Raw genomic sequence first — 72,089 nt, 5'->3', positions numbered from 1 at the left:
GCCGGGTTATGCCGAGTGCCGCCTATAAAAATCATAACAACGCTACGTAAAAGAAAATAGCAAAGTGAATAAATGTAAAATGTAGAAAAAAAAAAGAAAAAAAGAAACGCCCAAACGTAATTTGGTTTTTTATTATTCATTTTTTTTTTTTCATAATAACTGTCAAGAAAAATTAATTATTGGGTATTTGAAGGAGATGTTTTTAAAAAAATCCAAAGATTTTTTTTGTTGTTTTATTATAAACTCGTTGAAATTCAGTAGACACCTCCAAAAGTCACTACATAATTACCCCCCTTCCGCTGTATGTAAAACGATGAAACTTTATTATAAACTAGCATGGCTTCCCGGCGTTGCCTGGGTGTTTAGAGGTGTATGTTGAGCAAAAAAACAAAAACAAAGTGGTAGTAGGAAGGCAGGCTCGAACCCTTACTGCAAAGGAGGAAAAGAACGGGAAAAAATCTGGTCTTTGCTGTTACGACCACCGCCAAACCGGAAGTGACGTAGGTTTAAATTAAGGCTAGACAATCGAAAGGAGAGGAAGACTTTCGAAAATATCGGCGAAAAAACGGCTCCTCCCTGTAGAAAAGTGCCAAGTTGAAGGTGAAGCTATTAATGTTTTTAGCCAATTTTTCGATATTTAACGACTGAAGGGTCCAGCTTCAAAACGTTACTGATCTTGTGAAAATCCGTCGCCTCTGTCGAAAGTTTTAGGCAACATACATACATACATACATACATGATGATTGCAACGTCTTGTCAGACGAGTGCCACTCCCTCAGTCACTGAAAGTCCATGAGCCCGAGAATAACTATTTTTTTTTAGTCTTGCCAGCGAATTCACACGCTCAAGCAGACATGACATTGAAGACGGTCCTTGGCATACATACATATATATACATATACACACATACATACACATACATACCCATAAACATACACACATGCACACATCCATACATCCATACTACATACACAATACATATAACACATACATACAAACATATACATACATATACATACACACATATACATATATATATGCATACACATATATACTATCATATACAAATACATACACGCATATACATACATATTCACATAGATATACGTACACATGTATGCACATCTACATACATACACATAAAGTTACCTACATATATCTACACATACATATATATGCACCTATACGCATACATATATATGCATATATACATATGCATATACATATACATACACACAAATATATATGCGTATATACATACAAACACACATAAACATGTATACACAATAAATAAATGAATAAAAATATATACACACATACATATATACATAATATACAAATAGGTATACATACACATACATACACTAATACATACATACATACATACATACATATATAGAATAATGGCAGATCAATTATTACATACTTCCAGCAATTCAGGGCTACACAAATGACACTTTTTCCATCGCCAAATGCCTGAGGAAGTATCTATACAAATATGATGTTACAGAGTATTAGCTTTGTACAACAGCTAAGTCTCTCTCTCGGTTCAAAATGTTGAGATCCAGCAACAAGCATGAGCAAGATAGCCAGCAACAAATCAAACTGCAGACCAGCTTAATGCGGGTACTGGTCTCCCGCTTTATGTTTTCTTTTTTAAATCAGAGATTTGCTTCACCCAGAGGGGTTGCCTTAACAGGGCTTTTGGAAGTCCTCTCCACTCCACACACATATATAAATAAAGATATACACGTACACATACAAGCATGCATACAAAAAGATGCACACAAACATACATACGCAAGAACAAACACACATGACAACATGCACACACACTCAAACATACATACACGCATGTACATACATATGCACACACACGTACACATACACGTACATGTAGAATATATATGTAGGAGCATTTATGATGACGATGATGATGATGGTTGTTACGAATAGGTGAATTCAACATAAATAAAAGAGTCAAACTATCCCAAATACACAGAAGATAGAATAGAGAGACGTTCGCTTCGCCGGTTGTACAGCTTTTAAAATGAAAACGCGTTCATAACGGCACAAATCCACAACGTTCATGACGACAACGATGATGGTTTTACAAATAGGTGAATTCAACATCAATAATACATACATACATACATACATACATACATAATAAATACATACATGATGATTGCAACGTCTTGTCAGACGAGTGCCACTCCCTCAGACATTTAAAATCCATGAGCTCAAATGCCTGAGGGAGTATCTATACAAATATGATGTTACAAAGTTTTAGCTTTGTACGACAGCTAAGTCTCTCTCTCGGTTCAAAATGTTGAGATCCAGCAACAAGCAAGAGCAAGATAGCCAGCAACAAATTAAACTGCAGACCAGCTTAATGCGGGTACTGGTCTTCCGCTTTATGGTTTTTTAAATCAGAGATTTGCTTCTCCTAGAAAGGTTGCCTTCACCACGGCTTACGGGAGCCCTCTCTACCCCAATACACATATACACACACACAAATATACACGGTGCTAGTTGGCCGTTGATCCAGAAAAAGAGTTCATTCGCCCTTTGGAAGGTCTTGTTTTTAATCCTTCAGGGAGACTAGCCGCCCTCCTCACCAAACAAGTCTTGTGGGGGAACCAGTTTAGTCGCCGGTGGCCCGACCATGAGGCAGGTAGTACTGGGTTACATGGTACCAGTAGCATATGACATGACCTGACATGACATAACATACATACATACATACATACATACATACATACATGTTTTAGGCAGGTATACATAAATACATACATACACACATAGGTAACTCAAATTTTCGACCAAAACCGATTAGAAAGCTTGCCCTATCTCTGATTACCCTTTATGTAATACCTTTTCAAATCAGAGTAGAAAGTCCGGGTTTATTTTACAATCCACAGAGGTACGAAAAAGTTGTCAAAAAATATCTATAACAAATAAATATTATTAAAGGCAAGACAAGTTACTTTTCTACCTAATTGGATAAGTTTTTAGTGTTTTTATTTAATGTAAAATATTTATTCGGTTCGAAAAACACATAATATTAAGGGCTATCGAAGAACAAGAAAAAAATGGTCACGATGTCTTTGGAGACTCGACAATAACCTAAAAATAAGAAATGAAATAAGATGGTGATAGAAACCCACCCAATGAATGTTATCGTGACCTTTATTGAGTTGGCTTCAACCGCAATTTTGTTTTAGTTCTTATTTTGAAGTGATTATCGAAACTTTAAATATGTAAAGAGACATTGCTGCCATTTTTTCCTTGTTCTCCGGTACCGCTCAATATTAGTTGGTTTTTTTTTTTCAGACCGAATAAAAATTTTATAAATTAAAAAACAAACAAACTAAAAACGTATCCAGTAAGGTAGAAAAATAACTTGTCTTGCCTTTGATAACATTTATTTGTTATATATTTGTTTGTTTTTTTTTGTTGTTTTTTTTTACAACTTTTTCGTAACTCTGTGAATTGAATGTTCTTTTGATTTTTAAGTTAAACATAGCGACTATCTCTGTGTTGTTTTGTCCAGATGGAGCAAATTAGCTTCTTTTTTTTTTTGTATACATCCAGATATTTCTTTAAAATATATATATACATCCAGATATATTTCTTTAAAATGTATATATATACATCCAGATATTTCTTTAAAATATATATATATACATCCAGATATATTTCTTTAAAATATATATATACATCCAGATATATTTCTTTAAAATATATATATATACATCCAGATATTTCTTTAAAATATATATATATATATATATATATATATATATATATATATATATATATATATATATATATATATATATATATATATATATACACACTGATTGATATTATTCTAGTTTTATTGAAGTGTGAATTTGAAAATATTATTAAAGTTTCGACTTACTTCTTGACAGATTTAAAAAAAAACGGTTGAAAAAGGGAATGGGTGAGAAATAGACGGGCGAGGCGGTTGATTATATAAATTTGATGGTGCTTCTGCATTTACCGACCTGCGATCCGTTAAAAATTTAGGAACGCTCGGTCAACCTTTTCCGCTTTTTTCCGTCAATTGCCGAGCGATCCCGAGCCAACTTCGTAGAAATCGCGGGTCGATAACTGCAGAAGATCATCATCATCATCATAATAATCACAATAATAATAATAATAATAATAATAATAATAATAATAATAATAATAATTCTGATTTCGTTTATCAACGTCTTTCTGGAAAGGGATGGGATTCATTTCCAGAGAATTTCCCTCAATCCCGGCATCAAACCAAGAGCTTAAAAGATCAAGGGTTTTCCTTAGGATGTTGGTGATACCAACAATAGCAGAGGCCTAAAGGCCACCTAAAACATCGGGGATTTGTAGGGTTTTCAATTGTCCTTCCAGACGATTTACTACTCCTAATGTACGCACTACGACCGGCTTCTGTTTTCTTGAGATGGTGAATTTGTTAGAAACTTATGTTCAATGCATGAATGAAAATCAAAACTCCGATACCTTTCTTTTCATATCAAAGTAGAAAATAATAATAATAATAATAATAATAATAATAATAAAAATATTATTAATATTATTATTAATAATAATAACAATATTATTAATATTGCTATTATTATTATTAATAATAATAACAATATTATTAATATTAATAATAATAATAACAATAATAATAATAATAATATTAATAACAAAAATAATAATAACAACCCTAACGCTTTCCCTCCTCTCATTTTCCGTAACTTGTCATTCCACTCTTGCACCAGCCTGTTTAAACTTTACAAAAAATAACAAAAAATGCAACTTTACAAAAAATGCAACCTTGCAACAAATGCAACTTTACAACAAATGCAACTTTACAACAAATGCAACTTTGCAACAAATGCAACTTTACAACGAATGCAACTTTGCAACAAATGCAACTTTACAACAAATGCAACTTTACAACAAATGCAACTTTGGAACAAATGAAACTTTACAACAAATGCAACTTTACAACAAATGCAACTTTACAACAAATGCAACTTTGCAGCAAATGCGACTTTACAACAAATGCAACTGTACAACAAATGCAACTTTACAGCAAATGCAACTTTAAAACAAATGCAACTTTACAACAAATGCAACTTTACAACGAATGCAACTTTGTAACAAATGCAACTTTGCAACAAATGCAACTTTAAAACAAATGTAACTTTACAACGATTGCAACTTTACAACAAATGTAACATTACAACAAATGCAACTTTACAACAAATGCAACTTTACAGCAAATGCAACTTTAAAACAAATGCAACTTTACAACGATTGCAACTTTACAACAAATGCAACTTTACAACAAATGCAACTTTCCAGCAAATGCAACTTTAAAACAAATGCAACTTTACAACAAATATAACTTTAAAACAAATGCAACTTTACAGCAAATGTAACTTTACAGCAAATGCAACTTTACAACAAATGCAACTTTACAGCAAATGCAACTTTATAGCAAATGCAACTTTACAACAAATGCAACTTTATAGCAACTGCAACTTTACAGCAAATGCAACTTTACAACAAATGCAACTTTACAGCAAATGCAACTTTACAGCAAATGCAACTTTAAAACAAATGCAACTTTACAACAAATGCAACTTTACAACAAATGAAACTTTACAGCAAATGCAACTTTACAGCAAATGCAACTTTACAACAAATGCAAATTTATAGCAAATGCAACTTTACAACAAATGCAACTTTACAACAAATGAAACTTTACAACAAATGTAACTTTACAACAAATGCAACTTTACAACAAATGCAACTTTACAACAAATGCAACTTTGCAGCAAATTCGACTTTACAACAAATGCAACTTTACAACAAATGCAACTTTACAGCAAATGCAACTTTTTTTTTTTTTTTTTTTTTTTTTTTAATTACATTTTCACCCCAAACAAGGCAAATTGCCACTTTGGTGTAGGGGGCTACTATCAGGGGCAACAACTACTGGGGTACTATGTAGGGATTTGGGCAGCAAGGTGTCGGTTCACGTTACACTTGAACTTCTGCACGTCAGTACTGTTGGGGAAGCAGGGACCTGGAATGGAATTCCAGAGTCTTGCGGTTCTGGGGAAGAAACTATTGGAGTAAAAAGATCTTTTACATCTAGGGACCTCTACAGTGTGGGGGTGGGATCTAGTAGCCTGTCGGGTTTGTCGAGGGTGCTCGCGTCGTGGGGGCACAAGTGATTGCAGTTCATCAGAGCATTCACCACTAAAATACTTGTAGAACAGGCAGAGGGATGCAACATTTCGTCGATGGGACAGAGGCTGAAGCTTAGATGCCAGTTCAGGGCCTATCAGATTTGCGACTCTCTTTTGAACCTTGTCAAGGAGCGAGAGACTAGTAGCAGATGCACCAGCCCAGATGTGGCAGCAATACTCCATACATGGGCGAATGGTGGCCTTATAGAGGTACAGGATACTTTCGGGTGTTAGTAGTTTTCTAGCACGGTAGAGAGAGCCTACCTTTCTTGCAGCGGCCCTGGCAATGCCTTCAATGTAATTGTTCCAACTCATGTTTCCTGTGAACGTTAGGCCAAGGAGTTTGAAAGATGGACTCTCAGATAAAGGGTCGTTGGCCATTGCTATTGGTGGTAGAGAGGGTTTCTTGTAATTATTGAATGAAACTAGTTTAGTCTTGGCAGCATTGAACGCGACCAACCACTTTTGTCCCCATTCCACTACAGATTGGAGGTCTTCCTCTAGTGTTTCTGCCATTTCTTTAGAAATGTGTTCATTCGTCTTCCTGTCGTGTCTGCCATAGAGTGTAGTGTCATCAGCATATATACCCATCTCAGAGGCAATGTTGTCGGGGAGGTCATTTATGAATATCAGGAACAATAGAGGTCCAAGGATAGAACCCTGGGGCACTCCCGCATTTATATCATATTGTTTAGATGTGCGACCGTCGAGGACTACCTGGATTTTTCTCTTATCTAAGAAGGATTTAATTATGTTAAGTATTCTACCAGTGATACCGTAAGATCTAATCTTCCTGAGGAGACCCTCATGCCATACCCTGTCAAAAGCCTTAGATATATCTAGAGCTACCGCTCTGCCTTCCCCCGCTTTGTCCAGTGATTGGTATATACGTTCAGAGATCACGGTGAGGATGTCTGCTGTGGAACGGGCTTGTCTAAATCCATATTGTTTGTCAGTCAGTAGTTTAGCATCTGTAAGATGATGGACTAGAGCATGGTTAATTATGGTCTCAAATATTTTGGCAAAAAGTGGGAGGAGGCTAATGGGGCGATAATTTGATGGGTCTGTCCTTTGGCCAGAATTCTTGAATACTGGTACAACAGAAGCAGTTTTCCAACAGCCCGGAAAGCAAGCTTCATTAAGACATTTGTTGTAGAGTTTGGAGAGAACTGGAGCTACTTCGGCTGAGCACTTTTTTAATAGCACAGCTGGGATAAGATCGGGTCCACATGCTTTTGAGGTGTCAAGGTTTTTTATGATAGCATGCACCTGAGCAGGGGTGGTTTTCAGATCGTCTAGTGTGGCGTCTGTCCGCATAGGAAAGTCAGGTAGGGGGTGGTTGGAAGGGTCCAGTGTGGAGTTTGAGGCAAACCGACTGGCAAGCATGTTAGCCTTGTCGGTTGCTGAGGAGACAACCTCGTGATTGTTGGTTAGTGGGGGAATTGTTGATTGCCCATTATTTACTACACTGTTGTAGATTTTCCAGAAGTCTCGAGTTCCTAGTTTTTGTGCTTCGATGCGCTTTTTAGTGGTATCCGTAAATTCTCTCTTAGCTGTCGCTATTTCTTTCTTAACGTTATTTCTAGCTTCTATATACTTCAGTCTGTTTGAACTGGACTTATGTCGGTTAAACCTACGGTATGCATGCTGCTTTTGAGTAATGGCAGTTGCACAAGTCGACGTAAACCATTGGGGAGAGTGGGGCTTACTATAAAATTTCCGCATGGGAACATGCGCTTCGATTGCAGTTTTGAACCAGTCAGTGGTCTCGTTTGCACACTGTTCAGCAGGGAGAGAGAAAATATTTTTCCATGGAGCATCTCTAATTAGTTCCCTGATGGCTTCCCAGTCAGCCTTATTATAATATCTCGTTGTTTTGAGCACTGGCTCTTCAGTTTTGGGACTAGAGTTTAGGGCGATTTCAACCATTATCACTGCATGATCAGCGTTCCCGAGTGGGCTGTGGGCCTTCGCTATGCAGTCATCGGGAACTGTGGTCAAAAACAGATCTAGAAGTGATGCGTGTTGTTCTTCCTGGTCAGGGAAACGGGTTGGAAACGTAACAATTTGTGATAGGGAGTGAGATATAGCGAAGCTATGGGTTGTGCTGCCCGCTGCATCTGTGTGAGTAGAGAATCCAAGCCAGTTTTTGTGGTGGACATTAAAGTCACCAAACACATGTATTTGTGCGCTAGTGTCGAGGGACAGTGCCGTGTCTATGCTGTCAGATACTTTGTTTATTATGGAGCAGTCCTGAGTCGAGGGAGAGCGGTAGAGAAAATAATAGTAGCTAATACTGTGTTGCACGTTTAGTCTAAAGCACATAAAGGCTTGATCATCTGTTTCTAGGTTTGTTTCTCTAGTCAAGGGAAGGGTATTACGAATGTAAACTCCAAGTCCGTGCATATGTCTGTCAGAGTCCTTACGGCAGAGTGGGAGATATCCAGGCATGTTAAAGTGGTTAGAGGGAATGGAGGAGTGTAGGTTAGTCTCACTTAGTGCTAAGATATCCGGGGTATTTGTTAAGAGAAATGCTTCAACATCAGCTAAGTTAGTTCTAAGCCCACGGATATTTGTGAATGAGAGCCTCAAGGGAGGAGGCAAGTTGAATTTGTTTGTCCCTAATCCTGGTTTAAGCTTATTTTTAGATTGTACTGTCGTCATATTTTTTTTTAAGAGTTTCGGTAAGGGGGAGCTAAACAAGAGGTTATGCGGAGCTTCAGACATGCATCACAAGTAGACCATCAGCTGACCTTTCTCCAATTAGGATTGTGGCCTCAGGAAAGCCCACCGGGGATGAGTGCAGGGTCCCTTTCCATGCGCGTCATGGCACTGCAAACAACCCGATATTATTCAACTGTTGATGGAGCAGCCGCTCTAAGCGCTACCAAAGAGTTAGGGTTCCTGTACTACCAGTCGGGAACAGCAGCCAGGAACTGTCAATCCGGTACCCTCAACCCTTTAGAAGAAGGTCAACCCAATCTAACCGCTCAGGCATATCTTATACTCAAGCACTCCCAAATGTTCAGTTATAGGGGTGGGGCATGCTGGGAATGGGGAAGAACGGCGTTCATTGCCCTAGCCAGGAAACAAGATCTACCGCTGGGTGTTTCTGTCGAATCACTGAGATAGTGTCTCTGCGCTTGACTAATAGGCAAAGAAGGAGTATGGAAGCCGGGCGATAGACAGAGCCTATCTACTCCTTAAGCAATTTAGGTTTGCAAACCGGTGAATTTGTTTGAGTCACCAGCTCTAGGAAGGTTGTCATCCAAGACTGAAGAGGCCTCTCTCCCCTTTGGTTTAGTTTCAGAGTTTTCCTTCTCCTAGACGGATGATCTGGGAAGACCTACTGGGTCCGTCAGCCCTGAGAGGGTTTTCTCCGTGCCTAGGTTCTAATCCAGGTATTTCTGCGACCCCGCGTTGTTAGTGTTACTGGGTTAGTTTGTTGGGGATTATATCTACTGATTAGTTACACTCCTCAAAGTGATTTAGGGACATGCTATTTACTTGTTAATGGATAAAGGGGGTGGGTGAAGTTCATGCAGTGTAATTTTAAACTTTAAAACAAATGCAACTTTACAACAAATGCAACTTTACAACGAATGCAACTTTGCAACAAATGCAACTTTGCAACAAATGCAACTGTAAAACAAATGCAACTTTACAACGATTGCAACTTTACAACAAATGTAACTTTACAACAAATGCAACTTTACAACAAATGCAACTTTACAGCAAATGCAACTTTAAAACAAATGCAACTTTACAACGATTACAACTTTACAACAAATGCAACTTTACAACAAATGCAACTTTCCAGCAAATTCAACTTTAAAACAAATGCAACTTTACAACAAATGTAACTTTACAACAAATGCAACTTTACAGCAAATGTAACTTTACAGCAAATGAAACTTTACAGCAAATGCAACTTTACAGCAAATGCAACTTTACAGCAAATGCAACTTTACAACAAATGCAACTTTATAGCAAATGCAACTTTACAACAAATGCAACTTTACAACAAATGAAACTTTACAACAAATGCAACTTTACAACAAATGTAACTTTACAGCAAATGAAACTTTACAGCAAATGCAACTTTACAGCAAATGCAACTTTACAACAAATGCAACTTTATAGCAAATGCAACTTTACAACAAATGCAACTTTACAACAAATGAAACTTTACAACAAATGCAACTTTACAACAAATGTAACTTTACAAAAAATGCAACTTTACAACAAATGCGACTTTACAACAAATGCAACTTTACAACAAATACAACTTTGCAACAAATGCAACTTTGCAACAAATGCAACTTTACAACAAATGTAACTTTACAAAAAATGCACCTTTCCAACAAATGCAACTTTACAGCAAATGCAATTTAAAAGATCTTACAAAATTAGGGGAAAATGCATAAGAGAGTGGAAAACTAACATTACAATATTTTTTTAAAACGCCAAAGTTTTTACAGTGGAAAACTGGATAGAGTTTATGGAATCTTAGAAACAAACGAACCTCAAACTCCAAGCTTGAATTACTTTCAGAACTGTTCTAGCACTGCGCATACATATCTTGGTACGTAGATATAATCCAACATCGAACAGGAAAATGGCGAACTGCAATACATATTTTCAATAATGTCCATGCAAAAGCCTAGGGTCACAGTAACTATTAGCGATGCCATAAATATTGTCACCCGTCTGGTTATATTGCTCTCTTGAAGTTGCATTTGCGGAATAAGAAAGACGGCTACTTGTATCAGTTGAATGAAGAAAACGGTCAATGATCCGGTCTTAGGAAATATTCTCTGAAAAGAGAACCTTAGTGTGTTTTCCCTCGTCAGTGCACAGAAAAACTTCTTGTCGTTCGAGTAATAATCGATGTTAAGGAAATTCATAATTGGGTTGAAATATGTTGTTTGGCAAGCCTTTTCTTTAATCAGATCCATTACGGAGCCAACGATCATAAGAACTGCAAGCGAGAAAAGCAGTCGTCTGCCCCGGCTGATTTTTGTATTCTTTAAGAGCTGCGGTCCTACAAGCACGAACCCTTGCGAAATGTAGGCAACGATAACAAGAAATTCACCCATCTTGGAAAAAACTTCCTGAGCGGATATTCTCTTATCAAGCAACATACAAACGGGATTCTTTTTATAAAAGTAACCCCATCTGTCGATGTAACTGATTATCCTTCCTAAAACTGTCGGCTCGCAGAACTTTTCTGTGACCAGATCAATCGTCCCACCGAGGACAAAAATAAATCCAAGACACACAAGTATGCTTCTAACTCGCCTCGTCCGAAAGTTGTTTGGGAGCTGGGGACAGATGATGATGGCCGCTTGTAACAGGTATACCAGGATTACAAAATAGCATTCCGTCCGGTTGAGGTTGGCGAGAGAAAACAGAAGAGAAGCAATGTCGACAGACATTACCGAAGAACTAATTTGTCTTTTTCTTTCTTTTTTTCCCCCGAATTTTCCACTTTAACAGGTTGGTGGCGTTTAAGTTTACTACTGCAATATTTTTTTTAAAAACAATCATTAAACAATGAATATAACAACAAATAATAATATTAAACCATGTAGAAGTTAGCAGAAATAAATACTTTCACCAAACGTCAGCGTCTGAATGTTCGCATTTTGTTCACGTAGGCGCAGATGTATCTTTTATTTTAGTGACGTCATGAAAGCAAAAAACTTTCCGCTAATGAAGGCTGGATGAATCGGTAAGAGCTGCTTTATGACGTCATAAGTGCGTGTCTAAAAATAGGACGATTTCTTCGTCTTGAGATCTTTTCCCTCAGCACCGAAATCAACGGAGCTGGTCTCTGTTGATTGCGTCACACGACGATTGTTCTGTGCAGTTCTAGGAGGTCCATCCTCCAACGTTTTGATTCCTCACACTTAGAGAAGGGGTTAGTTTATTGCTAATCGTCCAAGGCGCCTGTACCGGAGAATGCCGACGATGCTTTCCAGGCACTTTCTGCATGAATGCCCGTCCTCGGGGCCGCTGACTTTTCAATTCCACATTCCGACCCTGGTGTCTAAGTTTTTACAGTAGAAAAGAATTAAATACCTTCACTGTTGGTTGCGATATTTTGTTGTTCCTGTGCAGTTTTGTGATACCCGCCCTCCTAGACTTTGCCTTTTCACACTTTGAGAAGGGGTTAGTTTATTACTGATCTCCTAAGAATGGAAGAAAAGGATTGAGCCGCCAATTTTTGCAATCTCATCTCGGAGAGGCTTGCTTTTCAGTCCAGTTTTTCAACCCTAGTGTCACATCTTTGCGCCGTTGAAAAGAGATGAACCGATCAACTATTAAAACAAACAGTCGTCGTGTCATGAATCCTCCCTTTAGACAGTGACAGAATTAATTAAGGTTCATTTCTCTTAAGAACAAAATATATGTTGAAATATTCCTCGGTTTATGATTGAATTATATTAAGAAGAAGAAAAGAATTTTAATATAAAAGTAGTGGTGGATGGGCAAAAATCAGAAGCTCATCGTATTAATATATCTATCTTTCTCTCACTCACTCACTTACACTCTCTATCGGCGCGTGTTTTAGTCGTGAAATAAGCAGTTTCTACTAAAATCAAATCAACATGAACAAAGCTTTTTTATTAGAACTGCACGCCTGTGGAATTGTCTTCCGTTTTCCTGCTGGCCAGGAGCTGCTAGAAAGGACTTGTCCTACCTTGATAGAGTTCAAAATAGACTTCGTAGCCTCGTATGAGATGTCCTTTTCTCTTCCTTGCAACCTCTATCTCACAGAAGAGATGTTGCGAGTTTGTCTCTGATGTATCGTTATTTTCATGGAAAGTGTTCAACTGAGCTTCAATCTATGGTCCCCCCTCGCCAAACTTTCACAAGAAACACTCGTCTAGCTGTAAACACTATCAATAATTTCCCCCACTCTTTATCTGTGCCTAAACCTAAACGTAGATTCCATGAACAAAGCTTCTTTCTTAGAACTGCACGCCTGTGGAATTGTCTTCCGTTTTCCTGCTTTCCGGCTGACTACAATATGGTTGTGTTCAAGTCTAAAGTAAATAAGTTCTTGATGAGCCGTTCCATATAAGTTATTAAATTTACCAAATTTTCATTACTAATGATTACTATATTGACCAATTTCTACTGTACACTCTTTAACCCTTATCCTTGAGTGGCCTCTTGGCCTTGATAATGTGTTGATGCCTATGAAAAAAAAAGAAAAAAAAAAAGAAAAAGTCCAATGTGAACAAGTTCTAATTGAATCGTCCCCCTAAGTAATCCAAGTTACAGAATTCCCACTGTTTACTATGCTAAAATCACAATGACTAATGTATACCTATTAACCCTTATCCTCGAGTGGCCTCTGGGCCTTGATAAGTGGTGACACCCATGTAAAAAAAAATAAAAAATACAGCCCGCCGGTGGAACACTGTTGCACTGGCCTTCTTTCTAGCAGGGTTACAATATGGTAGCGTTCAACTCCAATGTAAACAAGTTCTTGACGTATCTGATTTTTTTAGATGAGGATTGGTTATTCGTATTATTTGGATTCTTCGGACTACTGTTCTCATCTTGAGTGTGATTTTCACAGCGTTTCGGTCGGTGTAACCTCCGACTTTCTTCAGGTTATCTTGTTGAACTCGGGAATGTTTCTGTCGAACTCGGGAATTTGGACAGGATTTCGAGCGGAACCATTTATTTATTTCACGGGGGTAGCGTGCTCTTATTCCGTCAGTCATAAATGGATAGAGGTCCTAAGTAATGCGCAATTGTATTTTTCGGTCGCCTACACTGAGGATTGAACCTTCAACTTTCAGGAGAATATCACTTTTTACAATTCATTTTTTTTTTCATTGTTTTTATTTTTAGATTACTTAGAAAAATCAATGATTTAAAGAGATATTATCACAAGAATCAATATTTTCGTGCATTGTCGAATGTACAATGTTGACAAATAAATCCAAATTAAAAATCTAAAACGTGTGTAATCAAAATCCGTAGAAAAAATCAACTTTGCTAGCAGTCGAGCAATAAATATTATTTTGAGGCGTTAAAGTGGTAATAACAATAATAATAATAATAATAATAATAATAATAATAATAATAATAATAATAATAATAAATAACGGGACTAGTGTACATATCACAAAGGGCTGATTCATATGTAATATATTGTTGTTGGCATTCTGTAGATATTCAACATAAGTGGAGGCGCACTGATACTATTGTAGTTATTTTGTTAAAGCTGCAAAAGTATTTATGCAAGCTAGGAGGGACGCCCGGCGTAGCCAGGTCGTCAAAAAATACGCTTAAATATGATATTTTAATTCTTGCAGATTTCGTATATATTATTACAAAGTTAATGTTCTATTGATTTTTATATATTATAAAGTTGCGATTTCAAAAATAATAAATATATCTATATGACTTGGATTCATCAGCTGGAATCGAACTCGAATCCAAAACTTATGAACACACACACACACACACGCACACACACACACACACACACACACACACACACACACATATATATATATATATATATATATATATATATATGACTTTAGTCCCTTCATTAAGGTGCTATCAGCTAAAATCGAAACCGAAACCAAAACCTATGAAGAATTCATGATAACATTATTTTAAAAAAATAGATTATTGGTGTACAATTAGCTATAATCGAAACCAAAACCAAACTTTCGAAGAATTCTAAGTAAAATTATTTATAAAACAAAATTAAATGACCTATGTGCCATCAGCTGTAGTTGAAACCGAAACCAAAACTCATGAAGAATTCTTGGTAAACTTATTTATTACAAGAAATGGAAGTACATAACAATTAAACGACCTGGATGTAAGCGTGACATAGAAAATAACACAGGCTATCGTATTAATATATAGATGATGATGATAATAATAATAATAATAATAATAATAATAATAATAATAATAATAATAATAATAATAATAATAATATCCTGTTCATATAATATTTTGATTGCAGAAATTCCACTCTGGACCAAAATACCGTAGGTTTGCAACAACAGATGCTACATACAAATTTATTATGTCTAGACTATTAGTCACTATCCTATGTAAGTTTAGAACAGCAATTTAGACACATTTAATCGTTATAATATAAATCCTACATTTCATCGTAGGAGCAACATCATCACAATCACAACCATTTTTAGAACAAGTAGTTCCCACTTTTCTCTCATAATATTAAGCCCTCTATCGCCCTCAGTTATCACCGGAAGGAATTCTGCACTTTTGACAGATATGGAGTTTCACATTTCGTAACTAGATCATAAACGCATAGACATAACATAATCTTTCCTTTTTTTCGATCCAAAAATAATAAAGACTCCCAAAAATAATTCCGCTCTTTCTGAGTGGTGAGCTCTTGCCATTCTTATATTTCGGATCAACGGCATTCTTATGCTAATTGAACGCTAATGTGCCATTCAAATATGGCGTCGTAATGATATTTACTTTTGCCCTCTAAGTAAATGGCTCCGTTCATTTTCTTACATTTTACTACATCTATTTCCTCTGTCTGTCTGTCTCTCTCGCTCTCTCTCTCTCTCTCTCTCTCGCTCTCTCTCTCGCTCTCTCGCTTGCTCGTTTGTACATTTGGTCCAGTAATTTATTATACTTTTTATTAAACATAGTTATGCTTTTTATGTACTTTATTTAAATATACGTTATTTAAACCTGCACCATCTATTACGCCGATTTTAAAATAAATGTTTCGGCAACATCATCTATTGGATTTGTACTTATGTTGTTTGAATTTAATGTTTTTTTTACATATGTGAAATGTTCACATTTTAAAACTGTTAAACTATTTTTATAGTTAACTATATTTTGTTTATTTTTTCATCTCATTATGATAAAAATATATAAAAATACGCAAACTTTATCAATTGATTTTTATTTTTTAATCGCATATCTTTTCAAAAACTATGTTTATTAAAGTTATTATGTTATATATTTTGTTATACTGTTTAGATATGTTAAAAATATATTTATTTACAAAAACATGAAAAGAAAACAACGAATTTGTCACATTTTTTACAGTTTTAGCAGCTTCAAAAAGGTGAATCTGCAAAAGAAATAGTTTAATAGGTTTAAAATGTGAATATTTCACATATGTAAAAAAGCATTACAGTTAAACAACATAATAAGCACGAATCCAGTAAATGATATCGCTGAAACATTTGTTTTTAAATCGGCGACGATCGATCGTAATAAATTCCGGACAGATTTTCGAAATTGCGCACATGTTAACATTGGGAGGGGGTAAATTTGTACATGGGGTCCACCGTAAGAATTTTCTTTAGAATGACGACCTAAATAGGTTTTCGATTGTGCTGATTAAGAAAATCCCGTTCAAATTTTGCAGAGATAAATACTTATAGAAATATAAAGACGTGTATAATGCACTGTAATTCACTGATAGTCAGGTTTGTACGCATAAATTTGGAAAATAAATTTTTAATCCTCCCCCCCCTCCAGAAAAGGGTTGTCTACTCCGAAAGCTGTTCTTTACATGTGGATGTTTGGGGTGTCTATTCCGGACGCCTTTCTTAAGATAAGGAGGTTGGTGGTGTCTATTTCGAAAGCCGTTCTTAACATGAGGAGTTTGGAATATCTATTCCAAATGTCGTTCATAACATGACAATACCTAAAAAATTGTTTCACGCGTTAAAAACGACATAAAACTGGAAGTTTATTTAATACTATTGATGAAAGAGTTGAAAAGAAGAGGAAGACTTGAACAATAAACGGAAACAGCTAGGACTGCTAACACTGATTTCGATCACTCAAAACAGTCCATACATAGTGAGGATTCTTAACCTCTAAAACTTCTGTTCTTACTTTCCATTATTATTCTAATGGACCAGTTTTCGTAATTTTAGTAATTCGTACTGATTTAAGCATTCCCTTAATTCTTTTTTTTTTAATTCAAACAGCACTTACATGTTATCGACCCAAACTAGCACTAATCGCTAGTGAAAGCCAGATTATTCCATTTCGGCCATTTGTTCAGAGACGGCAGTGGCTACAAACAACAACCATAGTTTACTTTTTTGCGAGGGAATAGAGCGGGATTCTATCGGGCAACACCGGTTAACGGGTCCTGCTTGTAGTAGTAGTAGTAGTAGTAATAATAATAATAATAATAATTTAAAAATAGTAGCTAAAAGTAAATATAATAAAATGAACGGATGGCTCTCAACTAGGGGAAGCTCCATGTTTTGATAAGCTTCTGGGATTGACCTTTACTCCTGACTTGAAATGGAACACGTACATCAAGTCTATTGTCAAGGTCGCTGGAAAAATGGTAGGACCCTTCCACCACTCCAGAAGATATCTCACTCCTGATTCAATTCTCTATCTATATAAAAGCCAAGTTAGTCCAAGGATGAAGTACTGTTGCCACATCTGGACAGGAGCTGTTAAAAATAGCCTATCCTGCCTTGACAGAGTACAAAATAGGCTTCATGGATGCCCTTTTCTCTTCTCTGCAACCTCTCTCCCACAGGAGATACGTTGCGAGCCTGTCTTTTTTTATCGTTACTTCCATGGCAAGAGCTCGTCTGAGCTCCAATCCCTGCCCCCCTCGCCAATCCTTCACGAAAAACGCCCGTTTAGCTGAAACAACTGTCAAAAGATTTTCCCACTCTTTATCTGTGCCAAAACCAAAACGTAGATTCCATGAGCAAAGCTGCTTTCTTAGAAGTGCACGCCTGTGGAACTCTGTCCCGTTTGCCTGTTTCCCACCTGACTACAAACTGGATGTCTTCAAGTCCAACATAAACAAATTCCTGATGAACCGCCCCCTTAAGTAAGACACTTTATCAAATCTCAACACTAACGTACTGTACACGCAATAACCCTTATCCCCGAGTGGCTTCCGGGCCTTGATAAGTGGTGACCACCTTGTAAAAAAAATGAACGGTAGTTATATGTAGAGAATTAAAAATAAAGCATAGGATTAGAAAAATTAGAATTTCGATATTGAATCTTACTTTTTGTAATGTTTGAGAAAGTCTGAAAAAGTATTTTAAAATTATAATTAAAGATACAAATATTAAAGGAGGCTAGATAATCTAAAGGAATTCTAGGGTGGCTGCCACCTTACGGATAAGCAAAGTGATTTGAAGCAATATTTCTATCGACCCGTTTAATGCTCTCCGAGAGCATAGTATTTCATACTTGTGTATCCTGTCGAACAATAAATTCTTGTCAGTATAATTTACAATCTTAAATTATGTTCTTTTACACTAACAGCCGGTCACTGAGGTGTATGACCGATAGACGTGTTATACTAAATGTCTTAAAGTGGTCTCGGGAAGACGTAAAGATGGTCAGTCTGTGTATCAAGAAAAGCATACCTGAGATGTGGGATGTGCTGAGTGGCTCCTTCTCCCAGGAAACGTCTTGACCTCTTCACTCTGGTGGCGTTCTGATTAGAATGTTCATTTCCTCGTCGTCAGGGCCGCTTTTCGACTTAAGACATTTATGGAGACATTTATGCCAGCACAAGAAAGACGACACGCGACACAATTGTAATATATATGAGAAATCTTAACTATTTATTTTACAAAATATATATTACAATACATATTACAATTACTTTTTACAAGTAAAACTGGACAATAGGCTTTTCAAAGCTAACTAACCTACCCTAACTAGTGTGGAGGGAGGAGGTGCCCCCCTCATTTACGGAGAGAAAGAATATGCGTCCTCACATCATGATGGTGAGTGCAGAAAGAGGGAATTATGGGAATGGATTTCTACGCCCATGACCAAATCACCACTCGGCCATGCTGTAGAGCGCGTTAAAAATAGTGACACTAAGAAATAATGCTACATCCCTCCCTATGTAATCCGAAATTTATGAGTATTCATAAATTTCAGAAGTCCCTAATTTTCCGTGGATGGTGCGTCAACCAGCCGTCAGCGATCAATGTCCCCATGCTCTTCGTTCCGTAAGGAACTCAGTGAAGCATTTTATTTTATTCCGCCAGGTCCATGGTATACTGGTATACTGCTTCAAATACCAGAGAGGGTAATCATCCTCGCCCTCCATCGAGGCAGTGACCTCATGATTTCAATTACTGGATTTACGCTCTCTTAATCAACAAGTATAGTATTTTTTTACAAAGCCGTAGTTTACGTGAGTTCATCACGCCGACCTATACGTTTTTCAATTTATTCTGCATCAACTTATAACATTATTTCAGTAACTGGATTTACGCTCTCTTCAGCAACCAGTATAATTTATTTTAATCTAGTCGGGGTTACGTGACCTCATCATCAGTTGTTTACCATGAAATACTGTTTTGGGGATTTAAAAACAAAACAGTATATTACATCATGGCTCCCCAGCAGTGTTGATCAAACACAACCTGCCATATCTTAGGAAAAAAAAACATGTTACAAATATTAGATCTAGTTTCCTATTCTTAATTACTTTATCTAACCTATTTATGTTATATATTTTGTATATTTACATTTTATTTATTGAAAATTAAATATAAATAAAGGTTAAAATACTTTTTTATTATTTTATTTGATATAAACACATTTTATACATTACTGATAAAGGTTTGGATGTCCTTTAATCATATATTCTGGTTAATTTTAAACGATTCAAAAGCATCAGGATAACGAACAAATGCTTTATTTAACTGTTTAAATTTTTAAGTTTTATCCCCATCTTGTTTTATCATCCTTATTACTAAGCTAGTATATATATATATATATATATATATATATATATATATATATATATATATATATATATATAACTGCTTCATTTACGCACAGAAAATTAATATACGAAAGTATAAATTTATGCGTAAACTTTAAGTATTTACTTCAAAAGTGCTCAATACGTAGGTAGAGCATGTTAGTAAGTTATAAAATATATATGGCGGTTAAGCTACACTGAATATTCCGCGTTTCATCCACTCTAGGACTCTTTTGAAGAGTCCTAGAGGGGTAGCTCAATCGCCATATATATTTTATAGCTTACTATATATATATATATATATATATATATATATATATATATATATATATTCGGATTTTAAAAGTCAAAAAGCACTTTATTTCCTTTTGACGGATTAATTGTTGCTATTTTTCTGATGAGTTCAGGCAAAATAGATTCACTAGTTCATATAATAATTAAGCCATTGATTTTGCGCTACGAAACAGAAATGTACGTTTACAAGAATTGCAAATGTAAACTGTATTAAAAGAATAAATTACAAGATGGTCAACATCATGAACTTTGGAATATAGACTTTTGTCATTCATTGACTATATATATATGTGTGTGTGTGTGTGTGTGTGTGTGTGTGTGTGTGTGTGTGTGTGTGTGTGTGTGTGTGTGTGAAAATCGAATTTTCAATCAGCTGGAACAGTTTGAAATACTTCAATTTGCATGAAAAATAACTAAATTATTAATCTTCTCTTGAACTTGGCGTCGTGTGGAATTTGAGTACCTATTATTGAAGAATACCTTAATTTTTTTTTTTTTTGTCAATATACAAACAAATAGAACATTTTAAAAGTAGCGGTCAAATGTTTATATTAAGACATCTGAAGATATGGTTTCCGAGCGCCGATCCCATAGATCAGATAGTAGAACTGCGGACTATCGCCTAAACGGTTGTGGATTCGGGTCTTGGCTCAGGATTGATTCTAGTTAAGCCGCACAGATGAGCTTTGATTGAGGAAAAGAGTCTGTACCTTGATAACTACATAAGCCTCCATTCTAGAACTTGAATGCCTACTAGACACTATCCTCGAGTGTCTAAGGCCTCTCTAGGGGTTTGTCAGGACAACCTGGCATGAGGATACTTTTCCCTGGAAGTAAACCCTGACAAATTTTCAAAAATTACATGAAGTATTCATATAAGATCTTTTCACTATTGCCAACTTACATAAGCTTTTATGAGGAATGGTGCACCTTCTCGAAGTGATATTACCTCAACTAACAGCACGAAGTTGGATACTCCACCAGATAAGATAAATTCTTGTCCTTGAATCCAGTAAGATGAAGTGACCAAAAACGAAAGATATACTACAGCATATGAAAATGGTTAACTGTGGATAGGAAAAATTATGTCCCCATTTTCTTTACTAACACAGTGTTTGAGAACTTTAATGGAATATTTGAATATCTATGTATCTCATATAGAATTCAAGTGTTAGCCCCAGATAGTGGGCCCCTTGATTTCTGAGAACTTCGACTGAATTAAAATAAAACAAAAAAAAAGGTGGAACATTTTTCTGTAGTTGATTTTGCTTACTGCTTACTTAGCGTAATGCCATGTCATATCCACCTGAGAATTCTACCTTAAAACTTATCAGCCTAACATTTGCAGACAATATAAACTGGAACAAATGCATAGAGGACATTGCAAAGGCTGCTGTAAAGAAGGTGGGTTCTCTCTATCGAGCTAAAAGACTACTCACGCCTGAGAGTATCCTGTACCTTTACAAAGCCAGCATTCGCTCATGCATGGAGTATTGTTGCCACATCTGGGCTGGTGCATCTACCACTAGTCTCTCCCTCTTAGATAAAAGTCCAAAAAAAGAGTTGTCAGTCTAATCGGTCCCACTTTATCAACTAAGCTCCAGCCCCTGCCTCATAGCCGCAATGTTGCATCACTGTGCCTGTTTTACAAATATTTTAATGGAATGTGTTCTGATGAACTCTTTTCACTTGTACCCCCTCGACGTACATATCCCCGACAAACCCGCTTGACAATAAGATCCCACCTCTTCACTGTTATTGTCCCTAAATAACAAAATGAAGCACTTTACAAGTAACGGTTATATAAAAACATTTTAAGATATTTATGAGCGCCGATCCCATATAATGGAATGTCTCTTCTCTCGCTGTGTCCCGTTTAAATTAAAAAAAAAAAAAAAAAAACATTTTCTTTGGTCTATAAGTTTAGATTTGGAATACTATTTGTGTTGGCATACTTAATGCTATCTGAAAGCTATAGGCCGGAGTTGCTGCTACGGTTCGAAACATGAGTATGTTATGGTCAAGATTTGTACCTATTTTCTCTTATTGATGTCGACATGAATATTAAAACACCACAATATTATTGTATTTCATTTATTTAAAATGAAACATATTTATCACCACCGTATGGGAGTTTCAGAACATACACGTTTAAGTCGGTTTCTTTTAAAACTTCAATAATATGTTTGCAACATATCGTTGTTTTATGCATTGCAACATCACGTTATTATTGTATCGTAATTATTTAAAACCAGCCTGGGTGCCCGGCATTGCCCGGGTGTTTAGAAGTGTGTGTTGAGCAAAAAGAAAAGGGGATAGTAGGCAGACAGGTTTGAACCCGTACCGGGAAGGGGGAAAAACGTAAAAAAAAAGGTGACGTTTTTGCTGTTGCGTCCATCGCCAAACCGAAAGTGACGTAGGTATAAATTAAGGCTAGACAATCGAAAAGGTGACGACTTTCGAAAATATTGGCGAAAAAAGCGCGCCCATCCTGGGCCCAACTCTCTTTCTTCCAACTTTCTTCATCAGTGATCTCCCAAATTACATTCTTAGATCATTCGTAAACACCACAATCTATAGCAACAATTCAAAGGCCGACAATGATCAAGATCTTTCTAATTCTCTTTCTGATCTGGAGCACTTGGTGCAATGGGGAAAGAGGTGGGTGGTCAATTTTAATGCATCTAAAACCAAGCTTCTCTCTTTTCGTCATAATCGCTTTGAACCACACTTGGCCCCAATTGAAATGAATGGCTCTCGTCTTGAGTAAGCACCATGTCTTGATAAGCTTCTGGAACTGACCTTCACTCCTAATTTGAAATGAAACGCACATGAGATGCTAATTTGAAATGAAACACATATGAGATAAGATTCCAGACTTTTGTGCAGGCATTTAAATTTGTCATAGACTCTTGAAAATTCAGCATGTTATTTCTATACATCTTATGAGATGACTGACCAATTTTTATGTTTTCAGGTTCAAATGAACAGCTACAACAGAAATTGGAATACACGCTATTAAAGCCTGATTGTCACAGCTAGTGAATTTCAAACGTCACGTGGGGACACGTTAGAAGAACGATATGGATTAAAATTCCGTTTTAGACATGGAAAAAATTATAGGGAAACAGATGGAACGCTTCAGACTGCTTTTGGGCCATATTGCATTAATCGAGCATCAGTCTTTGAGTGGCATAAGAGATTTAGGGAAGGTAAGGAGTCTGTGACGGATGATGAGAGATGTGAACGGAGTAAGGAAGTCAGAACATCAGAGTTGATTGGGCAAATAAAGAATTTCATGGATATGGATCGTTTTCTGTCAATAAGTGAGAACTGTACACACAATTATTCGTGAAGAACTGAAGATGCAGAAGATTTGCCCAAGGGTCCTCCATCATTGTCACAGACTATTTGACCAAAATAGGCATTAAGACAATAATTCACCTTCCCTATAGTCCAGACCTTGTTCCCTGTGACTATTGGTTATTTCCTAAGCTGAAGGAAACCCTTATAGGATGTCGTTATGAGACAATTGAAGAGATAAAAGTGGCTGTGACGCGGGTCAGTGACATGCTCACACGAGATAACTTCAATGGGGCTTTCCAGACGTTGTTGGAACGATACAACAAGTGCATTGCAGCCGGAGGAGATTACTTCGAACGGGACTAGAGTTACACATGTGTAGTATCCATAAAAGTGTCTATAGGAAAAAGTCTGAAAACTTATTGAAGGTACCTCGTACATCAAATCAGTTGCCAAGATCGCTGGAAAAATGGTGGGATGATTCTACCGCCCCTGTAGGAATCGAATTGCCGATGCAATTCTCTATCAAAGTAGATATGCGAACATTATAAAAAAATTTCCTAATAGATATGAAGCCGAAGTAAATAGGCGTCCGATTGAAATATTTTCCTAATACATATGAAGTAGATAGGCGTACGGTTTCAATATGTTTTCCTAATAGATATCAAGCCAAAGTAGATAGGTGTACGATGTAAATATTTTTTTCCGAATAAATATGAAGCCAAAGTAGATAAGCATACGGTGTAAATATTTTTCCTAATAGATATGAAGCCAAAGTAGATAGGCGTACCGTATAAATTTTTTTCCTAATAGATATAAGGCCAAAGTAGATGGGCGTACGGTGTAAATATTTTTTCTTAATCGATATGAAGCCAAAGTAGATAGGCGTACGGTGTAAATATTTTTTCCTAATAGATATCAAACTAAAGTATTACCAATAAATTGGAAGCTGATATGAACTAAGCAAATCGATTTAAAACAGAAAATACAGATAAAATAGGTAGACTAGTATATAAACTAAAAAATCAATACAAAGCGGACAAAACTGAACAAAATTTCAATTAATCATTATTAAATGTTCTATTTATTCATTATATAATAAAAATAAAAATTTACTATTCTAAGATCATGTGAATGGTATACTAATAAATCTTTAAGAAAGCACTCCAACCTTAACATAGTCGTTCATGTTGAAAAGGAGAATAATTTAAAACAAAGTAAATAAATAAATAAAATTAAAATAAACAAAAAAATAACCGTTGTATTTTTTTTTTTCGTGACGTTTATAATGGAACAACCTAGCACCCTCTAACACTATGAACTAGTTAGTTAGTCGAACATTGGCAAAACATTAAATTTTACAAAATGCAAGGAAATTAACAATAACATGAATGTTGGATGAATCTCAGGTAATGAAGCCGGTATCTTCAGACTGTCCGATCTGATAACACCGGAAAGCAATGTATTAAAAGAGAATAGTTTCCTAATAGATCGGGTGGAAGTATTGAACTTGTTATAAGCAGAACAGTTCGAGTATTCTGATGTCTCACGTATTCCACCCTCTTAGTTATCCAAAAAGAAACAAATAAAGAAATAAAAAGGCCACGTTCATTTTGTAAGCAAAAGGAGTTTCTTCTTGTAACTTTCCTCATACGGCCACGAACATTTCTTTACTTTTTTGTCTACATTAGTCACGAAAGCTTCTGATTGGAAAATGTACACTTAACCCGAATATAAGCTGTGTCTATATAAATAAGAACTATCATTCATTTTCCTGTCGGTTGTTCACTGCTCGTTTAAAAGTTGTTTTAGCATTAAGTGAAGTCAAATCCCTTATTTAATCTCGAATCAACAAAAAAAAAAAATAAATAAATAAATAAATAAAAAGAGAGAGAGAAAATGAGACACAAATTTATTCAAAAATTTCCCAATCGTCCGTTTGAATCAAGTTTAAACTCATCTTTTCTAATTGCCCTTTTCTGCTTGCGATTTTCTCATTGCATTGGCCGTTAGACAACTCCGCTGTTCGAAGAACCAGAACTTGCATCGGCGCTTCTTACTTCAAAGAGTACCTGCAGTCAAATGGTATCCGGTCTGCACCAATTTAGGTTGGGCGTGAATATCACAAAGCCCGACTTACTACCTTTGATAGCGGCAGCAGGCAATGGTTTCAAGTATCCAGTTATTGACTTCAGCTATGAGGAAGGAAAAACTTGGCTCTTTGATGGCGTGAGAACAACTTTAACTTTATTATTTATTAATTTAATCTATTATTTTTTAAATTTTGTCCATTGTTGATTTATCATCAGTGGTGTAAATCTATTTAGTACTACGCATGTAAACTTGAGAAAAAGTACACTTAAACTGTGATAACATTATCTGAATGAGCGAAATCATACGACATCAGGTGAAATGCCGTGGCTATCTTGTCTTGCCTTCGTTTATTCATGTAATTTTGACAGATTCCAAGTGTGTTTTCGCAAGTTTACGTGTGTAATACTAAAGAGATTTTAAATCGAATTGATTTATTTAATAATATTTAACAAAAGAACAATTTAAAATCAGTTTGCATGTTTATACAAATTTTTTCTCGCCTTCTGTTCTGGTTGCGACTATTAAAGTCTGCTGAAAATTAATAGATGTTCCACGTAAAAGATGAATTAGTTCGGTTGTCACTAGTTCTATTATTGAGCAGAGCACACAATTATATATATATATATATATATATATATATATATATATATATATATATATATATATATATATATATATTGAGAAAAATAGAAAAAACTGAATGAAATTATTAAAAAAAAATCAACGTTTCGTGCTTATTTCAGAGGACATCTTCAGGATAATTGAAATAAAAATGTAAGAAAAGAAAAAGTCATAGATCGTGCGAAAAAGACAGTTTTTGAACCCTACCCATGTCGGGAAGGACAAACATATGTGTGTGTGTATGGGAAGGTTGGGTTGTTCGATGTTCGATATATATTTATTTTAACGCATTTTTAAAAGTGTATATATAGACATCGAACAACCCAACCTTCCCATACGCACACATATGTTTGTCCTTCCCGACATGGGTAGGATTAAAAAACTGTCTTTTTCGCACGATCTATGACTTTTTCTTTTCTTACATTTTTATTTCAATTATCCTGAAGATGTCCTCTGAAATAAGGACGAAACGTTGATTTTTTTTTTTTAATAATTTCATTCGGTTTTTTCTATTTTTCTCAAAACATAACGTCAACCACCGCTGGTATTTTTCATTCCTTATACATATATATATATATATATATATATATATATATATACGAAACATCTACATGGTAAACAGCTGACGATCCTTGTTTTCTATTTACAAAATTTTAGTTAAGATTTTCTCTTTTCTTCCTTATGTAGTGAAATTCTGTTTTAAAATTGAAGACTTTTGCGAAATCGGCTTATGCAAGTGCTAAGTTTATTTCTATTTAACAATTTTAGTTAAGGCTTTTTTTTTTCATACTTATATAAATGAATTCTCTTTGGTCATTATAAACTTTTTAGAAATCGCATTATGTAGGTGCTAAGTCTGCGATAGGTTAAAGTTAATTTGTTTTCCTTTTCCGGGAATTTAAACTGCATTCTTTATTTTTATTTTTGCATTTTTTATTCAAAGCTTCTTTAGACTATATATATATATATATATATATATATATATATATATATATATATATATATATATATATATATATCAGTGTCGTTCCAGAAGTAATGCCTTCTATTTTTTATTCCGCCTTATTGAATACAAGTGGATTGTAAATTAATTACATTGCTATGATGACTGAACTTATGCATTCATAACCTGAAAATTTCAATCCCTCTGTTGCAGATATTGATTGGATGACACTCTAAGAAAACAACCCCTGTAATGGACGTGTGTTTAATGGCATGAGGGTAACTTTAACTTTATTCTTTATTCTTTGTATTTAAAAAAATTGTCCAATGTTCATTTATCATCAATGGTGCAAATCCATTTAGTATTACGCATGTAAAATTAAGAAACAATCATACTTGAACTGTGTTAACATTATCTGAATGACAAAAATCATACGACATCAGATCAAATTCGGTCGCCGTCTTGTTTTGATTTTGTTTATTCATATAATGTTAAAATATTCCAAGTGTGTTTTCGCAAGTTTACATGTGTAATGATAAAGGGATTTTTAAATAGAATTGATTTATTTAATAATATTTAACAAAACAACAGTTTAAAATCAGTTTACATGTTTAAACAGATGTTTTTCTCGTCTTCTTCTCTGGTTGCGACTATTAATATCCGCTGAAAATTAATATGTTCTGCGTAAAAGATGAATTAGTTTGGTTGTCACTAGTTCAATTATTGAACAGAGCACACAATTAGACACACACACACACACACACACACACACACACATATATTATTATTATTATTATTATTATTATTATTATCATTATTATTTATTCGAGGGTAAACAGTTACATTTGGTCGCTACAAACATCCATCTGTTTCAGTCAATGAGACTTCGTCAGGCGACCCTGAACCATTCGACGCCATAGAAAAAAAGAAAAGGCTGAGCTCTTCAAAAAAAAACTATAAAAGTTGCGAGCTCTCTAAAAAAGAAGACTAAAAAATAGAGAAATCGCATTTCAACCTTTTTGGAAAATGGTTAAAAAATTAATGCAGCTGGATTTACATTTTTTTTTTTTTTTTTTACATAGGCATCACCACATTATCAAGGCCAAGAGGCCACTCAAGGATAAGGGTTAAAGAGTGTACAGTAGAAATTGGACAATATAGTAATCATCAGTAATGAAAATTTGGTAAATTTATAACTTATATGGAACGGCTCATCAATAACTTATTTACGTTAGACTTGAAGACAACCATATTGTAGTCAGCCGGAAAGCAGGAAAACGGAAGACAATTCCACAGGCGTGCAGTTCTAAGAAAGAAGCTTTATTCATGGAATCTACGTTTAGGTTTAGGCACAGATAAAGAGTGGGGGGAATTATTGATAGTGTTTACAGCTAGACGAGTGTTTCTTGTGAAAGTTTGGCGAGGGGGGACCATAGATTGAAGCTCAGTTGAACACTTTCCATGAAAATAACGATACATCAGAGACAAACTCGCAACATCTCTTCTGTGAGATAGAGGTTGCAAGGAAGAGAAAAGGACATCTCATACGAGGCTACGAAGTCTATTTTGAACTCTATCAAGGTAGGACAAGTCCTTTCTAGCAGCTCCTGGCCAGATGTGGCAACAGTATTCCATCCTTGGACGTACCTGGCTCTTATATAGATAGAGAATAGCATCAGCAGTGAGATATCTACCGGAACGATAGAAAGATCCCACCATTTTTCCAGCGGCCTTGGCAACAGATTTGATGTACGAGTTCCATTTAAGATCAGGAGTAATGGTCAAGCCAAGAAGCTTGTCAAAACTTGAGGCCTCCTGAAGACGAGAGCCATTGATTTCAATTGATGCCAGATGTGGATCAGAATGTTGATGATGTAAAGAGAGAAGCTTGGTTTTAGATGCATTAAAAGTAACCAGCCACTCCTTACCCCATTGTACTACGTGCTCAAGATCAGAGGAGAGAGAATTGGAGAGAACTTGGTCGTTTACTGTCTTAGATGTGCTACCATACATGGTAGTGTCGTCAGCATACATAAATGTCTACAAATGATGTAAGGATGTGATTTGGAAGATCATTAATGTAGATCAGGAAAAGAGTTAGGCCCAGGATGGACCCCTGAGGGACACCGGCAATAATACCGTAAGCTTCTGATTTTTGCCCCTCAACTACTACTCTTATGAACCTATCAGAAAGAAATGATTTAATAATTGAGAAGACATTTCCAGCTATACCATAGCTATAGATCTTATGAAGTAAAGCTTTATGCCATACCCTATCAAAGGCCTTAGATATGTCAAGAGCAATTGCCCTAAAAAGGTTGCCTTCGTCGAGAGATTTGCTAATCCTATGAGATATAACTGTAAGCACATCTGCTGTAGATCTAGCAGAACGGAAACCATATTGAGTGTCATTAAGAAGGTTATTTTTGTTGAGATGGTTGATTACTTCTGTATTTAAAACAGATTCTAGCAACTTACTCATGACGCACAGGAGACTTATTGGCCTGTACTGAGAGGAGGATGAGCGATCACCTGAATTCTTAAATACAGGGCATACTGATTAGATTTTCCAGGGAGATGGGAAACTATTCTCCTTAAGACAACGTTTAAACAGTTTTGTAAGTATGGGCGCTAGTTCAGGTTGAAGTTTTTTGAGTACTATAATTGGAATACCGTCAGGGCCAGTTGCTTTACTGGAATCAAGGTTTTGGATTAGCTTGGCAACATCACGTACAGATATACGTATATCACATAGCGTGTTTTCTGATACAGGAGGAAATATTGGGAGTTGGCGGCCTTGATTGCAAAGGGTAGAATTAGCTGCAAAGTTCTTGGCAAAGAGTTTGGCTTTGTCTGATGCTGACGAGATTACCTCAGATCCATTGATAATAGTTGGGATGGAGCACACGCTTCTGTTCAGGATTCTGTTTGCTATTTGCCAAAACTGGTGGGAACCAAGCCGCTGCTCAGCTACTTTGGACTTAACAGATAGAGCATACAACTCTCTTGCATTCTTTATTACTTTCTTACAATGGTTGCTGGCAGTCCTGAAAGCGGCTTTATTTTCCATACATCTATTACGTTGGAAACAGTGGAAAAATACAATATACATTTGAAATGATTCAAGTTTGTCGTGTTTTACCAGAAAAGTGGATTATGTTAGTGGTGGGGGAGTTAAACTAGTCTGTTCACAAGCTATTTTTTTCGTGTCGAAAAAGTAAGGGGGTTGCAAATGTGTTCGTTGGCTCAACAAGTCACGTGACAGGAAAAGATAAAGGTTAGGGGAGGGGGAGTGACTCTAATAAAAAAGAAATAAAGAACTATCTCTATGGTGAAGAATAAAACGTTAAGCGTTTATAGACTCATATATACATATTCACAACGAGACATATATCTATATACATACACACACACACACACACACACACACACACACATATATATATATATATATATATATATATATATATATATATATGCATACATACATAAATACATAAACATACACGCACGGACATACACATAAACAAACATACGCATAGAAATACTAACATACACACATATGTATATACAGGGTATCCACAAAGTCTAGCTACTTAATGTAGCCAGACTTTGTGGGCACCATGTAGATTATGTAGCCAGACTTTGTGGACACCCTTTAGATTATGTAGCCAGACTTTGTGGACACCCTTTAGATTATGTAGCCAGAGTCTGTGGACACCATTTAGATTATGCAGCCAGACTTTGTGGGCACCCTGTAGATAATGCAGGCAGACTTTGTTGGCAACATGTAGATTATGCAGCCAGACTTTGTGGGCACAATGTAGATTATGTAGCCAGACTTTGTGGACACCCTGTATTTAAATAAATAATTTTAGAATATTAAATTTATAAAATTAAATTATTAGTGAATTATATTTAAATTTACGATCAAAGACCATTATGGAGTTATTATGAGAATTTAAAATTTAATCGGGATACATATAAATGTACACATATGCGGATATGCAAATGCGAATGTGTACGCATTTTATTATTATTTACAATTTTTTAAACAATTAACAATTTTTCACATTATTATGTTATATAAGGTGTTAATTTTATCTCATTATTATATGCGTTATATGAGGTGTTAATTTTATCTCATTATCATATGCGCTATATGAGGTGTTTATTAACCCCTTATTATATGCGTTATATAAGGTGTTAATTTTATTTGTTATTAATTGGGTTAATGCGAGACAGAATGAGCACATTATTGGACAAGAAACTATCATACATCAAATAAAACACATTCAAAGAAAAAATACATATTAAAAAGTGAAATAAATATAATTATTATAATCGTTTGAATCTAACAAAAAATAAACATCGCAATTTCACAACTTATCTTATAGAAGCTTCCATCTTCTCTGCATAACTATTAGGGATCGTTTTAGCTTGATTCAATACAGCGTTCAATAATGATCAGAAATAAACTGTCGTAATAAGCCAGTGTTCTGTCAGCTCTAGACTCTAGTGTGTCGTTTTTAGGGATATAGAGTGTGGGGAGGGGTACTGAGAATAAAATCGTCAAATCTTTTTTTATGCTAGCTGTACCCGGCCACGCGTTGCTGTGGCTCGGTTTGTTAAAATGGAACACATTCCTCAAGAAAAATACATTTTTTATTGTTTATTTACTTTTAATATTTTCTGCAATTTTTTTCCTCCAAAAAACATTCCCTTTTTACAATATGCCCTTTTTAAAAAAAAAAAAGAAAGTTAGCAGTAAACGTTTCTTTTTGCAAACAGAATGTTTATTATAAAACGAAAAGATGAATGTTTATATGAACACTATTAATAGTTAGGGGAAAGTAGAGGATTTTTTTTTAATTGTGCCCCTCAACGAATACAATGCAAAGAATAACGGTGCTTCTACACTTTATTTCCGAAATTGGGGACGCAATTTTATTTGACGCACCTTCTGTGCAAATCCTGGTTAAATTTAAACTGTATAACGATTGCCGTTAAAACAAAAAATAAATAAATAAAAAACAATCCACTTTCCCGTTAAAAACGAAAATTACAATCATTTAAATTAATTTGTTGTTGACCTTTCAGAGTTGCTTTAATTCAAATTAACGTTTCCAAATATTTATTTGTTCGAAGAAAAAAACACAAAAAAAAGAAAACTATTTTATAAAAATCCAATGTTGCTTTTATTCTTTTATTTGCTTGTCAAATGGCGCCCAGTTTAAACCATGATGAATGTGTCATGTAATTTTTTCAATGAAACGGGTTTCGGAATAGACACCACTAATCTCCCCATGTTAAGAACGGGTTTAGGAATAGACGCCCCTAATCTTGTCAGCGTACCCGAAAACCTAATGAAGTTGACATGTGTAATGTGAACGATGAGTTTGACGTAATGTAATAATGTACCGAATTGAAAAAGAAAGGAAAAGTCGATTTCAGTTGCATTTTTACCACAACTGTAAAGCATTTCATTCTATGCAAATGTTGCCTAACATAGTTTAATAATGTTCATAATATTTAATTATAAATAATAATTAGGTTTGGCAGTAAATTCCTAAACTCATTTCACACTAAGTAATTTAGGTGACTGAAATAGGAATTGAAAGATTAAGGACCAAATTTCCCGTAAGTGAAAGAAAGTGTGTGTACACGTGGGGCCAAGAAAAAAGTTATGGCCGAAGCATGAAATAACACATTTTTTTTTAAAGTATTAACTGGGGAAGGATTGTAGTTAAAACAAAGAATAAATAAATGAAAAAAGAACCGACTCAGTTAAATGTATTTGTTGTTGACCTTTCCAATTTGCTTTGATAAAAAAAGACGTATCCAAAATTTATTTGTAAGAAAAAGAAAGAAAAAAGTATTTTATAAAAATCCAATGTTGCTTGAATAACGAAATACTTGTTTTGAAATTATAATTTGTCTACGCAATTTACGGCGAGCTTATTAACGCAGTTTAATGTAGAAGTTCACTAAATCCAACGTAAAAATCCAGTTAGAAATAAATCTAAGTTTTCTTGATATAATTCAAAGATAATTAGTAGAGTAAAGTCCTAAGGTAATGTAGTAAATATTACCAAAAAGAAAAGACCTTGTTTGTGCAAAAAATAGCATCGGTAATGAAATTCATTTTGCTAAGACTTATAGCGTAACGATGTTAACAATCGCAATGAAATCGGAAAAATAAGAACATGGAAGAAACGGAACGAAAGCATACGAAACGCAGTAAAACGACACAAAGGTTTTTCGAGATGCATATAGAAATGCATTCTTTACATTTTTATATGTAGTATTTCTCGATCCGAGTTGGTAAATATTTTAAAGCACTAATAAATTGATTTGTTAGTAATCGAGATTGATATGGTCGTAATCGCTTTAGGTGAAAATTTGATATTTTACATTTTGTACTTCAATAACGGAAAAAATAATATTTAACTCTGTAATCGGAGAAATGGGAACAGAAAAAGAAAGCATTGAACGAAACGAAACGAAAGTAAATGTAAAGGAAACGATGTATTATATGTTAATGGAAAAAAGGAAAAGAAAAGGAATCACTCAGGAAACCTTTTTTTTCCTAGCGTAATAATGTTTCAAAATAAAGTGTAAATAAGCAATGTATAATTAGGCGTGGTGCATTTTCCGCAATAGGAATATTTCAGTTTTTGTATGCCAATGCAAAAACGATTATCAAGCAAGTGTAAAGATAATAGGCCTATAGCACACCTCAGATAATGTGCTGCAGTTTGTGCATATTACATTTGCATGTAATGCATTGAGTTTTTATCCTATTAAGGCCAAACTCAGAAGGTAAAAATGACTTCATTTTATTTATATAGATAGAAGATAGAAGATAGATAGAAGAAGATAGATAGATAGATAGATAGATAGAAATAGAAGAAGATATAGATAGAAGATAAATTGAAGAAGATAGAAGAATAGATAGAAGAGAAGAAGAGAAGATAAGTATGCGAGGCAAAGTGAGTGCATTTCTCGTCAAGAAACTGCTATACATTAAGTAAAACACAATCAAATAAAAAATATAAATTAAAAAGGGAAATGAATTAAGTATATGATAAAAGAGGCGCAATTTTCCCCTCTGGACGAAACTACTGTAGGTTGGCAACAACGGATGGCATATAAAAATTTATTGTGTTTACACCATTAGCCATTACATTGTTTAACTATAGAACGCAATTTCATACACATTATTTCGTAATATCAAAACATTATAGTTATTTCGATGAGCGCCACGTTCATCATCGTCGTAATCTACAGAGGAAGTAGCTAGATTTTCACCCTCACTTCGCCAACTCCTCTTATTTTTACCACCTACATTTTAGACAAATAATGATTTCTCACTCAGTAATCCGGTCAGGTGGTTGAGAATTTAAATTTCAAAATTCCGCTATTCAGTTCGATCCCTCAGTTCAGTCTCGAAAGACAAAGGATACCCCTGGAGGGGCAGTTGCGCGCGTAATTGTGAGGCAAGAGTCGCGCAATCCCTAGCTACACCTCTCCTTAATTGACACTGTTTGTGTCCAGTGGCAAGGAGAACACCAGGAAACAATGCCGAGATAAGCAGAGAGCACATATAGATCCTGGACGTCCTAAACGGTCACCCATTTAGTACTGACCAGGTTCAACGTTGCTTAACTTCGGTGATCCAGCGGGAACCGGTGTGTCAACGTTATTATGCTGTATTCGGTCATTTCACCATTAACGAACAAATCGCCATTGTAAAACATGCCGCTATTTCTGTGCATACACATTATGACATTATTTCTTCACATTTTGTCTAATTAATATTAGCATTTGCATCTAATAAAAAATAAAATGAATATCGCAATTTCACAACTTATCTTCTTGAATCTTCCAGCTTTAACACATAACTGTTAGAGATCGTCTTAGTGTGATTAAACTATGCGTTCAATAAGAATTTTAGAAACGTCGAAACGTAGTGTATCGTTTGTAGGGATATGGGGTTGTGTGTGGATGTGGAGGATAGAAATGTCTGACGTTTTATTTATGCTATATTTGAAATATTCTCAATGCATAACCATTTCCGTTTCTATGAATTCACTTGTTTTGTGTTTGTTTTTATTTTTAAATGTAGGTTACTTCTGAACTCATTCGAAAATGATCCCGTTCATAAAGTATTTTGGAAGACACTATTTTCCAAAACTCTATTTTGGCGGTACTTTGCAGTTTTATTTCGAAACCAAGAAGGATTATCAGCACTATTTGTCGGACAGTGCCTTAGAGACGGAAGTGCGTGCCACATTTTTAAACTTTCTGAAAGCGAGCGGAAGTTACGAAGGCCCGTTTAAAGGAGTGGACCCATATTTCACCAGGAGCACTAACAAGATTATCAGGTAAATGCTATAATTGTTTTTATGTTTCTTGTTATAAAAATCAGTAACTACTCTACATGCGATTCTAATTTTATGTCATGCATATGTTTATAGGTTACGAAAGTGACCCTAATAAATACTTTAGGTTCTTTGAAGATTTTTAAACACACTATTTCTTAAAATTTTATTTTGGCGGTACCTTACAGTATTATTTGAGAACTAACATCTCTTAATGCCGCGGGAAATCGAAGAGAGCCATAAAGGCGGAAGCCAGTGTTTTATTTTTTATCTTTCTGAAAGGAAGCGGAAGTTACTCGAAGTAAAAACACAGGACAAAAATTTCATAAATAGCACCAAGATTTTTATCAGGTAAATGGGCAGATATATTTTGATGTTTCTTGTTTAAAAAAATAATCATCGATAATTATTCTGTATACGATTCTAATTTTTTGTTATATAGATATGTGTTGTGTAGAAAAGTAATTTTTCTTGAAGAAATATCCTGTGAAAATAAACAAGTAGATTTGTTTGCTCTTGTTATTCAATAATATCGAGGTTCGTAAAATATGCTTATATATTTTTTATTCATGCAAATTTCGTATTTATGATTATAGAGCCAATTCTCTATTGAATATTATATTTTACCTAATATATCCTACTGATGTTTCTGGCCTCGGTCAGTGGAGGAGAAGTCCTTCTAGATTGAGGCAGTTTTTATTTTTGTTCCTTTCCAAAGTGCCCCTTTTGGAGGGAGCTCAATTTTCCCCACATTAAAAACCGACCCCAAGAAATACTTTAGGTTCATCGAGTATTTTGGAACACATTATTTCTCTAAGGTCTATTTTGGCTGTACCATACATTATTATCTGGAAACCAAAAACGATTATTATCGAGGAAAATCGGACAGAGCCGTAAAAGCAGAAGCCAGTACCTCATTTTTTTACTTTTTTAAAACGAGCGGAAGTTACTCCCACGCAGCAAAAACAGTGGACAAAAATTACATAAATAGCACCAAGATTTTTATCAGGTAATTGGGCAGATATATTTTTGATGTTTCTTGGTTAAAAAATAATCATTGATAACTACTCTGCGATTCTAATTTTATGTTATGCAAACTTGTGTTGGAAGAAATAAATTTTTGTTGAAGAAATATTTTGTGAAAGTACTTTTGTTTGCTTTTTTTTTTTCCACAATTTGCGAATCGAATAAAGCCGCCGAATATTTTTAAGACTAAACTCCATAAAAAATATTATAATATGCAACTACTCTAAATAATAATATATGTATGATTATACATGTATATAATATGCTACGCTCGGTCTTTCCTTAATAGTTAATGCTAGTTTTTTCAGATAGAATGCACGTGTGTCTGCGTTACTAGTTTGTTAGCGCTATAAGAAAAGATTCACCACAACCACTATAAACATGTATTCAATATTTGGTATAGAATAATAATGGTGAATGTCAGTGGGACAGTTGTGCCTGGCGTTTTTTAACTACTGCTGCAATATATGAACGAATGTGAGAGACAAACTCTTAACTTTTTTCAATATTTTAAAGTCTTTCACGTTTTTATTTTTTTATGTTTTCTAGATTACACATTCCCAGTTCACATAAGTACGAAGTTAGGAATTGCAATAAGATTTCGATAGCTTTTTTTTACTTAGAGTTGGAATTGAGTGGTGTCATCATGATTAAGAAATTAAATGTTTTTATTAAAAAAAATTAAATTAAATCGCTTCTAGCTATTATCTCTTCGCGGCACACCAGTAATCATTCTGCAGCACATTAATGTGCCGCGACGCAATGGTTGGGAATCACAAGCATTACTCGATATACAAATGAATACATATTTTACCATCAGTGTGTATCCCGATAATTAAAAGGCTGGCTTAAGCTTAAAACAGCAAACAAACATTCAATGAAGGCTAATGCAGATACGAGCGTCAATAAAACAATCCTATGTTGCTAGAATTGCGGGTAGACGTGCAAGACGCAGGCGGTTTAGAAGTGACCGTCTGGCACGTGTTGCTAGTTCTTGTCTTCAATGTGATCAGTTCTAATCACGCTATCTTGTGAGGTTGTAATTAGGGATTCAGTTTCTCTGTTTAGGCTTCATTTTTGTAGCCATGTCCTAGTGTTTGTGTTAGTCTCATTTTTGTCATCCTTATGAATCGTCCGTGTAGCAGTTTCTCTTCCTATTTATTATTTCATGTATCTGCATAAAATTTTAACGAGATAAAAAAAATTATGTATTGATCTGCAATATTTACTTCCAAAGTGCTTAATAGGTGAGTAGGATTTAGTAGTAAGTTATGAAATTAAACAATTCGGCCATACAGAATGCTCCGCATTTTGTGACTGTTAGGCATTAGCCTGAAGGGTTCTCATGAGAATGAAATGCGGAAAATTCTGTGTAGCATAAATATTTTCATAACTTATATATATATATATATATATATATATATATACATATACATATATATATATATATATATATATATATATATATATATATATATATTAAGCTGGACGTCTGTGTGTGTGTCTGGTCACGAATAGGCTCCAATATTGTTGACTATTATAGAAAACTGATCACATATAATGATAGAAGATGTATCGAGACACAGGAATAGGTATGATTGATTTGGAATAATGATGATTCATTAAAATTGTTGGGTCTGCGTTCGCGCCTGGTCCACAAAGTATGGACATAAAAAATTAAAAAATTAAAAAAAAAACTTTTACAAGTGTTTTTGATATAGATGTACATAATAATACTTTGATAAGTATGTTTTAACTTAAATAGGGATGATATAATAAAATTGTGAAGTCTGCGTTCGCGCCTGGCCTCCATAGAATGGAAATAGGCACAAACTTTAATAAAGACTTTTCATATCTATCTGCGTAAGTATACTTTGATAATGATGTTTCAGTTTGAAGAAATATGGTATAATAAAATTATGGGGTGTTTATTCGCGCCTGACCTCCATAGAATGGAAATATGTCACAAAGTTTAACAAGGTTTTTTAATATAGATCCACAGAATGTTGTGATAAGAGTTTCAGTGTGAACAGGTATGGTATAATAAATTATGGGGTTTATCTATTTTATTTTTACTTTCATTATATTTTACTTTGGTGTTGATACCCCCAAATTCGAAGCTATCTCTTTACAAACCTTCCTTTTCATAACCTATCATACTTTCATAAATCAGAGTTCATTTTCTCTAGGCTGTTTTTTAACCCAATCAACGACGGGTACTTTTGCTAGTGTATATATATATATATATATATATATATATATATATATATATATATATAATGGGTATTATAGAGCCGATACAGATGTAATACATAGCACAAAGATTACGTTATAGTTTACACTCGGTAAGCATCAAATCAAGATGAGGGAAGCTAGGGATATGATAATTACAACTGACTGTATATATACATCAGAAAAGCTTATGAGGAGGAGTTTACTAATCAAGGAAAAGCAAATTCCAAAACCAAATTTAAATATAGTCATTTATATTTTAATCCCAACCACATGAAAAAAAGCTCAATACATTCACTGAGAATAGTAGAGCTTAGGATAAATAATAAGAAGAACAGAGTTGTAAAATAGAAATTTACGAAAAGGTTTTTTTTTTATTCGCCAGAATACTACAAAGCTGGATGCTCCTTAATCCGCGGAGTTTCAAAGAATGCTATTTCTTTAAAAAAATTTACATGACTTTCTGACTATTTCGCTAACAATATTTTCCTCTGATGAGAAGAAATAGCATTCTTTGAAACTCTGTGGATTAAGGAGCACACAGTTTTGGAGTATTCTGTCAAATAATAACAACTTTTTGTAAATTTCTACTTTACAACTCTTTTCTTATCACATTAAAATACAATCTGCTCATATATATATATATATATATATATATATATATATATATATTTAAAGGGGGTTCGAACAGTAGTCTAAAGAGCAGATTGTTTTTTAATGTGATAGTAAAATTACTAATTTAATTAAAATACAAGAAAAAAATTGCTCGTTGTAATGCAGATATATAATAAGCTCGATAGACAAATATCCTAGAGCTACTTTAATATTTAGTAATGTGATTGATAGTTTTAGATTCAAATTAGAACTAAAAATTAAAAATCTGTTTCATAAGAAGGAGCACAACAAAGCCAATAATTTGTACGATCGTTTCGGAAACGATGTTTTTATTGCGATAGACATTAAGTCATGGACAATAATTTTGACATATAGTTTTTTTTAAACAAAGTCTCCTTATCAGCAAAAGTATTGGGTGTTTATATATATATATATATATATATATATATATATATATATATATATATATATATATATATATATATATAAGACACCATAAATAAACCTATCATTTTTTAAGTAAGGCAGATGTATCTTTTAATTGTTCGCCTTTTGAAAAATGTAATTATCGTCAAAGCATTCATTTGGGTGTTGATTGTTAGCTTATAAATGCATGAAGCATTCGTGGATTCATATATATATATATATATATATATATATATATATATATATATATATATATATATATATATATATATATATATATATATACATTCTAATTTGTTTATTTTTAGGTGTTATGGAGGCAATACAAACCTTTTGGCTAAAGGTGGAATAAGCCATTGGCAGTCTACTATAAGTAAAATCCATGGATTGTTGGTGGCCAACTGAAACCTATCAGTGACCTTATTGAAGATACGACAAAGAGGAAATCCATAGAAAAAGCTACTCAAAGTCAAACAGATGAGGCTTATATAGATTCTTTGATGGATCTTAAATTGGGTCACCAAAAATATGCACGATTCTATCAACAGATATCTGCTTATAAAGACCAGGTGAAAACTCCGAATGCAAGTGACCATAAAACTCGATAACATTTTGGAAAACGAACTGAGGATACCGTCATGGTTTCTGAATAATTATAAACTGTGCTTTAAGTAGACACCAGATACTGATAGCGGACAGTACGACAGCGGTTCCGGACGATATTTCTGTGCAGAAATTGGATCCATGACGCCTTACTACAAAGACGATACCAACGAACTTGGACATGGTTGTCGCATGCAGTGGGGAATCCAGAATCCGGAAAATGTAAAGGAACATTTGCTCCGACAAATAAAACTCTGCTTCCGCTCGCGGCCTGATAGAATTAAGAGTCAATGTACTGATGGAGCTGTCGGAACGTTCTGTGCATCTGACAATATATTTACCCGGAATACAGAGACAATACTGATAGGCGTGATAGTGACTGCAGGATACAATGGCGTCTCGTGGTTCCTGATGATGCCCTAATTTGGTATCGTAGCCTGAAACTATGTCTTGAGTGGTATACTGTTGCAGATAAAGATCAGTGCAGAGGAAAAGCACATGGATTACTGTGTGCCACGAACGACAGTTGGACAACAGTGTATCGAGATAATACTGATCGTAGAAATGGTGGCTGTTACATGCGTTGGGGAATAATTACAAGCTAAAATGTTAACGCAACTAAAATCCTATGCGTTCGTAACAAACATCGAACGAATGACGTCACCTAAACTAGTAAGCTTATCTGATTCAATTTCTGATTGTCTTTATTATTATAAAATCATTATTAGAAATAAGTGTTTATATACCGTAAAACAGTCAAACTAAACCAATTAAAAATATCAAATGACCTTGTGTCAGACTAACTTGATTCCAATGTTGAATGATTTAAAAGAACGTTTCTGAATTTTTGAAATGAAGATTGGTTATTCGTATTATTTGGATTCATCGGGTTACTGTTCTCATCTTGAGTGTGATTTTCACAACGTTTCGTATCTGAAATTCTGAAATTCTGTCCAAATTTCCGAGTTTGACAGTAACATTCCCGAGTTCGACACGATACACCCGAAGAAGGTCGGAGATTACATCAACCGAAACGTTGTGAAAATCACAATCAAGATGAGAACAGTAGTCCGATGAACCCAAATAATACGGATAATAAGTTACATAATTTGAGGAACAAACAGCTGCTTTTGAGGGTGGAACTAAAAGTTAGTGTGGGGTAGGAAAGCAGAGACTGTTGTGTGCTATAGTCAATCGTTGGACAGCAGTCTATCGAGATGATACTGACCATAGACTGGGTGGCTACCGCATGCGCTGGGGAATATATACAAGCTAAAATGTTAACGCGTAGAAAAAAAAACTGTGTAGTCGTAACAAGAATGACGTCATTTAAACGCGTAATCTTTTCCGATTCAATTGCTGCATTTATTTAACTTCCGATTGTATTTTCTTCTTATTTATTATTCAAAGAGGTGTTGATATGCTGTAAAATAGTCAAACTAAATAAATTTAAAAAATCAAATGATCTTGTGTCTTGTAGGATTAGGTTGATTCAAATGTTGAATGATTTTTTTTAAAAAGTCACATAATTTGAAGAACAAACAGCTGTTTCTGAGGATGAGTAAAACATCAGGAGTAATATCTTAAATCATTTTTATGACGAATAAGAATATCAGCAGAGTAGATGCTGAATCGTTGCAAACGTTTGTGTGTAAAAATAAGAAATGAGCGAATTTGAGCAAATAACTCCAGAGTTTGAAAAGCAAGAAGGCAAATCTATCTTCCCAGCCTCTGACACTACCTTCCTCGTCGCCATCTTTAATAGGCTTTAAATCTAAAATATGTGATGATGAAATGATAAAAAAATCTTTACTTTGTAATCATGTAGAAACAACCAATCAATAAAATCTTATCATGTTTCATAAAGATTTGATTGTTTTTTTTTTGTTGTTGTTGTTTTGTTTTTATCACAACTTTTGTTTATAACAAAACTAGCAGAATACCCGTACTAACAAAAAGGCTAAATGATTTTAATTATTTTGAGACGAAGGGTGGTGTCAATTTGCACAAAACCATTCTCCCAATCATTAACTCCTCCTTTCTATAGCTAGGTTTAAGGGCAATAAAATATCTGGTTTGTACCAACTCCATAATATACCTGGATACCCCAGACTTTAGGAGTGCATTTGAGACCAAAAAAGACCCGGATTTAGTATATAACAAGAGATTTGATTGCATGTAGCATTTTTTTACTAGCGGAATTGCGTTTATTCAAGTTGAAGATAACGGTTAAAGAGATTGGACGTAGAATACCACAATGCTAGGGTTGGAAACAGCCGTGAATTGGAGAGAAGATTTTTTAAGAGAAACTGATTATCCAAGAGGGTGGTTCAATAAGTTTTTTACATTAGACTTGAAGACGACCGGTTATGCAGTTGGAATACCAACAAGTCTTCATTAAATGTAATTTATTCAATATCACGTTTTAGGGCGCATAGTGTTATTATGTAAATGTTTCTAGAATTAAGTTTAAAAATTTAAATAAACTTCCGTTTTGCCAACTAGTTAGCTAGTGGCATGCACTTCGCCGTGCCTACTGCCACTAGCTATCTCTGGGACGTTGTCCGTCACTCCTACCGATACCAGCCTTGGGTGAAAGAAAAGAAAAACATCGATGAAGCCCTAGTCTGTCTTGGAACAGCAGACTCAGAGTCTGGCCGAAAATATCACTTCGCCTACCCTCATTTTTTAGACTCCATTCCAGCGCCAATATGGGGTTCAGACGCATACCTAGTTCTGGTGATCTTAGCACCAAATGCTTTATAAAACACTTTCAGTAGAAAACTATGGCGGTGGGCATGGAGCATCACCCACCAGGGATACAGTGGAGTCGAATCAAGTTAGGTTTGATTGGGTAAGGTGGAGTCGGTTGTGGTTGAGTAGTTAGTCGGGCCATACCTACGAACACCATCTGATTCATGGATCGGTATACTTTGCCGACTCAAGGAAGCTGTCCACCGTATATTTGAAAGAAGAGATTCTTGAATTTTATAAAAAATTGTCCGAGTTTTCCTTTAATTTGACTTAAGATGCCGATCAGCTAATCATTGTGCAACAAAGATTAGACGACTTTCGGATAAATATCGGAAGAGAAAAAAATGTAAACAAAAGAAATTAGATGTTACATGAAGAACAGGGAGACAAACAGCAGCATGAATTCATCAATATTAGAGAAACAACTGCAGGTGCTTGAAGAAGTGTTTTATGTGTGTAAAAATAAGAAATTATTCGGATCTCAAAAAGAATTGCATAACACATAAATGCATCATTTCAACGAGAGGCTCTGTGAACAACGCCTGGAGGCGCACAAACCTTTTCTTGTGATTTTCTTTGCAAAAAAAAAAAGAAGAGTTTTAACAATTGAACGTTTTTTACAACATTTTTCCTGCAAATATCTTTTAAAAATAAAATTTGAACAGGACAAAAAATGAAAATAAAAAATTGCTTCTTTGAACCGTTTAAAAAAACTTTTAAAGACTAAAATATACTTTATTTTTAAAAAGGAATAAAACTTCATATAATACTATTTTGGTTTGTTTCTCTATATTGCCATTGTTTTTCGTTGCTTTTTCAGTTGCTGGCATGAATTTGACTGGTGAGCATCGCGTTTTTATTATGGAAACGTTTATCAAAACAAACGAATCCGTAAATGCTACACAACGAACGATCCGTTAGCACTTGAATCTTCGGGGACATGATCCCGTACCAGCTCGAAACACGATCTTGTTATGAGTTACAAACTTCAGAGCTACTGGATTTGCATTGAAACGAAAATCAACCGGCCGACCTCGCACCGCCAGAACTCCAGAAAATGTGGCAGCGTTAAGAGCTTCAGTTCAACAGTCTCTACGCCGTTCGACATTTAAACGCGCCCAAGCTCTTATGTTCTCGAAGAATTCTTCACAATGATCTTCAAATGCATCCATACAAAATAATGTTGGCACAAGAACTCAACGAAACAGACACTGAAACTCGCAGAGCATTGGGAGTGGAAATTCAACAACATATCCACCATGCAGCAGAAGTGTAGTTCAGTGACGACACGCATTGTCACCAATGTGACACAATGAATAAGCAAAACTACAGAAAAAATTGAATACGGTCTACAATATAGACAATATTTGGTTTTAACAGGATGGGGCAAAAGCCCACACTTCATGGCGTGCGATGGGGATTTTAAGGGAGATGTTCCCTGGTCATTTGGTCTCATTGTGTTGTGAGATTAGTTCACCATTTTAAATCTTGCGATTTTTTTTCTCTGGGGATACCTCAAGTCAAAGGTATACATTAATCGCCCTCGATCTACTGAAGAACTTAAATTCGTCAGAAAATTACTGCCATTCCACATGAAATGACTCTAGTTATAAACAACTTTCGTAAACACCTTCGACAGTGTGCGGTCAATAACGGATCCCATGTAACTGATTTAATTTTTAAAACCTAATGAAACAGAATGGCCTTATATGTACTTTTCGAGAAAAAAAAACACTTTTTTTGTATTTCTTTAATTTATTTGCTTTTTATTTTATATACAAATGTGTCAGATCATTTTGCCTGACCTTCTTTATGTATGTGAAGAAATGAAAAAGGAACAAACCAAGTTATATGTTCATCAACGTTTCGTCTTTATTTCAAGATTCCTCAGGGTGATGAAATTGAAGACAATATAATACCAGCACAATATTTGTCAATATACTTGTTTTGAAAAGGATACCTTTGTTCTATTTCAGAGTACAAAAAAGTTGGTGGCAAATGAAAATATGTATAGCGTTGTGGAATGAGTGGGATTTTTTAACGCCAAGATATGATCTTTTTTTAATAGCCGTTATAATTAAAAAGTGGTTGTATAATTGTATATATATATATATATATATATATATATATATATATATATATATATATATATATATATATATCTTTTGAAAAAAGAAAAACCGAATGAATTCATAAAATGGTGATCAACGTTTCGTCCCTATTGCAGGGGACATCTTCAGGGTATTAAAAGGAAAAATGCAGAAGAAGAAAACAATCATAGACCATACGTAAGTGAAAAGGAAACAGTGTTAAAATCCTACCCATAACGGGAAAGAATCTATAAATGTGTGTATGGGAAGTTCATGTTTCAAAACAACATAACGTCAACCATCGCTGGTATTTTATATATATATATATATATATATATATATATATATATATATATATATATATATATATTATATATATACATATATATGTGTGTGTGTGTGTGTGTGTGTGTATTATATTTATGTATATATATATATACATACATATCGCCCCCTTAAGTAAACACTTCATCAAATCTCCACACTAACGTAATGTACTTGTAATAACCCTTATCCCTGAGTGGCTTCCGGGCCTTGATAAGTGGTGATAACTGTGTAAAAAAAAAAATATATATATATAGGATTCTTTAGGCTTATGTGCGAATTCTGTGGCTGTTTGTCGTTTTTATTAAAATATAAAATATAAAATTAAATTTTATAAAAACCACAAACAACCACAGAATTCGCGCATAAGCCTGAAGAATCCTAGAGTGGATGAAACGCGGAATATTCAGTGTAGCTCAATCGCCATATACATTTTATAACTTACTAATTAGCTCTACCTACGTATTGAGCACTTTTGAAGTAAATACTTAAAGTTTACGCATAAATCTATACTTTCGTATATTAATTTTATGAGAGTAAATTAAGTAGTTATATATATGTATATACATATATATATATATATATATATATATATATATATATATATATATATATCCTTCATTAGTCTCTCCTTATTCGTATAATAAACCTAGGGTATTACTCCAATCATTGTATAATTATTTCACCTCGGATTATTTTTTATATCGAAATGCACGTTAAAACAGTAACAAATAAGTACATTTTAATTAATTAATAAAATTAATTATTTGGTGCGTCACCTCGTTTGGATTTTGATGCCACCAAGTTTAAATTCGGCATTTCCCGGCTGTTTTCATAAACTGTCGGAATATGCCGACTTCATTCCGGTATGAATATCAAAGATATAGCAACGATAACTGCGCTTCCCGCGGGACTTTCCAGTGCGCTCGCAAGATTGGTTGAGGAGATGGAGGGGAAAAAGGGTAATCTGATTCAAATTCACAAAGAAGTTGTTCGGCGCCATAATGGCGGCCCTGGGATGGTGGCGAACTCCAATTTGATGTGCACAATCCCTAGGTGGAGGGAGTTATGTAGAGCTGTCCTAAATATGACCTTAACCTTTGATCTTGATCTTGAAGAATAGTATACATGATCCCTAGGTTGGAGACCATCATCATGTCAGGTTTAGTCATGACTGGTCCAGTGGTGTGGGCTGTACGAGAGTATATACATAGGTAAAGTGTAAGTGTGCACCATTCTTAGGAGGAGACCCTTCATTATGCTAGGTTTGGTCATGATCGGTCGAGTGGCGTGGGCTGTAAAATAGTATATGTACATGACCTTGACTTTTGACCTTAATCTTAAAAAACGGTGAGCACCATTCCTAGGTGGGAGACAATCATCATGCCAGATTTAGTAAGGACTGATCCAGTAGAGTAGGAGAGTTTACACAAAGTCACACACACACCAACGCTACTACTTTATATATAGAGATATATTTTTATTAGATGTGGTGATCGCTTATCTAGGCCCAAAGTCCATTTGAGGATAAGTGTATGCCACGTGGCCGGTGAAACAACGCCGTCGTGATCATTAATGCTTGAACTTGGGTAGGTTTTGATAATTTAAAAGAACGGTTTAATAAGAATTTGTTGCACATTAGACTTGAAAACGATAATGTTATAGTCAGCTGGGAGGCAACACTGCGGTATTACGTTCCACACATAAGTAGTTCGAGAAAAGAAACTTTGCTCATTGGAAGTTTAGTCTAAGGTATAGATGGGGGTCATAGATAGAAGCTCAGTCGAAAATAACGATAGAACAACAATAGATTGGCAACATCTCTTCTGTGAGAAAGAGGAAGTAAGGAAGAGAAAAAGGTATCGTCCACTAGATTTCGAAGGTCAAAGCAGAAAATGGTACTCTTAGCAGCCCTACCTCCAGATGTGGGAACAGTACTTCATCTTGGAGCGTATTTGGCTCATATAGTAGCGTCCAAAAGTTAAGGAACGGTTGATCAATTTTTTTGAATGACTTAAAAAGGGGAGAAAAAAAATTGGAGAATTTTCCAATGTTTAAGGTATTTATTTGCTTCCCCGCGAAAGCAAATTAGGCACAAGGCCGTTTTTAATGTGGGGAAAACCAGCTACCCTAAAAATAGGGTAAAAGGGGACACTCTGGTTGTGACCAAAAATAATAATTGTCTCAGTATAGATGGGTCCCCCCATTGACTGGTACAAATTATCATAAGTGCAGCATCTGCAGAACAGATACTACACTTTGATCCCGGCCCGATGGTATTTTTTGGGGTTTTTTTTATCTTGAATACATATTAGTTTTTAACATATAAATAAATTTAATTAAATTACAGGCTTCCAAAAGTTAAGGAACGCAGAAAAATTAATGCAAACTTCACAAAATGTCGACTCCGAATATTCGAAAAAAAAAGCCATTTATACAAGAAAACCAGCTTCTTTGTGACCATTATGATGAAAAAAGTTCATAGGGGAGATTGCTAAAATATTGAAAAGGTCTAAAAGCGTTGTTTTTCGGGTTATTTTTATTTAAATACCATTATTAAACATTGGAAAATTCACCAAAAAAAATTTTTTTTTTATTTTCCTTTTTCATAGATAAAGTAAGAAGTCATTCAAAAAAAAAAAACATCGACCGTTCCTTAACTTTTGGACGCTACTGTATAGATAGAGGATTACACCAGCAAATGAAAAAAAATCTATCGATAGAAATTGTAGATCAGAGAAAAAAATCCTTCTTGACTGGGGCAATTTTTGTTTTTGTCTAAACCTTTAATGCCTCTTTTTGCGGATTACTGTTGGGTTCAACGCATTCTTTCAACCTTGATGCACATTCGTTTTATTACAGAAGATATGTTGCCAGTTTTTTTTTTCTATATTATCGTTATTTTCATGGTAGGTGTTCGGCTGAGCTCAAATATTTCGTTCCTCCTCCTGTAAAACATTTATATCAAAAAATTGTCTAACTACAACCACTGTAAAGAATGTTCTTTTCTCCTTCTGTTTACCTAAAACTAAACTGAACTTCCACGCACAGTGTTTTTTTTTTTTGTTTTTGTTTTTTTGTTGTTTTTTTTTGTCAAGAGCTTCTCCACCTGTGGAACACAATATCGCGCAACTGCTTTCTAGCTGATTACAACATGGCCGTTTTCGAGTCCAATGTTAACAATAATCAAATTTTAACAATTTCACCCAATCCTCTCATGGTACTGTTTTTTTTTTTTTTTTTTTTGCTAACAGACAATTTCATTCATTTTTATCCTCGAATAACGTTTGGGTTTTGATAAACAGTGGCTCATTAGTTTAAAAAATGTAATTGCCTAAAAATAGAATCTCAGTTTGATAGTATAACAAATTTGCATATGATTTTAATTATTGGAATCCATTTTTGAGATGAGAATTTTTTGGAAAAAAAAAAGATGAGGATAAGAGTGGGCAAATGAATAAAAATACAAATTACTCATCTCAAACGAATTCCAGTAAAAAAAAATATATATCGTTTGGTACCGGCCCGACAATAGAAGATCAGATAACAAAAACCTGGGATTTATAACACGAAAAAAATCCGACCTTGACCTTCGGGGCCCGTGGTGCAGTGGATAGAGACGTTGAAACTCTACGGTTCCAGGTGAGCATTGTTTGAAGATACCGGTTTCAATCCTATCCAAAGCCGGACAGAGGCTTAGTTGGCCCAAACGTGGTGAGACGACAACAACTATGGAAGGCGGTGCTTACTGAGGATACAGTTAGGAGCTTCAGCATTTCGATCCCGTCGCGATTAACCATCTAACGAAGGCCAGAGGTCAGAGGAATAGTTGGCCAGAACGTCGTGAAGCAACAACTATAAAGACGACGATAAAAGTCCGCAAATAAATAAATTTGCATAAAATAAATACGTATTAGATACATTTGAAGCCAAAACAACGCATTATTACAAAAATTGTTATTTTCTAATAATGCGTTGTTTTGGCTTCAAACGTATCTTATACGTATTTATTTTATTCAAACTCAACCAGCGCTTCTATCAAGGAACACAAACCCTAACGTAAATTTCGCGTGACCAACATATCGTTCCGACATTTAAAAAAACTACCGTAAAAAACAACAAACGGACTTCTACTGATTCTATGCTCCAACAACAACATGGCAAAAAAAGAAAGACATACTGATGATGAAGTGTATCTTCGAAATATATTTATAAATTTCAATATAAATTTCATACAAAATAAATATCTGTTTATTTTGTAATAATGCGTTGTTTTGGCTTCAAACGTATCTAATACGTATTTATTTTATAAAAATAAATGTACATTAATTTTTATTTATTTTTTGCTTATTAAAAAACATAGTCGGATGAATCGAATAAAGTGTCGCTCTTTTGTCTTGATCATTTTTTAAACAACTTTTGTCTATTTCTTTCCTTTAAAAAGTTGGCAAAGTGATTATTACACGTTAAAATAGAGGTGCCTACTTGAATACATGCTGAAAATTGAATTTTTTTATGCTTGGACAAAAATGCCGACTAACTATAACATTTCCGTTTTCAAGTTTGACGTAAATAAAATTCTTGTTGAGCCGTCAACTTAAATAGTCACTTTCTGATAAATTACATTGGTCAAACGCAATAACACTTATCTTCGAGTGGCATGTTGGCCTTGATACGTAGTGCCTCGATTGTAAATAAAAGATAAGAGACAGACCTTGTTTTTACGTTTCAAGTTTCTGATATCTTCACATATTTATTCACATTTGGTTTGGGTTTGTTTGTTTGTTTTTTTGTTTGTTTGTTTGTTTTTTGTATTGTTTTACGTCATATCAATCAATATTGTGTTATCTAATGTCGACTCTACTCAATTTGCTAAAAGTTATTAAAAAATTGTTAAATATTTATTCATGATATTTGATTCGATTGTGCTGTAGATGAAAAATCTTGTTTTTGTTTTTGATTTTGCAGAACATTACAAAATTTTACGAAGAAAAAGGAGAAAAACAACATGAATGTTGGGTGCAATATAGGTAACGAAGCCGATATCTTCAGAACGCCTGATATGTTAACACAAAAAAAGAAAAAGACAATGTGTTTAAAGACAGTATTTTTCTAATAGTTCAGAGTGAAGATAACATCCTTTTCTTTTTTTTTACAAGGTAGTCACCACTTATCAAGGCCTGGAGGCCACTCGAGGATAAGGGTTATTGCGTGTACAGTAATCAATGGGACAATATCGTAGTAATCCTAAGTAATGGAGATCTGATAAAGTGTCTTACTTAAGGGGGCGGTTTATCAGGAATTTGTTTATGTTGGACTTGAAGACATCCAAGTTGTAGTCAGGTGGGAAACAGGCAAAGGGAAGAAAGTTCAACAGGCGTGCACTTCTAAGAAAGAAACTTTGTTCATGGAATCTACGTTTTGATTTTGACACAGATAAAGAGTGGGGAAATTTATTGACAGTGGTTTCAGCTAGGCGGGTGTTTTTTGTGAAAGATTGACGAGGGAGGACCAGAGATTGGATCTCAGACGAGCACTTGCCATGGAAATAGCCATAAAACAAAAACAGGCTCGCAACGTCTCTTCTGTGGGAGAGAGGCTGCAGGGAAGAGAAAATAGCATCCTCCACTAAGCTACGAAGTATATTTTGTACTCTGTCAAGACAGGATAAGCTGTTTTTGCATCCTGCAATAATTAGAACAGTTTGAGTATTTTGACGTTTCATATATTTCCCCTTCCCCATCTAATATAACCCTTATCCTTCAGTAGCATGTCGGTCTTGATGAGTGGTAACTCGATAGCAAAAAAAAAAGATAAGAGATAAATCCTGTCATTTTGGTAAAAGTGTGCATGTTTTTTTTTTTTGTTTTTTTTTACAAGGTGGTCACCACTTATCAAGGCCCTGAAGACACTCAGGGACAAGGGTTATTGCAAGTAAATTACGTTAGTGTGAATATTTAAATTGTCTACTTAAGGGGGCGGTTTGTAAGGAATTTGTTTACGTTAGACTTGAAGACATCTAAGTTGTAGTCAGGAGGGAAGCAGGCAGACGGAACAGAGTTCCACAGGCGTGCAGTTCTAAGAGAGAAGCTTTGTTCATGGAATCTATGTTTTATATTTAGGCATAGATAAAGAGTGGGGAAAGTTTTTGACAGTGGATTCAGCTAGACGGGTGTTTTTTGTAAAAGATTGGCGAGGGGGGACCAGAGGTTGGAGTTCAGACGAGCATCTGCCATGGAAATAACGATAAAACAAAGATAGGCTTGCAACGTCTCTTCTGTGGGAGAGAGAGGTTGCAGGGAAGAGAAAAGGGCATCCTCCACTTAGCCACGAAGTCTATTTTGTACTCTGTCAAAGCAGGATAGGCTGTTTTTAGCAGCTCCTGCCCAGATATGGCAGCAGTATTCCATCCTTGGACGTACTTGGCTTTTATATAGATAGAGGATTGCATCAGTAGTTAGATATCTTGTGGAGCAGTAGAAGGATCCCACCACCTTCCCAGCGACCTTTCAACAGACTTGCTGTACGTGTTCCATTTCAGATCAGGAGTGAAGGTCAAGCCCAGCAGCTTTTCGAAACATGGGGCTTCTCCTAGACGAGAGCCATCCATTTCAATTGATGCCAGATGGGGATCAGAGCGTTGATGATGTAAAGATAGGAGTTTGGTTTTAGATGCACTAAAGATAACCAGCCACGTCTTCCCCCACTGAACCACTCGTTCGAGATCAGAGGAGAGAGAATTAGAGAGAGCTTTGTCATTTACAGCCTTTGATGTGTTGCTGTAGATGGTCGTGTCATCAGCATAGATGTCAACGAAAGTATGTGTTTAGGGGAGATCATTGATGTAGATCAAGAAGAGAGTTGAGCCCAGGAAGGACCCTTGAGGGACTCCAGCATTAACACTGCAGGGCTCTGATTTTTGTCCATCGACCACTACTCTTGTTTGAAGATTTTTTTAGCTTCACATATTTATTCATGATGTTTTTTTGTTGGTTTTTGTTTGTTTTTTGTTGTTTTTTGTTTCGTTTTTTTTTGTTTCTTTTTTTGTTTCGTTTTTTTTTGTTTCTTTTTTGTTTCGTTTTTTTGTTTCTTTTTTTGTTTCGTTTTTTTTGTTTCTTTTTTTTTGTTTCGTTTTTCTTTGTTTCTTTTTTTGTTTCGTTTTTTTTTGTTTCTTTTTTGTTTCGTTTTTTTTGTTTCTTTTTTTGTTTCGTTTTTTTTGTTTTTTGTTTTTTGTTGTTTTTTTGGTTTTGGTTTTTTGTTTGTTTTTTGGGGTTTTTTTTTGTTTTTTGTTTTTGTTTTTTGTATTTTTTTGTTTTGTTTTGTTTTGTTTTTTTACGTCATGTCAACTTTTATCATGATCAATTTTTCGGTTATTTAATGTCGAATCCACTCATTTTACTAAAAAAAAATTTTTCCAATTATTTATTCATGTTTGATTCGATTTGGGTGTAGATGAAAATTGTTGTTTTTATTTTTGAAATTGCAGAACATTATTAAATTTTTCCAGACTCCCCGCTATCCCAAATAGAAGCAAAAAGAAAAGCAAAAAGAACACGCTCATTTCAGAAACAAAGAGAAATCTTTCTTATAACTTTCCCCATATGGCCACTAGTATTTTTCTACTTCATTGTCTACACTAGTCACGAAATCATCTTATTGGCGAATGTACTCTTAACATGAATACAAATTGTGTTTATATAACTAAGAATGATCATTCATTTTCCTCTGGCAATTTAAAAGTTGTTTAAACATTAAGTGAAGTCAAATCCCTTAATGAAGTTGCGAATAACAAAAAGAAAAAAATGAGACAGAAATATTATCAGAAATGTCCCAATCGTTCGTTTCAATTCAGTTTAATCTCAGCCTTCATTATTGTCCTTTTTTGCTTGCGATTTTACCATTGCATTGACTCTCAGCCAACTACTTCAAACGGCACTTGCAATGAAGTGGTACCTGGTCTGCACAAGTTAAGGTTGGGCGTGGATATCACAAAGCTTGACTTACTACCTTTGAAAGCGACAGATAAAGATGGTTTCAAGTATCCAGTTATTGACTTCAGCTGTGAAGAAGGAAGAACTCTCCCCATTGATGACGTGAGAACAACTTTAACTTATGTTTTTATTTTTGCATGTGTGACATGAATTAGTTCAGTTTTGTCATTAGTGCTGCCACTCGGTCAGTTATTGAACAGAACACACAATCATAGATATATACATATATATATATACACGTAGATTTTGTTGTGGATTTTTAAACGATATTGTGGTTAGCGTCTCCACCTTGGAGTTCGGGGTTTTTTTGTTTTGTTTTGTTTTTTTCTTTAAAAAATCGCGATTTTTTTATTTGAACGTAAACAAATAATATTTTATTTTATTTATGTATTATTTTTTTAAAACTGAAGAGGGGTCAGGCCCAAAACATGCATGTACGTAGATTACTGTTTTAAAAATTAATAAATAAATAAAATAAAATATTATATATATATATATATATATATATATATATATATATATATATATATATATATATATATATATATATATATATATATATATATATAGAATAGAATATCTCCCGGCTTTGGCTGGTCGTAAGATACGCTTAAAGATGATATTTTGGTTAATGCATATTTCGTATTAATTATTATATTATATTGGACTCAATATATACTAATGAGTTAAAAAGTTTTAAAAAGTGACTCGTGTACCTACACCGAGAATCGACACCAAAACGTTTACCTTACGATTTACTTTGGCGCTAATGACTGTACTATGAAGACATGTTTACTACAAACCTAAAAATTAAAACATTAAACAATAGCTATTACGTCACGCATGCATATTCGTAATGTCGTCGTTCGGCCTTCATCTGGCAAATTTGATTTTTTCTTAATTTTCACACTTTTGCACCGATTTTCCCCGGCTAAAACCAAAGTTTCATATACGTTCTTTCTTTTTACAAAGCAATCACCACTTGTCAAGGCACAGAGGCCACTCGAGAACAAGAGTTAAAGAGTGTACAGTAGTCAAAGGGACAATATCATAGTAATCGTTAGAAGTGTAAATTTGGTAAATTGGATTATTTAAGGGGAACGGCTCATCAAGAACTTGTTTATATTGAACTTGAAGACGGTCATATTGTAGTCAACTGGAAAAGTAGGCAAACGGAAGAGAATTCCACAGGTATGCAGTTCTAAGAAAGAAACCCTGTTCATAGAATCCACGTGTAGATCTAGGCACAGATAAAGAGTGGGCGTAACTATTGATAGTGTTTTCAGCTATATACATATATATATATATATATATATATATATATATATATATATATATATATATAGAGAGAGAGAGAGAGAGAGAGAGAGAGAGAGTGAGAGAGACAGACAGACAGACAGACAGACAGAGGGAGAGAGTAAATACTGAAAATTTAAAAATCAAATTATATCTTCTTATATTAATTCATACGATTAAATATAATAGTATTATATATACGAGGGGCGTGCAATAAGTAATGCCCCTGACCCACTTCCCATAGCAGTAGAGCAACGAAACTTGGCACAGTTATTAGTCGTTCTCTACATAGTAAGGACACAGATTTATGCATTTCTACCATCGTTTGATGCAGCTCTGGAGACCGTTTTTGTAGAACACCCCAGGTTGGTCCTCCAACCACGACGTGACTTCAGAAATCAAGGTTGCATCATCTGGGAAACGCTTTCCTTTCAAAAACAACTTCATGGCTGGGAAGAGGTGAAAGTCAGAGGGTGCAAGGTCAGGAGAGTAGGGAGGATCGGGAAGGATTTCATAACCACACGCCCGTGCTTCTGATCTAGCGACATCCGAGTTGTGGACCGGAGTGTTGTCCTGCAGGAGGAGGGTACCTTTGCTGATCTTCCCCCGCCTCTTGATTTTGATAGCTTCCCTTAATTTCCTCAAAAGTGAAGCATAATAGGCTCCTGTAATTGTGGTACCCTTTACCAGGAAATCTGTCATCACTACTCCGTCCTGGTTCCAGAAGACTGTGAGCATGGCCTTGCCAGCGGAGAGCTGCACCCTTGCCTTCTTTAGAGGTGGTGAGTCCAAGTGCTTCCACTGCATTGACTGGGCTTTGGTCTCTGGATCATAATGATAGCCCCAGGTTTCATCCTGTGTAATCAGTCTTTTGAAAAACTTTGACTCATCTTCTTGGCACATCTGCAAATTCATCCTCGAGCACTTAACGCGTTCTCGCTTCTTGAATGGTGTGAGCAACCTGGGAATCCATCTGGCAGACACCTTATGCATATGCAAATGGTTATGAATGATAGTTTCCACAGACCCTGTACTAATCTTGACATCTTGGGCTATTTGGCGAATAGTAATGCGTTGATCTTCCAAAATAGCAGCCTCAACTTGATGAACAGATGCCTCATCAATGGCAGAAGGGGGGGGGGCGACCAGGTCTGGGAGCTGTTTCCACAGACTTCCGGCCATGTTTGAATTAACGATGCCAGCATTTTACAAGGTCATATGATGGGGCATTATCACCATAAGTTTCTTTCATTTCATCAAAAGTCTCCTGTGGTGTGCGTCCTTTCAAATACAAAAACCAGATCACTGCTCGATATTCAACAGGCTCCATTTCACACCTGACTCAGTTCAAACACCCGTAAAACAATACCACTATTAGTTCAGAGCTGAAATTAGCCACATAACCCGTAGAGATATAAATCATTCACATGCAAAATTTCAGCTAGATCAGATAACTGGAAGTTGGTCAGGGGCATTCCTTATTGCACGCCCCTCGTATATATATATATATATTGTTGACCACCAGTGGTAAGGTTACGGGAGGATACCTGCGGATGTTATCATCCGTACTTAAGTTTAGTAATAAGGAACGTTTTTCTTGCGTGCAGTACCAGCCGTACTCGCCTTAAAACATAGATTTTCAGGGGTTGGTGAGGATTTAGATAGGCGTTCTTATTTACAAATTAATCGTGACGCGAAGGCAGAAAAGAAAAGGGGGGTGTAAGGGTGTTGGTTGAGCAAAAGAAAAGAAGGAAAATTGCTAGTAGGTAGGCAGGCTGTAACACGTACCGTGAAGGGGGAAAAGAAAACGAAAAAAAACGTGATGCGTTAGCTGTTGCGCCCATCGCCTAACTGGGAGTGACGTAAGTACAAATTAAGGCTAGACAATCGAAAAGAGGCGATGACTTTTGAAAATATCGGCAAAAAAAGCAACCTCTCCCTATAGAAAAATGCCCAGTTGAGGATGAAAGAATTAATGTTCTTGGCAAATTTTTCGATATTTGGCGTCCGAAGGGTCGGGCTTCAAAATGATACCGGTCTCGTTAAAATCCGTTGCCTCTGTCGAATGTTTTTGCGAGATATACATACATACATACATACAATGAATACATACATACATACAATGCATACATACATACATACATACATAAATACACTTAAACAGACAGATAAGATTTATATTATAGATATTATTGGTACTTGTATATTGTGTTTATTTTAGACATGTTTTTGTTTTGTTTTATTTTCATGTTTTAACAACTTTCAAAGCCAGGGAGACAATTCAAATAAACCTTATCCGAAAATGTAAATTTTCGGGTTACTTTTAAAAAATACACAAAAGTAATACAATAACACGATACATATTTTTAATCTTTTTTTTTTATCAGGTTAAGTATGATATGCCTGATCAAGTCATGTCAATCACAGATAAACCCGAGGACATTTTGAAATCAGAAGTCTATACATTTAAGAAATCATCTGATTTCCTGAAGCTTATGAGCACATATATTGGCCTCGACAGCATCACGAAAGGCTTTTTTACAGCCAGTGCCTCTTATAAGAGAATTTCATCAAAAATCTACAATGAGTTGCGCTATACAGCATACGTTGTAGCTCACCAGTCGGCGCGGACTGCACAACTCGTAGCACACACTAAACTGAAACTTGGCAAATCTGCTCAAACATATGTGGACAGGTAAGTTTCAATCCTGTTCAAACTCCCCTATCGCTGTACAAAATAAGATCTTTGGTTTAAAAAATCGTTGAATCTTCTAAATTTTAATAGCGAAAAATAATATTACATTTCAAGTTAAACGTAAGTGTCAGGTCTCAAATAGTTACATATCCAAAAATTACGAAAAACGATAAGGTAGCGAAATATTTTTTAATGAAACGAGTGAAGCATGCTTAGTCCCTCGTGAGCACACAGATAACGATGCATAAAAAATGACTAAGTTCAGCATTTTTACCCCCCCCCATTTAGCACCAAAATTCCCCAGATGACGTCAAATCCTGGTGAAAAATGAACAAACGGTGCAGTTTTAGGCCTTAAATATGTAAATTTGAGTTCTGCACCACACAAAAAAAAAGAAATGATTAAGACCATCATTTGCCCCCCTATCCCCATTTAGCCCCCAAAGTCCCCAAGGCCTTAACATATTTAAATTTGAGTTCGAAAATTTTGGACAAATATGGTAAAATAATCCCCAAAATGGAGTGTTTTTATTAGCCCTAAAAGAGCCCCCTGGGGCACACCCAAGAGTTATCGCCAAGTATAGACAAGCAAAATTATATAGAAATGAGTTAGTTACAACTTTTCAGAAAGTTTTATAAATATCAAAGGCATTATTTTTTTTTAATAAACACAAAAGCGTCAATTTTAGCCATTTTAATCCGAAAGGCATCCTTAGGGGGAAGGCAACCGGAGTTTTCCTAGAAAATTCGTTCTGTTTCTTTTTTTACTCATGTCATGTTTAATGTTTGTGCAAAATTTCAAAAAATTCCAATGCGTAGTATTGAGAAAAGTGCGGACAGAAGAACGGACGAACGGACGAGGGTGAATTTACAGGTCTACCCTCCGTTTTTCGAGGGACCAAAAAGAAATTTGTGGAATCACTGTATTACGTTTACAAAAGAGAGATGAGTTGACAGGGGAGATAATTCAGTTCTGTTGCTTATGTCACGAAATGCTGGACAAATTTTATTCCCCATTTAAACTTTTTCGAAAATTGTTTTTCATTAATAATTATTTTTCTGACTTATCGTTTTCCGTTATTTGTGGACATGTTACTATTTGCGACAGTACAATTACGAAGGTACTTTAAAATTCAGTTTTTGTTGGTCTTTGGCACTTAACTTTGAAAAAGTTTTTCCATTAGTCTGTTGAAATATCATTTTCCGTTTGTCTGTCACATTTAAGTTTTAAATAAAATTGCTCAGTAGTCTGCCACATTTTAGTTTGAAATATCACTTTTCTTGGCCTGTCACACTTAAATTTAAAATATTATTTTCGTTAGTCTGTCACACTTAAGGTTGAAATATTATTTTCGTTAGTCTGTCACACTTAAGGTTGAAATATCAGTTTCCATTAGTCTTTCATACTGAAGTTTGAAGTATCATTTTTCTTGCTCTGTCAAAATTAACTTTGAAATATTATTTTCGCTAGTCTGTCACACATATGTTTGAAATATAATTTTACATTAGTTTGTCATACATATGTTTGAAATATTATATTTCGTTGGTCCTTCATAGTTAATTCTCATTTACTTCCTCTGTCACGCATTAGTTTTAAAATAACATTTCTGTGTGAAAATATCATTTTCGTTATTTAATTAGTTAGTAAGTCCGTCACGTTAGGGATCATTTTTTGTTGGTTTGTCACGCTTAACTATCATTTTTTTTTGTTGGTCTGTCACACGTAAATATTGCTTTTTGTTATTCTGTTGCAGTTAAGTATTATTTTCGTCAGTCTGTCACGCTGAAGTATCATTTTTTGTTTGTCTTACACTTAAGTTTGAAATAGTTGTTACATTATTAAACTCGTATATTGAATGGGCGCAACTTTAGAATCGATTCTTTCTCATTCCAGAAAAATTTCTGATTCTTTAAATTCAATCGTGTTTTTCTTTTCTTTTTTTCTTTCTTTTCTTTTTTTTTTTTTTTTTTTTTTTGTATTTTTAAATACAGGTTACTCCCGAACCTATTTGAAAGTGACCCCGAAAAGTACTTTAGGTTCATCGAGTATTTTGGAACGCACTATTTCTCAAAACTAAATTTTGGCGGTACCTTACTCTTTTATGTGGAAACCATACCGAATTTTCAGCACAAACATGCGGAAAGTGGCTTGATATGGGACGCCCGTCAAACTTTCTCTCAGTTTATGAAAGGGAGAGGAAATCAAAACGGAGATACGGTGGACTCATATTTCACAGAGAACACTAATAAGCTTATCAGGTAAATGTTAAAATTGTTATTATGTTTCTCGTTATAAAAATCTAGGCACCGCCAAAACTGGGGGGGGGGGGCAGGTCAGTACTTTTTGACGGACCGTCTTTTTAAAAATCTACCAAAAATCAGGTAATTATCCGATCAATACGAAATTTTCAGCGATTATTAAGAGAAGAATGAACTTTATAACGGTGTATTATTTTTCATAAACGATATTTATATACATATTTTTTTTGCTTACAAACCCCCCCTTGTTTTGAAGTGGGAACAAATATGCTTAAAATAATCATCTGAAACTGAACACAACATATTGTGTTGTTGTAAGGGGCAGAATTATAGATTTAAAAAAAAATTGTTTGTATACCTTATTTTGACGTCTAAATATCAGAACTTCGATTGTGTTTATCCCGCTTTTGAGTTTTGAAGTGTGAAATTCGGTGAATATGTTAAGTAAAATAATTAATTTAAGTTAAGCAAAACAAAAAAAAATTTTTTTTAATATTTATACGAAAAAAGCCATTTTAAAATCTTTGATAAATAAATTAACAATTGTTTTTTAGCGAGCCGAATAATGCATGACCATTATTAAACAGGGCATGCTTTGAAGAATCGATACCAAAAAAAAAAATTCGATAAATATTGTGCCCTTTGTGTTAAAAATAGCATAATTTTTTTCGATCCCGTTTGAAAACGTTTGCCGCCTTTCGACTACGGTGGACCAAACGCGCTGAAATAATTTTTTTTATTCTGCTTTAAATTGGCCCCCTCCATTTTGGGGAGCCTGACCCCCACACACATACACATTAAAAACCAAACTCATACAAATGGTCACCCATCTGGTACTGGCCAGCCTCAGCTTAATAATACATTGAAATTTTCGTCACTGAAAAATAAGTTTTTTTGGCCTGTTTGGTCTTCCATAGTTTGCTTCTTATCAAACGCAAACGTAAACAGTGTCGATCTAGACTCTAGATCGACGCGAAATAACTGGTTACATATATGAATAAGTGGAATTATTTGAAATCCAGGTACTTATATTATAATATTTTTGCATATTCTCTTAGAAAATAATCCTAAATCTTAGTTAGACAATAAATAAATAAATTAATTATTTCAAAAACCTTTTTTTTTTAAATATTTATGTACGCTTTTGTGCAAGATAAAAAATGTCAATTGTTAACTTTTTGGGAAAATTTAACATTTAAAATTTAATTAAAAATAGTAGAAAAAGTTTTACATTATTCTGTCTTCTATATGATAAAATTCAGGGTTTTATCTTTCTGGAAAAAAAAGTTACTCAGAAATAATGGATTTTAATAAATGTAATTTCGTTTTAAAAAACAACAACAACTTGATTTTGCGGCCATTTTTGGCGGTGCCTATAAAAATCAGTAACTACACTACATGCGATTCTAATTTTATGTCATGCATATGTTTATAGACTTTGAAGGAAACCCCAATAAATACTATAGGTTCTTTGAATATTTTTGAACACACTGTTTGTTAAAAAACTTTATTTTGCCGGTACCTTACAATATTATCTGGAAACCAACAACGAATATTGCCGCGGGAAATCGAAAAGAGCCGTGAAACCAGAAGCTAGTATCTCAATTTTTATCTTTATAAAAGCGACCGGAAGTTACTCGCAGTAAAAACAGTGGACAAAAATTTCATAACACCAAGATTTTTATCAGGTAAATGGTCCGATATATCGTTGATGTTTATCGGTTAAAATATAATCATCGATAAGTACTCTACATATGATTCTAATTTTAAGCTATGCAGACTTGTGTTGTGTAGAAAGTAATTTTTTTAAAAAAACATGAATGAAAACAAACAAGTAGTTTTTTTTTTCCAAGATTTGCGAATCGAAGGAAGCCGATGGATATTCTTAGTACGTACTAAACTGTGAGACATTTGAATTGTTAAACTTGCCGAGGGCGGCTGAGGGCAAGTAAGACACTCTAGTGTGTGAACGTTGTTTCTTTAAATAAAATTAAATTAAATTAAATTAAATAAAATAACGGGTGTACGGATTTGAAGCGTAATATAGACATGCTAGTCTCATCAAATCTCGCTGGACGAGAAGTTGAGCGTATAAAATATGCTACACTGTGGTCTCTCTACGTTACCAGTTCATTACCGTTACAAAAAAAGATTGTTTGTAGGCAACGACGCCATATTGTTGCAAACCTTAACGTCTTTTCTCTTTCCCTTGCTCCTCGTGAAGATAATTCCGACAAACTGCATAATAATAAAAAGACAACTTAACATAAAATTAGAATTGTATTTACAAAACTTAATGAAGATTTTTATGTCAACAGACACGTTTGTCTTTTGTTATATTGACTTGGGCCGGGCCGAGCTACCGATCCTCAACTCCTCAGCCCAGGAAAGCCATGCAATCTTTAAGGTGTGCCTTCAAAATGGATTCTGCATTCTAGCAGCTTCCTGGATTTTATGTTTTTACCCACACTTCTGTTATTGAAAACACACACACACACACACACACACGCACACACACACACACATACATACATACATACATATATATATATATATATATATATATATATATATATATATATGAAATTTATTTATACAAACCTTGATGGCTACATATGTACATACATGTTTCTGTAATCACCCGCGTTGTTGGATTACGTCTTCAGGCCAAGAATTATTGTCGAGAACATAATTCTTGGCCTGAAGACGTAATCTCCTAACGCGGATGATTACAGAAACATGTATGCACATATGTAACCATCAATGTTTGTATAAATAAATTTAATATACCTGCTCTGTTCACTCATTGAGCACTCTTTGGTAGACACATGTTGTTTCATTGGATGTACTTCTAGGAAACTAAACTCTACTGGCTATATATATATATATATATATATATATATATATATATATATATGTGTGTGTTTGTGTGTGTGTGTGTGTGTGTGTGTGTAAGTTATAAAATATATATGGCAATTAAGCTACACAGAATATTCCGCATTTCATTCTCGTAAGAATTCGTCAGACGTATGTCTTATGCTTGACGAATTCTCACGAGATCGAAACGCAGAATATTGTGTGTAGTTTAATTGCCATATATACTTTTATAACATTACCTATGTATTGAGCACTGTTGAAGTAAATACTGAAATATATGAAAATTTATGCATAAAATTATGTTTTCATATATCAATCAATCATAGTACTCATATATATATATATATATATATATATATATATATATATATAATCATAAAAATTTATGGCTCTGTCACTACATATTCATGAGCATGTTTCGGTCGGCCAGTTACAAGTAGCTAGAGAACCCTTCAGGCGATGCTGCTTATAAAAAGTAGAGTACGTAATGAAAATTGGAGAGAAATTGTAGCGGATACAGATCAAGGTGGGGTCACGTATAAAATAAATTAATAGCATTGTAATAAGCAGGAAAAATACGAAAAAAGAAAAAAGAAATGGAATAAAAAATGAAAGTATATAAAAATAAAAAATAAATTAATAATAATAATAATAATAATAATAATAATAATAATAATAATAATAATAATGTAGGCAAATGTAGGTAAAAAAACACCAGTTTATATAGACACCGGGGGATTAACTTCCCTTTGGAGAAAAAAGAAGATAGAGATGTTTCGGCCTTAACAGGAAATGTAAGGTTTTACCCCGGTGAGAACATTGTCCCACTATGAGACAAAGTGGGACTTTAACTACTTCTAAATGTGTACCAAATTATTGTTGCTCTGTATTGTGATGTTACATGATTTTCCTGTTTGTCAATTCGTAATAAAATTTGCATTTATGTACTCGTGAATTATCTGCGTTTGTTAAGTATTCATGTTAGTAAGCATTTCTAGTTTCAGTGATTCAACTATTCAACTAACTATGAAACCCCTAACGTTTACAACAATAATAATAATAATAATAAAACTTATCGAAGCTATCCGTTTTAAATGTCTTGCATTTACTGCTCGTAGAAAATTAAAATGTTAAAGTATACACTAATAAACAGAAAGAACAAAAATAACAAATAAAACAACGGACAAAACTAAACGGTGCTTGTCTATGACTGGGCCTATAAAAAATTTTTTTCAACAAAAATCTTTAAAAAGCTTTATGATGTATATACCTGTCACCGCGCGAAGATGTCATATTCCAAAAATCACGTAAATCGATCAAGTAGGGTTTTTTTATTTAAAAAAGATTAAATATTATGACAAATTCTATCGGAGAAAAACATGACGCCATGTTTATTTTCAATGATACGCTACTAGCGACATCTTTTGGTAATTACGAGAATGTAAGATCAACAAGGGCAGACAATCGACTTTTCACCCATTCCAGCAAACGAGTAGTTTCCAAGATATGAAGAAATGTTACTTTTAAAAAAGTGGGGGATTACTTTTCTATAATAAATTAACGTATACTGAGCACCCACTTTATGGCCACCTGTTTGTTTAAGAAAAAACGGGGGTTTGCCATCTTTTTTACGTGTCTCGCCCCCACCCCAAAATGTAAACACAGACGTTTTGTTGGATGCTCGTTTCACGTAAAAATTGTGTCGATTGTACGTTGCCTCCCTCCGCAGCCAAACAGGTGGCCATAAAGTCGATTGTATGCCCTTGTTGATCTTACATTCTCGTAATTACGAAAAGATGTTGCTAGTAGTGTGTCTGTGTACATTTTCCTACCAAATATCTCATTTTCAGTCTACAGACTCGAGATTTTACATAAGGAGTATTGAGATTTGGGAAAATCTTTTTAATCGATTTTCGGCCAACAGAATTAAATTATGTATGGTTTTCAATTCAAATCAACTGATTAGTTATGATAACCGAAATCATCAACCGTTTTTTTGTTTTTGTTTTTTTAGCTTAGTTTAGTTTCGTATATACAAATATGTATAATAGTTTATAATTTATTGATATTATTTTCATAAGTATGTATACACAAATGAGAATTATTATTATTATTATTATTATTATTATTATTATTATTATTATTATTATTATTAATAATAATAATAATAATAATAAAACTTTTTGGTAGAAGACTCGTAAATTAATTAAACTTGTTAGTACGAATAGTTGGGTTTAATGACTTTGTTTGATGAAAATTCGAATGGCGTAATGGAAAAATATAAAGGTATTTGCAACTTCTCTTCCAATTTTCGGATTTTAATCATATTAAATCACACGTTTTCCGGATTGATTGTTACTATTTCTTCTGATGAGATAAGGGCATAATTGATTCACTGATTGATATAATAATTAAATGATTGATTTTGCGCTACAAAACAGATACTGTCAAGGAGCGTATAAGTACACTGAATTAAAAGAATAAAATATAAGATGGTCAACATCACGAATTTTGGAATATAACTTTTTTGTCATTTATTCTCTATATTGCTCTGTAATTACATTGAGCTTCTGAGGATTGATATATATTATAAGAAAATATATTTCTACAGAAATATATACATATATATATATATATATATATATATATATATATATATATATATATATATATAAATATATATGGCTTAATTGCCATATATATTTTCACAACTTACGATATATATATTTAGTTGCACAGAATATTCCGCGATTCATCCATGCTAGGATTCATCAGACTTTATGCGAGGATTTTCTGGTTGCTTCGCGTTTTTATATACGCACCTTCTATTGTGTTTTTAATTAGCCAATCAGTTTTCTAGTTTCTGCCGCACCCTTCCTAATCAGCCAATGAGCAGGCACTTACAGGGCAAAGGCCCAGTTGACATCCGATTTCCCCGTTCCTTAGTGTGCTGTTTTTGGCGGTGAACGTAGGTATCTATCTATCTATTTTAAATCTAGGTTACATGCGTTTTTTTTATGTTAGTTTATATATATATATATATATATATATATATATATATATATATATATATATATATATATATATATGTACATATGTATTTGTTCTAATCTCCAAAGTATATAGGTATATATATATATATATATATATATATATATATATATATATATATATATATATATATATATATATAGTAAGTTATAAAATGTATATGGCGATTAAGCTTATGCCTGAAAAATCCTAGAGTGGATGAAACGCGGAATATTCAGTGTAGCTTAATCGCCATATACATTTTATAACTTTCTAACAAGCTCTACCTACGTATTGAGCAATTTTGAAGTAAATACTTAAAGTTTACGCATAAATCTATACTTTCGTATATTAATTTTATGTGAGTAATTTAAGTAGTTATTTATATATATATATATATATATATATATATATATATATATATATATATATATATATACTTTTTATTTTTTATTACCCCAAACACCCAACAGGTCAAGACATACTTACCAAGAAATCATCTCACCAACGAGACGCATAAAAACTTTAACATTAAGGCTCGAATTTTAAAGTAACTCCCTTCCTCCCACCCCCACATATTCCCCTTCCCCTCCATGTATCCCTATGCCCTCAGCCACACCAGAAATGAATTCCCAGATCCTCCCCCACAAGTTCTTTAAACCCCAAAACTAATACATTACCGACATACCAAGCGCCCCCACCTTCCCCTTGTTCCCTTCCTCTCTTTCTTCCGCTCTTCTCGTACCCCCCTGACCTATTCACTCTTTCCCTCTTTCATCCCAAAATAGCGAACATTTCTGTAAAAGTCTGAGGAAGCTACAGACGGCCAAAAAAACGGCCAGGTAGCTGAAACAATAATGTAACTTAACAGAAAGATACGGTAATAAAAAATAAAACGCATATTTGCTCTACAACAGTATTGAGCACTTTCTTCAGATTTTATTAATTACCATTTCCACTATATATATATATATATATATATATATATATATATATATATATATATATATATATATATATATCGACGATAATTCTTGGCCTGAAGAGGTAATCCCCCAACGCGGGTGATTACAGAAACATGTATGCACATATGTAGCCATCAATGTTTGTATAAATAAATTATATATATATATATATATATATATATATAATTTATGTATATGTATGTTTATTTTATTTGTTTATTTATTATATCATGACTCAAAACACACATCCAAGACAACCACTGCTTTACTGAAGAGGCTGAGGGTAAAGGTGATTGACTGGCCAAGCATGTCTCCAGATTTGAACCCAATAAAACATCTTTCGGGCATCTTCAAGCAGAAAATAGGGGTGCGCAAAGTATCAAATATCTGCCAGCTCCGCGACGTCGTAATTGAACAGTGGGAGAGCATTCCAATGGCTACATGTGAAGCTCTGGTAAACTTCATGACCAGGAGAGTGGAGGCAGTTTTGGATAATGATGGTGGCCACACAAAATTTTGGTGGTAAGGATTTAGTTTTAATGGATATATTTTGAATTATTTGGAGGGAAAAATAAATTAACTCTGTTATATATGTTGCAGACAGATAACTTTTCATCGTGTCAAAAAATCAGTTTTTTTTTCAGTATTGTCCCATACTTAAATAGTTGAAGAAATGTGAGGGGTGTACTCACTTTTGTGATACACTATATATATATATATATATATATATATATATATATATATATATATATATATATATATATATATATATATATGTTAAGATTTTTTTGTTCCTTGGAAGCGCTGATTGAGTTTGAATAAAATATAATACGTATTAAATACGTTTGAAGTCAAAACAACGCATTATTATAAAAATAGACATTTATTTTGTTTCAATATAAATTTCAAACAAAATAAATGCCTGTTTATTTTGTAATAATGCGTAGTTTTTGCTTCAAACGTATTTAATACGTATTTTATATATATATATATATATATATATATATATATATATATATATATATATATATATATATATATATATATATATATATATATATATTAGCATTTCAGCCCGGCGTTGCCAGGGTGTTTGGATGTGTATGTTGAGCAAAAAGAAAAAGTGGTAGTAGGAAGGCAGGATTGAACACGTACAGCAAGGGAGGAAAAGAACGGGGTAAAACATAACGCTTATGCTGTTACGACCACCGCCAAACCGGAAGCAACTTTTTTTAAATTAAGGCTAGACAATCTAAAGGAGAGGATAACTTTAAAAAATATTGGCGAAAAAAGTGACTCCCCCTGTAGAAAAGTGCCTAGTTGAAGAGGAAGATATTAATGTTTTTAGCCAATTTTTCGATATTTGTCGTATGAAAGGTCGAACTTTAAAACGATACTGATCCTGGTAAAATCCGTCGTCTCTATTGAAAGTTTAAGGCATACATGCAAACAGACATACATACATACATTTATATATTGGTAATTAAATATTTTCGATGCAAACTGATGAAAAAGCTTGCCCTATCTCTGAATACCATTTATGTAAAATTTCAAATATTTAGATCAGAAATTGTCTGAGTAATTTGGAAGAGACCGCAGAGATCAATTTTTGTTAACTTTGACCCCTATTATGACCCCTTCAATTTTATTGCTTTGGGCTCCAATCAAGTTATTAAGTTAGATCCATGTCCAAGGAACCTATATCTAAAATTTCAAGTGCGTAGACCCAAAATTGTCGGAGGAGTGTGGTATAGTTCACAAAGGTCAAATCGTTGAACTTTGACCCCTTAATCGCAAAATTTCTGGCCCAAATCCGATCACCTCGATTTTCCCCAAATCTCAGTACCCTGTATATCAAATTTCGAGTCTGTAGACTAAAAATTGACAGAGTTATTGCGTAGGGAAATGTACACAGACACACACACACAGACACGTTCACTTTTATATATATATATATATATATATATATATATATATATATATATATATATATTATTTATTTATTTATTTATTTATTCATTTTTAGGTATTATGGAGGCAATGCAAACATTTTGCTTAAAGATGGAATAAACCAATGGCAGTCTACTATAAGTAAACATCCATGGATTATTGGTGGCGAAATTAAACCCATCAGTGACCTCATTGAAGATCAGTCGAAAAGGAAATCCATGGAAAAGGCTATTCAGATTCATATCGATAAGCCTTATATCGATTTCCTGGTGGTCCTCGTAAATTGGGCCACCACAAAATATCCAAGATCTGATCAACAAATATCTTCTTATAAAAATCAAGTGGAAGTCTTGAATGCAAGTGACTATACTGCCGTTATCACACTCGGTAACACGTTGGAAACCCAATTGGAGGTACCACAGTGGTTCGTGGACGAATATAAACTCTGCTTTAAATGGGAACCAATTGGTGATGACAGACAGTGCGGAGGCGGTGTCGCACGATACGTTTGTGCAAAAATAGGAAGCATGTTGCCTTCCTACAAAGACAATCCCAACGAGCGGGGGAAGGGTTGTGACATGCAATGGGGAATTCAGAAGTCAGGCCCTGTAAAGAAACATTGGCTCCAACAAATAAAAATCTGCTTCCGCTGGAGGCCTGATGGAGATCCTGGTCAATGCGGTAGTGGAGCTGCCAAAACCCTTTGTGCATCAGTCGATAATTTTACACCGAAATACAGAGACAAGACTGATGAGCGTGAGGGTGGCTGCCGGATGCAATGGCGTCTGCTGGTTCCTGATGCTGCTCCAATTTGGTACCGTAACCTGAAACTATGTTATGAGTGGTATTCTATGTATGATGAAAGTCAGTGCAACGGAGGAGATAAGAAAATGCCGTGTGCTACAAATGACGATTGGACAACGACTTATCTAGATAATACTAACTATAAAACTGGTTACTGCCGCATCCGGTGGGGAATTTTACTAAGCTGAAATGTTAAAGTTACTAAAACTCTATGTGGTCGCAACAAGGATCGTAAGAATAACATCATCTAAATTAGTAATCTCATCCGATCCAATTGCTATAAGTTTTCATCTTCTGGTTGGTTTTTATTTTATTATAAGTGTTGATATGCCGTTGGGTTTTATTATATATAAGTGTTGATATGCCGTAAAACAGTCAAGCTAAACAAATTAAAAATATCAAATGGCTATGTGTCAGACTAAGTTGATTCAAATGTTGAATGATGTAAAAACAGTCACATAAGATAAGGAACAAACAGCGACTTCTGTGGATGAGTAAAACATCAGGAGTAATATCCTAAATCATTTTTATGATGAATAAGAATATCAGGAGTGTAAATTCTGAATCGTTGCAAACGTTTGTGTGTAAAAATAAGAAATGAGGGAATCCCAACAAACAGCACCAGAGTTTGAAAAGCAAGAAGACAAATCCATTGGACCACTTCCTCCTCGCCATCTTTAATCGGTTTTTAGCCTTACATGTCAAATAAAGAAATCATTAAAATTCTTTATTTTGTAACCATGTAGCAACGACAAATAAATAAAATCTTATTATGTTTCATAAAGTTTGGATTGTTTTTTATGCTATGTAATGTTACATGGCATTACACTTGATTTTAGAAATCATAAAAATAAAACTGGAAAGAAATAAAATAAAAATCCATCTTTATTTTTCTTTTTTAACAAATGTTTTTGTTGGTCTCCCAACAAAAGGAGAGTGTACCTGTAAATTCACGCTTGTCCGTTTTTCCGTTTGTCCGTTGGTCCGTTCCTCTGTCTGCACTTTTCTCAATACCTATGCCTTGGATATTTTTTACATTTTGCACAAACACTGAACATGACATGAGTAAAAGAAAAAAAGAAACAGAACAGATTTTCCGCGAAAACTCCGATTGCCCACCCCCCTACGATTGGCACCCTAGGGGTGCCTTTCTGGTAAAAATGGTGAAAATTGACACTTTTGTGCTTATTAATAAAATTGCATGGTGCTGAATTCAAAATTAAATATGTTAAGGCCTTGAGGACTTTTGGGGGCTAAATGGGTGGGGTGCAAATGATGGACTTAGTCATTTTTTTTTTACATGGTGAAGAACTCAAATTTGCATATGTTACGGCCTAAAACTGCACCGTTTGTTCATTTTCACCAGAATTTGAATCCCTTGGAGACTTTGGGGGTTAAATGGTGGGAGGAGGCAAATGCTGAACTTAGTCATTTTTTATGCCTTGTTCACTGTGCACTCACGAGGAACCATGCATGCTTCACTTTTCTTCTTCCTCCGACCGCATGCCGACCACAGCCGACCAATTCTCGTCTTCAACTTTTCACGTCCATTTAATTCGACATCAATTTTCTTCTCCTGAGCTCGTGGTGTCCTTTTTTCTCTTTTTTCCTTTTTCTGAGAAAATAAAATGAGGGAATTCAAGCCAGCAACACCAGAATGTGAAAAACAAGAAGACAAATCCATCTGTCCAACCTCTGACATTCACTTCCTCTTCATCATCTTTAAACGCTTTTAAACGTAATATGTCAGATGAAAAAATCATGAAAAAATCTTACTTTGTAACCATGTAGAAGCGACCAATAAATAAAATCGTATTATATTTTATAAAGTTTTGATTGCTTTGTGTGTGTGTGTGTGTGTGTGTGTGTGTGTGTGTGTGTGTGTGTGTGTGTGTGTGTTACTCACAATTTTTATTTATAACAAAACTAGCAGAATACTCGTCCTACCAAGAAGGCTATTAAGCATTAACTCCTCCTTTGTGTTGCTAGGTTTAACGGCAGTGAAGTATCTTGTTTGCATCAACTCCATAATGTACCTAGATACGCCAGGCATCAGGAGTGCATTGTAGACCAAGGAAGACCTGGGTTTAGTGCATAAGTAGTGATTTGACTGCATGTAGCATTTTTTTATGTTTTTCTTTTTACTAACATAATACCGCTTGTTAATGTTGAATATAAGAGTTAAAGAGATCGACGATTGGACGTTTGGCAAGAAGGGGGTGGGCATAGATTGGAACTCAGATGAGCATTTGCCATGGAAATAATGATAGAGCAGAAACAGGCTCGCAACGTCTTTTCTGTGATGAAGAGGTTGCTGGGAAGAGAAAAGGGCATCACATACTAGGTTTTAAAGCCGGTTTTGAACTATATCAAGGCATGATAGGGCGCAACAAGCAGCTTCTGGCCAGACGTGGAAACGGTACCCCATTTTAGAAGGTATTCGGCTCTTATATAGATAGAGGTTT

The 72,089-nt window shown here is 34.5% G+C and overlaps 1 protein-coding gene and 1 pseudogene across 2 annotated transcripts; both read left to right on the top strand.

The window, feature by feature from the left end:
• Positions 1 to 25,728: 25,728 nt before the first annotated feature.
• On the top strand, positions 25,729 to 42,469 carry LOC145247838 (perivitellin-2 67 kDa subunit-like; annotated as a pseudogene). Its single transcript, XR_013863288.1, has 4 exons — positions 25,729 to 25,875; positions 35,525 to 35,691; positions 40,296 to 40,592; positions 40,663 to 42,469. The product of XR_013863288.1 is annotated as a perivitellin-2 67 kDa subunit-like (transcript).
• Positions 42,470 to 53,286: 10,817 nt separating this feature from the next.
• On the top strand, positions 53,287 to 70,408 carry LOC145248229 (perivitellin-2 67 kDa subunit-like). Its single transcript, XM_080110108.1, has 4 exons — positions 53,287 to 53,851; positions 57,433 to 57,740; positions 59,732 to 59,998; positions 68,897 to 70,408. The coding sequence occupies exons 1-4, from the start codon at positions 53,561 to 53,563 to the stop codon at positions 69,810 to 69,812; spliced, it is 1,782 nt and encodes a 593-aa protein (XP_079966234.1). The 5' UTR covers positions 53,287 to 53,560; the 3' UTR covers positions 69,813 to 70,408.
• The last annotated feature ends 1,681 nt before the right edge of the window (positions 70,409 to 72,089 follow it).

Source organism: Euprymna scolopes, chromosome 26, assembly GCF_053919585.1.
Source record: "Euprymna scolopes isolate OS-2025 chromosome 26, ASM5391958v1, whole genome shotgun sequence".
NCBI classification, from domain to species: domain Eukaryota; kingdom Metazoa; phylum Mollusca; class Cephalopoda; order Sepiida; family Sepiolidae; genus Euprymna; species Euprymna scolopes.
The sequence above is the reverse complement of the archived record's forward strand: the minus strand, read 5'-3'. Positions and strand labels throughout refer to the sequence as shown.

Bases quoted from the DNA above. Each gene is read 5' to 3' on its own strand.
- LOC145248229 (XM_080110108.1), top strand. From the start codon at position 53,561: ATGAGACAGAAATATTATCAGAAATGTCCCAATCGTTCGTTTCAATTC. The intron at 53,852-57,432 runs GTGAGAACAACT...TTTTTTTATCAG, and splicing joins GAACTCTCCCCATTGATGAC to GTTAAGTATGATATGCCTGA. The intron at 57,741-59,731 runs GTAAGTTTCAAT...TTTTAAATACAG, and splicing joins GCTCAAACATATGTGGACAG to GTTACTCCCGAACCTATTTG.